Source organism: Gymnoscopelus braueri (genome assembly GCF_963280865.1).
Source record: "Gymnoscopelus braueri genome assembly, chromosome: 17".
Lineage (NCBI taxonomy): Eukaryota > Metazoa > Chordata > Actinopteri > Myctophiformes > Myctophidae > Gymnoscopelus > Gymnoscopelus braueri.
In genome coordinates this window covers 22,645,945-22,700,944 of record NC_137617.1, presented here as the reverse complement: position 1 = coordinate 22,700,944, position 55,000 = coordinate 22,645,945, and the positions used below count along the sequence as shown (strand labels likewise).

At 40.5% G+C, this 55,000-nt stretch overlaps 3 protein-coding genes across 3 annotated transcripts; 1 reads left to right on the top strand and 2 right to left on the bottom strand.

Annotated features, from left to right (window-relative positions):
- Positions 1 to 5,764: 5,764 nt before the first annotated feature.
- On the top strand, positions 5,765 to 8,954 carry csf3a (colony stimulating factor 3 (granulocyte) a). The gene is made up of 4 exons (XM_080455130.1): positions 5,765 to 5,927; positions 7,712 to 7,819; positions 8,001 to 8,141; positions 8,299 to 8,954. Exons 1-4 carry the CDS (start codon positions 5,781 to 5,783, stop codon positions 8,467 to 8,469), a joined length of 567 nt encoding a protein of 188 aa, XP_080311256.1. The 5' UTR covers positions 5,765 to 5,780; the 3' UTR covers positions 8,470 to 8,954.
- A 1,069-nt stretch (positions 8,955 to 10,023) lies between these two features.
- On the bottom strand, positions 10,024 to 33,240 carry med24 (mediator complex subunit 24). The gene is made up of 26 exons (XM_080455090.1): positions 33,139 to 33,240; positions 32,121 to 32,251; positions 31,909 to 31,991; positions 31,197 to 31,235; positions 31,011 to 31,084; positions 30,012 to 30,235; positions 29,220 to 29,331; positions 26,550 to 26,700; positions 25,421 to 25,534; positions 25,240 to 25,293; positions 24,845 to 24,927; positions 23,380 to 23,466; positions 22,997 to 23,096; positions 22,489 to 22,631; positions 22,202 to 22,239; positions 21,991 to 22,073; positions 21,065 to 21,243; positions 20,377 to 20,476; positions 18,812 to 18,987; positions 18,291 to 18,564; positions 17,902 to 18,083; positions 16,586 to 16,679; positions 15,113 to 15,212; positions 13,707 to 13,787; positions 13,039 to 13,187; positions 10,024 to 10,366 (listed from the first exon to the last, which is right to left on the bottom strand). The coding sequence occupies exons 2-26, from the start codon at positions 32,248 to 32,250 to the stop codon at positions 10,250 to 10,252; spliced, it is 2,967 nt and encodes a 988-aa protein (XP_080311216.1). The 5' UTR covers position 32,251; positions 33,139 to 33,240; the 3' UTR covers positions 10,024 to 10,249.
- Positions 33,241 to 44,481: 11,241 nt separating this feature from the next.
- kcnj12a (potassium inwardly rectifying channel subfamily J member 12a) lies at positions 44,482 to 45,792 on the bottom strand (the record flags this gene model as incomplete). Its single annotated transcript, XM_080456258.1, has 1 exon — positions 44,482 to 45,792. The coding sequence occupies one exon, from the start codon at positions 45,790 to 45,792 to the stop codon at positions 44,482 to 44,484; it is 1,311 nt and encodes a 436-aa protein (XP_080312384.1).
- Between the last annotated feature and the right edge of the window lie 9,208 nt (positions 45,793 to 55,000).

Here is a 55,000-nt window from a genome sequence, read left to right as displayed (position 1 = left end):
AGAATGCAATAGTCATGGCAATGCAATGACCTGGGTTGATGCACTGTGTTCTGTCTGATTGTTCAATGTCTATGCAGGAATTATACTGCTACATGCTGTTCAGAATTTCAATGTGTTACGTTTTTCCCATGGCCACGGCCCAGGGGCCCACTGCACTAGACGAAGACTTTGACAAAAACAGAGCCATGTGTTCATGGTTACTATCTCTATGGGGGCTTGTATCATGGGTGGACAGGAAAAGGAGTACAGAGGTCTGGTCGAAGGTTGACACAAGAAGAACCAACTCCAACTGAGCATTTCCAAGACCAAGGAAATGCTGGTGAACTTTTGGAAGGCCAGGCCTCTCCTGCTGCCGGTCTCATTGAAGGGGTGCTGAGGTTGTTCAGAATGACTGGGTTTATATCTGGACGGCTGGACCGGACACTGAACACCGATGCTCTCTACAGGAAGGGACAGAGATGTCTCCATTTGGTGGCGGCCTGTCTATGGGCCTTCAGGGTTAGGTGACAGTTTACTGTCTGTCCCCTGACAGACCCTATTAGTAATAAGTATTTTTTTCTCTCCTTGCACGTCTCCACAACTCATCTATAAGACAACAAATGCCAACAACATGGGTTTAACCCGAGCCATTGTTCTGAGTGAGCTAACAACACAAGGCAGCCAAACAGTGTTTCAAAGCGGGTCAGCCACAGGGCCACAGAGCGGGGCCTCAGCAGTGAATAATGACCTCCTTTCATGTCCTTGTTTGATTGGAGATTAGACCAGTGTGGATTTCAGGGATCAGATTTGGTGCCTTCACTTCACAGCCTACCAAGCATGGCCAGATGTGACAAATTTACAATGACTGACCAGGAGCCCTGGTGTCAGAGCATGGAGAGGAACTGATCTGCTACAATAGCCGGGCAGGTTACAAGATTTGCTCCATGTTGTTCACTTTAAATTGATAGTATCGTTTATTATGGGGCATTTGACAATGTTTCCAATTTACCCAGAGTGAGACAACTCATGGATGCCAAACTATATTGTTAGGATTTTGTATGTACTTGTGAAAATGTTTTTTAAATACATAAATAGAATACTAGCTCTATGAGTAGAATTACATCCTCTGCTTTGGAGGTCTATTACCCCCAAAATAGAACTTTCCCTTTAAATCGCTGCAATATAATTTTGAGGTGAGGATTCAACTGATAAATTGAGATGGAGTGGATGGATACTGTATGTGCAGAAACTCACATAATGAGAACACCCTCTAGTGACTAGAGGACATTTAGGGAATAATATAGGGGACTAGGCTCTGGTTCCCTAATTTCCTTAAATTTGCCAAAGACACCAGGGGCTATTGGCGCTGGTTTGCTCTCTATTGTAAAATGTTTGTAGAATTTGTGGTATCAAAGTAATTCAGTTGATTAAAGTATATACCATGTGTCCAGTGAGCAAACTAAAATCATCCTTTTTGACACAACTCCTTGTGCTTTATTTTAACTTTGAGGTTGAGGAGCTGGATGGACATTTATTTAGTAAAATACAGAGGTTCATGAATATATTGTGACAGAGAATGAAGATTTTATTTACCTGAGCAGGGCGTAGGTGTTGTTTAGTTTGCAAGACCTGTGCTCCATTTCAGGGGGCCACAAGATGGCATTCTTCTACAAGTCAGTGCTGCTGCTAACCCTAACCCTCTAGTCTCTTCACTCTTCAATGCAATGGTTCAGTTTTTGAAATTCTGAACAGAAACCTAGCAGTAGCAGTATGATTCCAGCATAGACATTGAACAATCAGACAGAACACTGCGTATCAACCAAGATCAGTGCGTTACCATGACTATTTCCATGATTATTTCTTAAAGCAGTGGTTCTCAACCTGTGGGTCGGGGTCCCCACATGATTTTTGACAGTGAACTGACAATTGAAGGAATTTTAAGACCTTTATTAATGCCTAAAAATATATATCAAACGTAATCAACATAACTATACTATAAAAACTGGTCAAACATTGGCCAAATTGTCAAATATTATAAGAAACAGGCAAAACTATTTGAACGCCTCGCAAAACAAGGCGTTGTGAGCTTGTAGATCTGCTATTTTCACAATATTTATCTGTGGAACCAAAAATGTAATCAACTTCTACATTCCCAGTTCAATTATGGGGGGGGGGGGGGGGGGGTCACAGCCTGAAAGGGTTGAGAACCACTGTCTTAAAGGACCATACCAGGTGTCTGGCATGTTCAGCCCATTGTCTGACTCATGGAATACTTAACATCACTGCTGACCATTTTCTAAAGCATAGACGACGAGTCATTCACAGTCGGGGGGTGTGTTCAGGGTGGAGTCAGCATGGGGTCAAGGAAGGAAGATGTCAGAAGGAGGAAAAGGTTGTTGGTGGTGGTAAATTGGGGGCTATAAAGATTCATGGCTGCAGAAACATATAGGCTATACCTTATTTTCTTGGAGTGCGTATTTTGACAAGATTTTCCTTCAGAAATTTTAGGTTATGCATAATTTCTTGCATAATAAATAAATCCCATAATACAGTAAATCCTAATCTTTGCACCAAAGATTCATATGTCAGAGTCAGAGAGTCTGGTTTAGGCCAGTGATGTAATTGTAAATAGATAGGAGACGGTTCAGCTGAAATTCATCAGTGCACATCACTGAACTATGGATGCGTCACTGATGAAATCATCTGCACAAATATGAACTCCTTTCAGTTCCAGTTTGGTCTTAATTTAACCCTTCACTTCAAGTTTTTCTTTTTGTACATCTCCCAAGAATCATTTTAGGGAATTTTAAACATATATACTAAACCGATGCCCATTGGGAACGATGGCTTTTGGGAACGCATGCCCCTCCGTTAATGCAATAGGGCATAGCAGTGGCGGCCATTTTGTGGTGACACAGATAGACAAGGCATTCATTTTTCCTATAGAGATTTCCAAAAATATTTATCTAAATTATTTTAAGCCTGGAAGGAACCAAGCCATCCAGGCTCCTGGTGAATCATGACCATGAAACATTTTATTCTGTGTCCAAAAAATATTTGAATATTTAATTATATGATATACTATATTTAATAAATATTTTTTATTAAAAATAAAATTTAAGTTTAAAAATAATAATACTCAGAATCAAATGTTTTATGGTTATGATTCACAAGGATCCTGGATGGCTTGGTTCAAGGCTTAAAATAATGTAGATAAATATTTTCGGAAATCTCTATTCTCTATGGGAACAATGAATGGGCTTTCAATCCGTGGCACCACAAAATGGCCTCAGGAATGATGCAAGTCAGGAATTCTTTATTTTGAAGTTCTATAAATAAAAGCAATCCCCCCAAAGTCTTTGAATAGGGGTCAAATGTCATGCATGTGTCAGCAGAAAATTGCATCATTAGCCACCTTCCCCTTTTTCTGGGGAAAGACACATGCGTATTGCGTATGTCTTTCCTTCCTTTCATATGACATACATGCATCCTGCTCCAATTGTACCCCCCCCACAGAATTTTCCTCTATTCAGAGAATATGCCCCAAGTCATCATCATTTCTGTGTAATTTGTTCTTCTAGCGAGCGACTCATATTAAAAATGTACATGTCACAGCATTCATCAACACAGGAATTTCACTTTCATTTTTGGTATTAAACCAAACAGGAAAACAGTGGTACTAGAGTTACACTGCCAATTAATTGACAAAATGAGAGATAGGACTTACATTTACATAAAATAATATATGCCAATGGGGTTTTTCTCTTGTGAATTGTTTTAAAATTCAAGTCCCAATAAAGAATTTAATATATTTACTTCAATATTTTGAATGGTCATTCAGTCAGTAAACATGACTTCTTCTTTTCTTTTCTTTTTTTTAAGAGATGTGATATTCCTTTATCATTTGCATACTGATGCTGTGTAATGTTTGTGGATATCCCATTAACCTGTCTATAGGGCCATGAGCAAAATGTATAACTGCTGTACTCAGCGCCAAAATAAGATGAGTAACCTCGGCAAGAATGTGAGAGGGTAAAGGACAGGAGGTTAGTATTCTTGCATTCTCATATTGACGCTTCTATTGAAGTGTGACAATGATGGGAAATCCCAAAATATCTCCATGGACTTGGAGAGGTAGACTATAAATATGCCTTTAAGTGTAAGCCTTAATTCATAGACACTGTTCACTTGAGTTGAGTTCAATATTTGAAATACTTTCCTTGAGGAGTGGCTTACTACAATGAACATTTTGATTGGTAAGTGGAGCAGTAACTGTTGTCTGTGTACATGCCTACATCACCCTTCAGTGGCCCACTATAGGAGCAACACACTGGAGGAGGAGGTCTGAAGGGGGAGGTAGGCCCACACGCATTAGACTGTACAATTCTAGCCTACTCATGTACTGAGCAGTTCATGTCAACGTTTGGTAGGTGATTTACTGATTTTTTAATTAGTTTTTTAAGTTACGATTTTTAATTTAGGGAACATCAACAGCTTATATTCCAGCTATTTATCTCTGGCTAATGATGCACTTGTAATGAAGTTTAGATTGTGAGTCTAAATTATGAGTAGAGAGACTAGTGGATCAAATGTAACGTTTACTGTTGCTAAAACTGTTAATCATTTTTGCTATGTTTAACCAGGACGTTTCATGTTTCTGTAACTATTCTCAACTACTAGGACGCCCATAAATCTATTTTAGCCTAAGGGGGGCAAGCCTAGTAGGTTACTGAGGTCAGCAGCACATAGAGGCGTTGTGACTGCTGATGAGACTGGTCGCATTGTTCCTTCAAAAGCAATGGTGTAAAGTAACTAAGTACATTTATTCAAGTACTGTAGCCTACTTAAGTAAATTTTTGAGGTATTTTTACTTTAGTGGAGTTTCCAATTTTCAGTAGGCCTACTTAAACCTCTAGGCTACTCCGCTACATCTCAGAGGCAAATATTGTACTTTTACTCCACTACATATTATTTGACAACTTTAGTTACTAGTTACTTTGTAGCCCTGGTCCAGGTTCTCACTAATGCTCTGGACAAGGGCTAGGTACTTTGAAGCTTTTGATTATTATTACAAAACATACATTACCCACTTCAGCTCCAATGAGCTGTTATTGAATTCCTCCAGAAATAATCAGTAACCTCGGCTGGGCCTGTGCGCTGTGAAACTCAAAACACATGCAGTCTCTAGAGGAAAGGAGAGAACTAATACTAGGATTAGTTCCAGACCACCTTGAACTTAATAAAATCATAGGATTGGTAGGCAAACTTGAGTTATGCAGAGATGGCACACTAAAATAGGATACAATGGAATATATATCAATATTGTCGACAAAATACACCTATCAAAATATACCTATCAAGCCCTATATACGTTTCGTTTTCGGCCATTTGAAAATAGCCGATCTACAAGTTCACAATGCCTCACGATCTGCTATTTTCAAAAGATTTTAATACTTTTTATACATTTGAAAACTTGTCAAATGGGACATTCAGCATAATGAGTAGACCTACACTACTTTCTACTTAGTACAAGTACATTTTGATACCAATACTTTTGTACTTTTACTTGTAACAGTCAGAGTATTTCTACATTGCAGTATTGATACTTTTACTTAAGTAAAAAATGTGCGTACTTTTTCTACCACTGCCTTCAAGGGAGACTTTCATCTTCTGCCAGCCAATGAGCGCTGTGTTGGATTGGTATCGCTGTGGTGACTAGACGGTCTCTGCACGGTCGGTACTGAGTCTGACTCTGACACACAGATTTCTTGTCTCTTGCAGTGATCGTCATTTCGTGCAACATGGCCACCTTCGCCCGGAGCGCACCTGTCCCGGAGCTGAAAGACACAGAACATGCATCACGTGCCGCGGAGCATGCACTGAGCTTAACGCACAAGATCCTGGAAGACATTCCCGAGACGCACAAGTCCTGCATAACCCACCCGGATGTAAGCAGCAATGCATTGTTTTCTCCTCTTCTTGTATTATATATATATATTTAGTAGGCAATCTATCTATTTTTTAGACTGAACTGTCCATTCTCATGCATCAAGAGATGAGAAGCTCCTAGCTCTGGTCCAGAGCGTTATCGAGTTCTCCCTAACGCTCTGCTATTCTCATAGACCGAAAATTCCACTACCGAGCGAGGTCTCCAACTTTAGTAAATATAAACATTTTCTTTTTACCTATTCACCAAAACAAAGACAGGTTTGTGTTGTTGAAAGTCTATTCTCCAGGGTGGGAAGCCTCTTAGCACCCCACCTTCTCTGTATAATACACTTTTTGGGCAGAAAATAAAATATGTCCGCCAGACGGAAATTATTGTATTTATTCTACTGCGCCCTCTACAGATCTGGTTAATATAAATTACCATTGACCAGATCTGTAGAGGGCGCAGTGGAATAAATAAAATAATGTCCATCTGGTGGACATATTTTACTTTCTGCCCCAAAAGTGTATTATACAGAGAAGGTGGGGTGCTGAGAGGCTTCCCACCCTGGAGAATAGACTTTCAGCAACACAAAACAGATTTTGTTTTGGTAAGTAGCGAAATAGTTACGTTTATCTTTTACTAAAGACGGAGAATTTTCAGTCTATGAGCAGAGCAGCACGCCTGGCAGGGCGTTAGAGAGAACTCACTAACACTTTGGACCAGGGCTATGTTTTCCTCCTCTTCTTGTATATATTGTTTAAGTTAACCTGGTTAACTAAGGCTAGCGCAGACGTAGACGTAGCTATATTACATATTTTTAGACTGACCTGTCCATTCTCAGCATCAAGAGATGAGATGAGAAGCTCCCTGGATCTAAATGCGCTGCCCAGTTATAACTGCGACGGTTATTATGTAACACAGTCTATTCACGTGGTTGCCTAGGCTATATTGTAGCGTTTTTTAATGTTTTCATTTTTTATTTCAGGAAAGCAATTAGTAATATGTTTTGAAATGCATGAGGCTAGGCTACAATAACACGGCCCTTATTATGATGACGCTATTATAGGCCTATCACCCAAATTGTGATCACATGATTTCTCTGCAGCACAGCCTCTGGAAACACATTGTCTTAGATAATCATCTAAAATGTGCCTCAAAAAGAAAACGTTGTAAGGGATGCAAGCAGCCTAATAGGCTATAACATTGTAGCAGTGTTAGTGTAGTAGGCTAGCCCACTGGCTACAATTAGCCAGTGGGCCCACTGGCAACCTTTTTGACATGAAGTGCCATGTTTTCATCTTCAGTGTGCCATATCAACATTAAGTTTAATTATGACACCACATCAACATTTTATAGTTCCAACTGATTTTGATTGTCCATAGGCTATACATAACCTTTATTTTTGTTTATTCTTTAGAAATATCAGGATGTAATGATCATTAGACTCAGAGCAATAACCCACCTATCTCCCAGACTCCCTCCCCAGTCAGAGTTAACAGTTTGAATGAATGTAGGATTATGTGCAGGATGTCATTTGTATATGGATGTGAGTGGACTTTTATTAATTTAACTGACTAAGCTTTTTTTTAAATATTTAATTTAAAATGAAAAAAACTCTCTCACACTTATGCCAGTGTTGATCACCCTCCCCTGTGCCAATGTTGGCACCCGTGCCTAAGGTTGCCTACCCCTGTGTTATACTTTACTGATTCGTTGGTGTTGTAGGCTATAGGCTACAGGTTACTGTAACTATATGGCCTATAATTAAATAAGCTTTAATTCCAATTCCATCTATTACAGACTTTTGACCTCAACTCAACTGAAAATAGTAATTTGGCGGGTATGGCAGGAACTATTGGAATCCCATCCGCTCCGGTACTCAAAGCCCTAACACAGGACTTTACTATGGTGAGTATCTGAAGAACAGATTAATTTACTCCAATAATAAAGCAAGAAAACATTTTTTCAGTTTTTCTTTTTTCTTATTCTGGCCTGGACTCCCTTGAAAAAGAGATGTTTCACTGGAATAAAAGTAGAAAAACAATAATAATGTAATAACAAAATAATGAATTAAAATTGCTCTTTTTAGGAGATGAGTCTGAAAAGGATGTCTGAGGGTCTTCAGCTGCACCAAGCATTACTGAATGAAGTCTTTCCTCGGCTGAACAGGAATGAGCGAGTGGATGGCCTATTGGCTGACATCAGAGACCTTCTCACTCAGATCCACACGGTAACAGATGTTTATTGTTTTTCAAAATGTTAATTTATTAAAAAAGAAAAAAAGAAAAGAAAAACAGCTGAATTATATGAAACCAAGCCAAACTCGAGAGGGCACATTTGTAACAACACTTTGGTGACGCGCTGTTTTCTTTGTGTGTGCCTGGCAGATGGTGAAGCCCCATGTTCAGCCCACTCTGAAGTTAAGTCTCCCTGGGGAATACGAGGTTCAGGTGGCCACACACCTCGCCCTGGTGCAGCTTCGGTCCTTTGGGTGTGATATGGTGCGCAGCCTGCGCAGTATCATCCCTGACAACGAGGAGATGGACTGTTGTTATTAGGGAATGGTTCCCATACCCCGAGTGCTTTGGGCTCATGTCCAAAACGTGTCACATTTCGCCATATTTTAGCATGGCATTTATTTATTGAAAACATTTATTTATGAAATCCTATTTATTATTTCAGCACATTTATTTATATTTATTTTAAAGATATATTGTTATTTATTAGAAAGATACTTTTGTAATAAAGCTGGACTTACAGGCAAAGTGATGCCCTGAAGTAGCATTAATAGTATAGGCTAGGATTGACATGTATTGCCAATTTAACCGTAATGTGTAACGGGTATGTATCCAACACAGTAGGGAGAATTGTTTATTCATTGAGTCATCATGACTGACTAATGGAAAAAACTAATGAACACAAATGTTACATTTTTGATATATTATTTATTTATTGTATAGAAACTGTAATGATTAAATCAATCAAGAGTAATTGAAAGTGAAATAACTACATTTTTTATAATTATGTGTGAAATTTTTATGATCAACTGTCGAATAAATATATTTTTTATCACAAAACATGGTTACATTTTTTCAAACTGAGATAATACAAAATGATGGAAAAGGGCTACAAATTGCTGTTCTTTTACTAAATAATATTTTATTTATTTATTGGTTTATTGGGCAGTCGAGCTTGGGAATCGAACCCGCAACTCGCATTAGAGCCTAAATGTGGTATGCACCTTAACCACTAGGGCCTCGGCACCCCTACCACTCAATATTTTAATTACAATTCGATTTTGGATAAGTTAATATTACATTATACATTCATGCAAAAAAGATTGAGTACACTGCATGTACCAAAGTCACAACATTTTTAAGTTGCAATATCATTTACTTGCTGTAGAAACACATTTAATGTGGTGTGTAGGTTCAGGACTATCGACCACATAATTACAATGTCCCTGGTTTTGATTGTGGTTGGAGATCTGTATTGCATATCTTCCTTTAATTTCTCTGCACTCAGTTTCCCATAAAACTCACTTGTCTAAATGTAGCAACAAAAAAAGGCCAGAAAATACACAACAATTCTAGACCAAAACACAGACAATGGAATTCAGAAGTAAAATATAGGCTCTTGCGTAATAATCGGGCACTTATTTTTACCTCATCACCAGACAATGATTTCCTCAACAAGTGTTGCAATTGGCAGTTGACTTAAGGAGTCACTCACTGCACGGATGAAGGATTCTCCAAAGCCCCAGGGAATATTGGGTAGTGTGTCACAAACATGTGATCAGTCAGATGATAGTGTGCCATTATGATCTCTTATTTTTATTTTTAGATGTTAGTAGGGTTAATAGGATTTTTAAGACATCACAATGACCCCGTAGCCCCTATAGCTCTGTGAGATGATTGAATCATAGAATTGAAGTCATAATGGAGATATACCACCTAATCATTCAAACTAATGAAAATACCTAACCTTACTGAGAGGCAGGTGACATGGCTCATGACAAGTATACAAGTGAATAGTAAAGTACCAGAAATGTCGACATGTTAAAACGTTAAAACACACTTCAATATGAAAAACTGACAGGGTGACACAAAATGCAAGTTTCTCTTGAGTTTATTATAAAAGTCAGTATGTACATTTTTCTTTTAATATGCAAAAAACAGTCTTTGTTTTCCAAATGTCAGATGGCATGACTTCAAACCCAAACTGACACAGATCTACTCCACTTGGGTAGTGAAACTGTCATTGCCCCCCGTCCATCTCATGTTGTGCCATAATCATGAGACGCTGAACTGGACTGTGGTAACTCTGCGTTGTACGGCCCTATAGGGCCGCGATGGCTTTGGCAGCTACTCTCCTTCCTAGAGGCAGGGTTAGGTCGGTGATGGCTAGGACCACCTTGGGTCTGGCCAGGGCAGGCAGCTTCACAAGCTCCGAGACCTGGTTCACAAAGACAACAGCTTTTATTAGCCATGTGACTGAACAAGGATGATTTCACACGCACAAACAAAAATGAGTGTTTTCACATTTGTCCTTTTTAAACAAACCAAATTCAGTCCCATGTCTGAGGACATTTAGAATACATTTTCTCTCACATTTAGATATATCTTTCTCCGCACCACTCTTCAAAATCATGATTCAAATACTGGAAGGAATACTTACTTATGTAAGTGTGAAGTCACTTTAATTTCAGAAGATAACAGGACAATTTTCATTACATTCTAATTCAAACGTCACTATTAAAAAGGCTTATGTCACTGTCAAAATGACCAAATTCCCAATCGGTTCATTAGTGTATCAGATTCAGGTCACATGGGCTACCTGGATGATGACATGAGACTGATAAGATGGCTGAGTGAATCCAGCTGAGGGAGATCCACTGACTTTATATCAAGTGAGGGAGAGAGATGGAGAGAGAGACAACGAGAACGCCATAGAGAAAGACTGTTTGTGTGATGTTACGTCGTCAGACATTATTATTAGGGCATGCATCCTGGCAGAAATCTGAGCTCTGCTGTGTGTGGACTTGCATACTTAGAGGGACGTACCAGGCAGCATACTTTTATTATGTCAAAATCCGTACCTGCTACACAAAATGTGTAGAGGTTGGCAGGTCTGTATGCTATGTCTGTATCTGATACACTAAGCTAAACGAAGTACTGACAAGTTCACAGCCAAGAGCAGTGGCCAAAACACAAAGATAAAGAAAACTGATTGAGCAGATAATATAATTTGCACTGGGTTGATTTGGCCTCGACAGTGAGTAATGAAAAATGTGCAATATATGGTGCAAGCTCTCAGTCTGTATCTCTAGTGGAATTTTGGGATCCACTCCCAGACTTTGTCTTCAGCCTCTCCTTCCTATAATTAATTTCTGCGGCCTGCGGTACAAGAGTATGATTATTAGTATTGGGCAGCTTGCAGATGTGAATGTGAGATTGCAGATTCACACCAAGTGTGTGTTGCAACTTGCAACATAATTCCTTTGCAGTGTAATAAAACTGGACAGTCCAATCCACATCCAGGCGCACAGCTGGACTGCCGTTTCCACAGCAATGGTTTTGACACTGTCCCTCCCGGCTATGGGATATAAACAGCAGACGGGTGCAGATAATTTTTTGAGTGCTCGGAACTGTACTCTTTTTAGGGGATAATTCACCGTTGTACAATATTATATTTTATACTCATATACTTTCATTCAAATATTAAATAGGTACCGTATGCTCATAAAAATATTAAATAGCTATAGGTCTACAGTACACTCTTCCCTCCTTTCTCTCATTCGCTCCCTCTGTTTTTCTGTCCCTCTCTTTCGCACGGAGGTGGATGAGTAAAAAAAACACTACACTGGGTGTGTGTGTGAGAGAGAGAGAGAGAGAGAGAGATATAACGTTATAATGTGCAGATTTCTGTCTGGTGATGTTGTTTAGAGTGGCTCCTTAAAGGTAGGGTAAGTGATTTTCTTTGGTTAAAGTGTTAAATAGCTCTATATTCTGATAATACTCATTACTACTCAATAGAGTGTTTGTTCAGTAACAGGAGTCTCCATGTCTCTCCAGCTCTTTATTAAACAGAGGGTTTAAGGTCTGTATACCAATTTTATCCTATCAGGATAGAGAACTCAGACAGGATATAGATTAAACAAGTGAAATTGGAAGTTATGACAAAGAAATGAGCAGTGTTGGGCTCGTTACTCAAAAAAAGTGATATATTACTCATGATTACACATGAAAAAATAATATTACTTTACTTATTACTCCCTGCCAAAAGTAACTCGTTACACGGTACTTTTCAAGTAAAACACTAGCAGTTCTTCCTGTCTTTTCTGCAGCCTACACTGGCTGTGTTTTCATCTCTCAAGCAAACTCGCGGATCTCGCGCTAATGAACCAGTTTGATCCGGTTTAGGGCCCGTCCTTCCATATCCAATAATTTGCACGCACACATGCATATATCCGCTTTGCGTGTCATATCCACTTTAGACCACAATTTGTTATTACTTGTCAAAAAAAGTAATATTACTTTTTTCATTACTTTCCAACACTGGAAATGAGCAGACAAAATCGGAACACTATAATCAATAAAAATTAAGATGATTAATGGGTACTCTCAGTCTCTACTGATCGGCCGAAAAGCTGGAGAGACGAGGAGACCACCCACTCTATGCTATGGGGGCTGCTGGGGAAACTGGACGGCAGGGGCAATTCTGCAAAGAGTCCCCATGGCCAGTCATTTGGGATCTATTTGGGAATATAAGTAGGAAAAAAAGGCTATATGTTATTTTAGTCCGAACTTGTCCTTTAACCTTTTAACGAAAAAAAAACCATTTTGTTTTAAAGTATAAAACAGGGCATCGCTGCAAAGCAGCATCTGTGGCCGGTCAACTTTCCCTGGTTAAAGTTGACTGATGGATGGATAGATACATAGACGGATGGCTGGATAAGCAAACAAGGGCAACCGAGAGGTGTGCATAGTTGAGCCTTGTAGCTCATCACTGACGTTGACCTTTGACCAGATGAAGTTTCTTGGCCTTGTGTTGTTTTCACGATGATACAGTGTATTGGGTCATTGTGGACAGCACGCAAACACACAAAATTAACCAAACAATCTCACCATGGTAAAGGGCATGAACTGCAGGATATTTCCACGACTGCCCTGCTCCAGACATTCAACACACTCCTCCATAAAACTCTGTACAAACTGGGTGTGAGGTCCAGCCATCTTGGAGCCCAGGATGGAAGAGATAAGTAGGAAAAGATTGGCTGAACAGAAAGGAAAACATTGGCTTAAATTAGTCCATTTCTACACAGTTATAACATATATAATATATACGTACAGTATAAGAAACCTTATTCTGAAGGAGATGAGAAGGACACTAAAATGTCCTTAATATTTTACACAGGCTTTGTCATGGCTTGGCAGATGGTCCTTGCAAACTTCATAATGCATCAACTGCTAATGAGACAACATTTGAAAATATATTGAAGGCATTTTTCATTTGATGTCTAACTGTGTTAATTTAATTTGTCTAACATGCTTTTTTCCTGGCAGCAACCACAACAACGTTCCATTCAGGACAAATAAAGTCTTGACCACTTTAAACAGCGCTGGCCAATCATGTACCACAGAGGGCTGAGTGTATAGAACTATTCATTTAGCACATGTTAGAGTAGAGACATGGGCACTAATTTGGTGCAATGCTTAATGGGAAGGAAATCCTGCATACATTTGGTCTGTGGCACTTAATTGGAGAACCAAAACTTAAAAGATGGAGCTCTCACCCAGGACACGGTTGAGAGGGTCCCTCATGTTGACTGAGTGAAGTTGGGAGGCAGATAGGGAAGTGCTCATTGACCGGTCCCCTGCAGGAAAAGACAACACCTCATGTCACAAGGAACCAAAACACAAGTGACTCATGGAAATCCACTCTACAGCTGACAGAAGCCTGCAAGTTACAACAAACTCTGCTTCGTCATTTAAGTAAGAAGAAAAAAAGTTGAAATGGAAACAGTCTGCTTCGTCATTTAAGTAAAAACTAAAAAAGAAGAAGTGGAAATGTAGTATCCTTATTCCTTCCCTATTTGGTGGACTCTTGACCAATCTTGGTGCAATCTTGACCAAAGCTTGGTCAAACTTGAAAGTTGGGTATTGTCCAGGTCAAAATACAATTTGAGGCACTGTTCATTGAAGGACCAGCCTTAGAAATACTTAAAGATAATATGAACAAATAAACACCGATATTGATGCAAATACCCTTTCATTTTGGTCTTCTGATCTCCCCTCCCCCCTTAACTAGCTATACAGAAACAGGAAACAGAGGGCAGAGGAGGAAAGAGATGCAACCGTTGTCACCAGCTTGGTTTCACTCCAGAGACTCTGCGGTTATGTGGTTATGTGGTTGATGCTGGTCAGTAACCCACCTATGGTGGAAGGGCAGTTCCTAAATGACACTTCGCCTTCACTATTATTCAACAATGGAAATAATTTCCAGTCATTCCGAGAAAAAAATAAGGTTTCAGTTTCTCACATACTTGGAATTAATCGACTTGCTGATAAAAATTTAGGATGCAAGTACAATAAGGAATAAATAAGAGGAAGCAAAAAAACAACAACGTCATAAATTACTGAGTTAATAATCATTCACTTTCAATATCAATCACACTGCAGTGGACACGTTAAAACCTGCTGCCATGAAAGACCCTAAAAGATTTAATGATTTTCAAGGCCTGTCAGAAATGACGCAGGCTTGCTGGCCTACTTTGGTGGTGAGTTTGCAAGAGCTGACTTGCTGGAGATTTGGAAAACACACTAGCTCTAGAACTCCCCTGGTATTTGAACAGAGCTTAATATTACCAGCTGGGTCACAGCCTTTCATCTCTGGGTAAAACCTTGACAAAGATCTAATAGAGTTGTATGTGTGCATCATAGTGGTACAATTGGAGATGAATACCAGATAGATTGGGGACCAATCTATCTGGTACATTGTGGTACATTTCATAATAATTTGGTCAATTCAATTCCACATTTTGTATTAAAATCATTTTCAACAGAGTTTACTGGTAATTGTATTTTTAACACATGATTTAAAAATGCAGCTGCCTGTTTTTATTCTTGACAGACAAGAGATTCTGATGAACCACTGCCCACAGGCTGACTCGATTAGGATGACAAAGGGCTACAGACTGACCTGGACTGGACAGGGCAACAGGCTCGTCCTCGTTGGAGCTGAGCAGGCGCATGAGTTTAGAAGGCTGGGTGTCATCCAGAGGGAACAAGCTGCTGTAGTCCTGTGGGCCACCAGAAGCATGTTAGACCACCATTGTCTTTTGAACATACAAATTACAGTGTTTATTTAACTATTAAAAGAGTAAATAACGGATCCTTATGAGTCCATATTTACACTCAGAGGATTCAACTTTTTTCCACTTTGGATTTATACATAGGATTCTGCTGTAGTTTAATCACTTGAACCTGACCCTCGATTCTTATTGAAATGGACCAGAGTTTCAACTGTACGTGGACCGCTTTTTTCTGTGTACTGTGCACCAAATCTCTTTGTCAAAAATAGCCAATCTACAGCTTGCAGATTGCATGGATTAACGCAAAATAAAAATCGCACTGAAAATGTTTGTATGGCCAAATCCTAATGTGTGATTTGTGAAACAGTATGAAAGGAGCTCCCCACACTAGTGCTGTGTTTCATAAACTATTAGCTCAGTATGTAAAGGTATGATGTTTTAGTAACATTTTTCCTGCTGTTCTACATACAGCCAACCAGGTAAAGTAAATCACAGATTGAGGCTTTAATCTTTGCTTTCATGAAATATCTGAGACCATTAGGGTTTTTTGGCGACGGAGAACTTTAATCCATGATATCGGCAATCTTTGACAAATGTTCCTCCCAGAATAGGGATGCTGGGGTTCAAGTGGTTAAATAAAATACACTTCCAGAAACCAGACTTATGTAATATGTAACACAGAGCTAATCAGAGCACAGAAACATCTCTCTCTAAGATAGTGATCTGAGACATAGCACTGATGCTAATAAGGTGTTCTGGTGCTTCTTCATTTAAGTGCAGCATTCAATACAATTGACCATGGAATCCTCATAAATCACCCTGAGAGCCGGGTTGGCCTCTCAGCCTTAAGCTCCCTGACTGCCTGTCGTGTGCAATCAATAAAAGAATGAGTAATAACTTTCTAAAATTATATGAGGGTTGGCCTCTCAGAATGTGTTCATAAACTAGTTCCTAATATACATTACAGGAAGGATATTTTTTATTATTATTTTATTTTTCTTGGAGAACGTGTCAGAGATATATGATATAGCGTTTGGTGTTCCACAAGGGAGCTGCCTTAGGATTTGGCTGTTCTCACTGCTTCTGCTAGATGATGTCATTAGAGAACATAATGTTTGCATAATGTTAGCTTAAAAAATAAGGGGGGCAGATAGAGAGAGGCAGAAAGTGTGTGTGTGTGTGTGTGTGTGTGTGTGTGTGTGTGTGTGTGTGTGTGTGTGTAATCAACAACTGAAAGGCATCCTTGTCTACTGGCACTGGGAAACGACGCTATTGCCCATTCTTTGTGGGGTTTCCCATGTTTAGGGTACATGTTTCCTGTTTTGTTTTTGTGTCATTGTCGGTGTGTATTGCCCGTTTACCTCAATGTCCTCTAGTTGCCTCTTGCGTTGGCGAGCCGAGGCCTGACCTTTGTGGTGAGAGGAGTAAGAACTCAGGGCACACCACACTGACAACCTGTAGAGTCACAACGACAAACAAGAAAAACTCACTTAACACAAGACTCCTGTGTCTACCTAGGGAGCTGAAGGGGTTAAGCACACTCTTCCTCATCACTGGATCTTAGGCCAATAATATTCCTACTCCCTATGCTGTCTCCCTTAATCTCACACACACAAGCGCACACAAGCGCACACACAAGCGCACACACACACGCACGCGCACGCGCACACGCACGCGCACGCGCACGCGCACACCCACACGCACACCTTGTCTACTATGTATCTCTTATACAGAATACAGATCTGATCACAAGATCTGTCACTTCAATGATTTGAATACAAAGAAAACAAAAACCCGAACCACTACCATAACGTTAGGCCTGAAAACCCGGGGCTGTAACCATGGCGACGATAGATCCCATAGCCCGAACTCCAAATCTCCTGTGTTTACATCAAAACGCTAATAAACAACTTAAATTTTGGGAAAGTGAAAAACTGGCGTCGTTATTTTGTGCATATGCTAATGGTCAATGCCCGTGTGCAAATGCAGATCAATTGCTCCAGCCACTGTGGAGAACTGGGCAGAACAGACAGATTTTGATGACAGAGGTTTGCTTATTTATATGTAGGATAGGATATGTATCAAATACTGTATATAAGGCTGCTGGCCACCACAAAATCTAGAATATTAACTTCAAAGTTTGTAAATGGGGAAACGTTGTATTCTTCTCATAAAGCTCAGATAAGTTTAACTTTTTCATTGCTTGGCTTTTAAAATAAACGACATGCTTTGATCTGAAACCTTAGCTGACAAAGAGACACCAAGGAAACCACAAGGCAGAGGAGAACATCTCCAGAAAGACAGATGACTGTTAACTTTAGTTGGATGTTGTTTGCATTCTCTGCTCTGTGTTGTGAAACTGTAGCTGATAATACGATATCTAAGAAACCACAAGGCAGCAGAAAACATTTCCAGAAAGACAGATGACTGTTTAACTTTATTTAGGTGCTATGGGCCTTGGCTTGCAGGCTCCGTCGGTAATGAGATGGCTGGCTTTATTTGCCGTGTTCAATCCAGATTTAGGTTGCAATACATACACTGTATGATACAGTTGTTGTGTTCAAGGCTTGCGATGTGCAATGTAATAATTTGTACAGATATGTTGTCATGCTACAGGTAACCATGAACACTCCAAGCGATCGTACACACACACACACACACACACACTCTTTCTTACTTGGCCAGTGCCTTGCCGGGTGGGTCTGCCAGGCTGGGCCAGTGGGCTGAGTCGGTGAGCAGGTTGGGCAGAATGGTTCCCAGCAGGGTCAGGGTGATCTGCGGGGTGTCCAGGCAGAAGATGCTGTAGAACAGCTCCACCACGCGGTTTGCCCATTCCTGCCGAGTCTCCTTCAGGAGTTCCTAAATGAACAGATGGATGTTCCACATTCAGTCATCGTCTCATCGTTTTTAAAATCACCCAGCTCCTGTGTTTTTATCATCGTACAAATGAATAAATCCAAATGCAAAATCTTACTTATTGAATATTTATTGATTTATTTAATTACATACAGTAATGTAATCCTGTGCCTCAACAAACATATTGGCTCCATTGGTGACCCAACCTACCTTGACCAGGTTGTTGGTGAACCAGAAGACGCCTCCCATGTGCAGCAGGCTCTCAAACAAGTGCAGGGCCCGGCTGTCCACCCAGCCCTTCCGCAGCACCACCTGGAACTGCTTGCTGAGGGCGTCGTGGATGGGCTCCTTGGCTGGCAGCAGATTGCGGTAGGGGATGGGCTCCTGAGCCTCCATCGGGGGGGTGCCGGTGCGCAGGGGCACACCTGTCTGCTGGAAGACGTCAGCGCACATGTGCTCGAGGATGGAGCTCATGATCACCACCCTGGTAAGAGAGGGGGACATGCACACATCAACTATAAAAAAAAGAAATCATTGACCATGACACAACTGAGTTTTCACAAACTTTGAAAACGGCATTACAATTTGTAATGTGTTGTGTAGAAGAAAAGAAAGTCATCCATCATCAAAAACAAAGTCCAACACATGAAGAAATCCAGAAGAAGACATTTAGGGCCTTTCGGTATTATTTGAGTATATTTGTGGGTAACGTGTGTGTGTGTTTGTTTTACCGTTCATTGTAGAACTGCAGTGTGTTCTCCGCGTACAGCGGGGTCATGAGCTGCCGGATCATGGTCTGCGGTTTCTCCCTCTCATCCCGCCCCAGCATCCTCACGTGTGCCACCAGCCAGGCAACGGCACAGATGGCCATGCTGCACACCTTCCCCTTGATATTGTCTGTGATCTTCTACACTCAGGTAGGAAAAGGAGAGAAAGAGGGAGAGATATTCAATATGTTATAGAGAATAAGGGGAATAGGATATGAAGGATGAGCCAAGTTGAGCTCAGTTATGGCTTACGGTTCAGATCAGGTGGTGGTGGTGTGGGGGGAGGGGGCTTGAGAAAGAGAGATTGACAGCCAAAAGACAAATTGAGGGACATGAAAAAAAGAGGAAGGAAATAGCAAGTGGAAATACAAGAGTATTGTGAATTCTGACTAAGATCACTGCCTTGTCCTCAAGCTACTCGTTGCTTGCGTGGGCTTCCGCAGAATTGGGAAGCGATGAGAAATAAGACTAAATACAATACTTGGGTACGTGAGCTTCTTGGGCAAGTTGTCAAACATGTCAGAACTCGTCATTAACCACTGGTGACAGTGCACATTCTTCGGTAATGAAACACAGGAAAAGGAAATCAAGAGAGAGTGAAAGGTGCTGGGTGAAAACGAGCAACCAGAACAGCTCTCTCTCTCTATGCAGCTGTCGATGGAATGTTCTTGCTGACACAGTCAGAGTCTGATCACATCCTGCATTGACAGTCTTAGTCACCTGAGGACGAGCTGCTCTTCAATTTTTCCTTACATATCACACTAATGCAGGAGCATCACGGTCACTGAATGTGTGACCTGAGGCTGATTCTACAAATGCTTTCTAAATCAGTAGTTCTCAACTCCTAAATTGATATGGCCGTGGACCACCCATCTGAAAATGTTTTGTGCCAGGGACCCCCAGAAGAGAAGATTTGTGTTTTAAAAAATCCAAATTATAAAAAAATGTTCAAACGCTTTAAAAAGAAATCTAAAAAATACCAGATGTATTGCTCGCAGTGCGGCACGGGCTGTGAACTTGTAGATCTGATATTTTTGAGAACTATTGTTCTAAACCACTATTCTAAATCCTAAGAGTTTTCTGGAAAACGTATGTTGCTATATATATAGCCAAAATCTAAAATGACACAGATGCTTTCCCGGTTTTAATGAGTTAAACAACAACTTCTGATCCAATTTACTGATGCCTTTCCCATTGATCCAAAAGGTAGATGTCAATCACTGTTCGTAATTAAAACACTGGCCAGTTGAGCAGTCTTTGTGATTGAAGCTCCAGCCATCCATGCCCCAATAATGAACCATATTTCATAGACAGTCATTTAGATCAGGTTTTTCCTTTCATTTGTCGTCTGTATGTATACTGTAGACATCAGGGGTGGTTAGGGCCTTTGAGGACATGTGTAAAGACCAATTCTCAGAGGTTTCATGTGCAACCTCCTCCCCCCCACCCCTACAGGCAATCTTATCTTTCCTACTGCCTCACTGACCACAAATACCAAACCATAGATAGAGATGCTGATTAGAACATACCTGCACAGCCTCCACTGACAGCACACCGTTCTCCCAGGCATTCAGAACTTCCAAGATGGCGGCTGGTGTGCTTAGGCAAATTTCGTGCCACTTCATCTGACTGGAACACAACACATTAAAAAAACATGAACAGAAAGTCAGCATGACATCTGTGTGCCAGAAATGCATGCAAATACCATAAAGACATTTCATAAACCATTTAAACTCTATACAATTTGTTGTAAATCAAATACCTGAAATAGCCGTTCTAAAATGCATTGTGAGCTTGTAGAGCCGCAATTTTTGCTGAATGTTCACTTGTGTTTGCCAAATGTTTGTTATGACATGCCCAGAATGATGACACTCCTTTATTTTGTTCCCACTGAAGCGTGTGATTATTTTAGTCTTTAAAATAATAACTGTTGAACACTGGCATAATGAATATTGAAAGATGTAATTTAATCTAGAACAGGTGTCATTGAAAATATATGAAAAGTGCTTAAAAAAACATATATACTTCCCTCAAAATAATTGAGACTCAATCTTAGTGAGCAGCACTAGTCATCACAATATGCTGGCAAACAGATAAGGACCTTAATTTTAACCATAATCAAGCTCACAAAAGCAAACCGATAAGGACCCTAATTTTAACAATAATCAAGCTCGGGGCAACTTCTTTAGCTTCCGGAGGAAGGTACGTAGAACTCACACTAGTTTCATTTCAGTAGAGTTGTGGAGCAGGGTCACCAGACTTTCCACTTTACCAGACTCAGGTCTGAAGCAGGGGTGGTCTGGGTTCAGCGTCTTGCCCTCCTCTGGCATGCAAGTCTGCAGCCATGTTTCAAAGAAGGGCGTCTCCCCTGAGGGGCTGGGTTCAGACAGGATCACCTGCAAAACGAAATAGAGGGGCCACTCAGGCATGTCAAGGACGTTGGGATAACGGTTTGACCGATACGGGAGTTTGAAGGATGATTCCCTTCTTTTTTTTTTGGACTGAAGCCGCCGACAGCTGATTTTGTTTTCTCAGATAAAACATTTTTAAATCGGATTCTGCAGTCGATATCAGATCTCTGACAATAGGTCAACATCAGGAATATCGGCAAACTGATGTAACATTCTCCTTTGCTGCTTCACTTTTCTTTATTTAAGTTTATTCAAGTTATCTATAGGTAAACCAATCACAGTTCTGGGTAACAATAGTCAAATCTAACGTAAGCTAAATTATTCTCAACAGCAAAAGCACATTTTATCATTCAGTATGCCAGCTACAGAAAATGCCTGGTCACTAGTACTGTAGCTAGCTCCTTTGAATGCTCAGTGAAAACGTGGATCTCTGGACATCTACTGGAAATACAGTGAAAGTACAGGTTGTTTAAGCTTTAAAAATGTAGCACTTGCATAACATGAAGTGCACAAGGCATTAGTCTGTAACATTGCAAGCCTGTCAATATAATGCTCCATGGTCCTCAAGGCACTTGAGGACCATGCCCCACACAGAACAACTGCCCCACTGGAAGGGCTCAGAGAGACCATCAGTAGAAGACTGTTCTTGAAATGGTACGAATGTGAAGTGGGCGCTGGAGGGTCAAATAAATAATCGAATCGAAGTAAGTATATAGGGTTTAAGTGGCTAACCTCTGATCCATAGGTCTGCACCACGTGACACAGCATGAGGAAAGAGATGTCAAAGAGCAGGGCTCGAACTGAGGCCGACTTGGCTGCAGGAAGGGGAAAAGAAACACCTTCACGTAAGTATCTCAATGGAAAAACTCCTATGCTGACAAGATGACCAAACACAAATTTCCCACATTGGAACACATCACTCTTGATATTGTGTTGCACTCACATCCTTCTCCGCTGATGTGCTTGGGAAACTCATTGAGCCTGCAAGGGCAAGAGGAGACTATTAAAAGAGTCTATGACTCAACAAAAATCACAAGGAATTTCCGACGACTATCAAAAATATGGTGTGATGGCACGCAGATGTGTGGCAAACTTGGCAAACTCTGGGTTTTGTGCACAATTATGACAGTGAACATGACAAGCGAGAAAACTGGAGGGCGGTTAGTTTTCATTCACTTTGAAAACATTTGGCTCCTACGCATATGCAGTTCACCACCCACATTAACTCACTTGATGAACTTCCGGGCGAATGATTTTAGCTTCCCAGTGGCGGCGGCTGCTGCCAGGAGCAAGTCAAGGCTCTTCCCAGACAACATGTGTCCCAGAACCCCCAGCAGGCCCTCGGGAGACTTGGAGTGGTCAGCGTCTACGGTCTAACACACAACAGAAAGGAAAGGGAAGTGAGAAATGAGATCAATGAGTTGACGCAAGCATCCGGCTATAAGCTGTCGTTTATTCTGCCACAGCATTTTGGCTTCCAACTTCCAACATAGTCGAGGGTTAAGCATTGTGGTTGGAGAGAACCTTTACCAACATGTAAACTTGGCTGACATTTGAGCTTGTCGATCTTCATTTTCGCTGATTTAGACATTTCCGTCTGTAACGACATGCCCAAAATAGGGACGCCAAGTTGAAAGTGGACACCCAGAAATCAATTCTGAGTCAGTAACCCACCAATACCAACCAAGGATTTTACAGGGCTATGAACGCTGTGAAATAAAACCACCAGGCTCTCTACCTTGAGTATGTTTGTGACTGTGGGCTCAGCTCTCAGAATGAGACCCGGGTTCGGCTGGATGTTGGCGTTTTCTGCTGTCTTCAGCCTTGGGGCGTACTCCCTGTCCTCAGCCCTTAAGAAAATGTATAACAGGGGAGGGACAGATAGAGAGAAGGAGAGAGAGATAGAACAAGATGGGAGCCATAGAGAAAGGAGGCAATTAGAGAGAAAAAGGAGAGAGAAACCAAACGTGACAGGACAAGAAAGAGGTCTCGATCCAAGTTGAACAAGGGAGTTCAGGAAACAAAGCAATGAGAGAGGAGACAGAATGAAGGGAATTAGTTCAGGTCATAAGACATGCTCCGATTCAATTCGCTTACTGAATGTTTTGTTTTTACACGTACCGCTTAGAGGTGAGGTTGGCCGTGTTGCTATCAGACAGCAGACCCAGCTTATTACACTCCTGCAGGAGCATGCTGAGACAGTCACAGCTGTGAAATGAGAGGGAGAGGAAATATGATCAATTAATATGATGGCAGACAGGGGTGAGGTTGACCATGCCATTTATAGTCGTAGTATTAGTACATATACTGTACATACTAGGGCTGGGCAATTAATCGAAACCGATATTTAGAACCAATAACCGACTTATAACCAAATAATCGAGAAGATCTTTTTTTTTTTACTATACCCTCACATCTAGGGTGAGGGTCTTGATTAGAGAAAAATCGAATCAATCTTTTTTTATAATAAAATATATAAATAAATCGATTAGTCTGACTAACCAACCACTTAACCCTGTTTTATTCTTTGTTTTGTACAATTGTGGCGTATAGAAATAGTGACAATAGCAGATCTACAAGCGCAAGCGCGTTGTGCTTGTAGATTATTTCTAAATAGTTTTTATTATCATAACTGAGGCAAAAGTTTGAAATAATCAAGATATTGAAAAGGTTATAGTAGCAAAGGAGGGGTCTCCATCCATATCAATGCCAGTGATTTCCTTCCATTTAGCCTTAAGAACATTAAAGGAATAGTTCACCCAAAAAAATACTTATTTTCTATCAATTACACACCCCATGAAGCCTTGAATTCATGGAGTTTTTTAGTTTTTGTCGCATTCCTAAGCCAATAGGAAAGATGCTAATGTCTCCGGTAGGAGACTCAAAGTTGACACTTTGAGTCTCCTACCGGAGCCGCCGCCAGTCATCAAATTATTGGCTTAGGAATGTGACAAAAACTAAAAAACTCCATGAATTCATGTCTCAATGAGTAATCGATAGAAAAGGGTCATTTTGGGGTGATGTTGGGCATGGCTCACATTTGCCGTCCCAATTCATTACATTGAATCCAATTCATTATTATGTTTGACAGGTTTAAGGTCAAGGTCTGTGCAGGGCAATAAAGTTATTTCTCAAGCATCTCAACAAACCACTTATGTATGGGGAGCATGGGGGGAATGGGGGATTGTCATTCTGAAACAGGAAACAGCTTTTTATTTTATACAGTATATATTTCATTAAGCCCTTGTCGAAATGTGTCCTCTGAATTCGATCCATCCTAAGTACTTAATTGCAGTGAGCAGCCACAGTGCAGCGCCCAAACAGTTGCCACACAATTGTCTAGATAGAATGTCATTGTTGCTGTAGCAATAACATATCCACTCAGTGGAACAGGGCACTAATTCGAAACATTAATTAGAAAAGGTGTCCAGAGACGTTTGGTCATATAGCGTATCTAATGAACTGAAAATCTCTCTGAGGGCAATTTTACTGAAGGCTGTGTCAAAATGAAGTTCATAAATATGATGGATGCTACTTTAATAAAAGTACTAAATGGCAGAAGGAACCTTTTTTTTAAGGCACTTACTTGCATCTCTGGTCTGCTTTGTCCAGCAGTGGTGTGAGCTTTAACAAGTATTCAAAGGCAATGTTCATATCATCCATGAAGTCCTGCGGATGGACACTTGTTAGATGGTGTTCGGCGATGATAGTCATCCATAGCACTAGTTTTCATCACAAAGTAACTTAATACAGAAGTTGTTTTTGTAATGTATCTTTACATTAGTTTTACTACATTATCATTTGCATCAAAGTTTGTTAGCCGTTTTCTCTCTTTTTTGAATACTTTACATATCAAGCTGGGTTTCAATGTCTCTGAGCAACAGCAGTTTTTAATATTTAATTAATCAATTGTCAGCATGCAGTACCATATATTTTGTACAATATCAGAAGCGGACGACATCACTGAGTTAAGTTGAATACCTGTCCGTTGTCTCCCTGAGGGTACTTCTTTAGTCTGAGCAGAACTTGTGGGATCTAGAATTGAGGCAAGAAAGAATCATATTAAAGGGAAAATTGGTACATTTTTAACTGTTCTATTGGGAGTACATATGAAAATCTGACACAACACCTCAATTTGGTATCAATGTAATAAGACACTGACCTTGAGGAACGTGAAGGCAGTCCATTTGAGTTCCTCAGTGCCCTCTGGGGACTCGATGAGGCCAGTAAAGCAGGCCTTCCAGATCTCCAACACAAAGAGAGGAGCAGGAATATGCTGCAAGGAGATATAACAGCACACTCTTCTTTAACAAAATACTGCCCCCTAGGGTGCCAACATTATGGCTACACTGTAAAACCAAAGGAATCAAATGGACCCTTACTGGTCCATTTGGTTTCCATTTCTTCAGAGTTAAAATAACACAGATTTACTGTGTAGCAAAAAGTAATGATTCCCTCTTCAGTCACAATCAATTAATCTTGATGATATGGAGGAACTGAATTATTTTATTACACTTTTAGCATCAATTATTTTCAGCTACAGCTGAGGGTCTATATGAAATTATGTTCCACCATTGCTGGTATTGAATGATCAGTATCGTGAAAGCCAGTGCTGCAATACGTTTGTGATCACCCCAGTGCAAACTTTAAATGCAACACATTAACTGCCAAAGACGTTTATAAACGTCTTTGGGAATTCAGCTATTGCCTGCCAAAGACGTTTAAAAACGTCCTGGAAAAAAAAAAAAAATTAAAAAAATTAAAAAAAAAAAAAAATTCTAAAAAGATTATCTAATTATTTAAGATTGACACTCTTTCGATATTCCAAACGAATAAGGAGATAACAATTTCCAAAGATTTGCTGCTCCATCCACTTCAATGTTAAAATTCAAACGGACAAACAATTCACATTGTTTTTTGGTTTGAAACTACTGGTTTTGAGCTATTTTCAAACATCAAACAACACATGACAACAAGGTCATAATGACCTCGTTGACATTTGTGAAGCTACACCTGAATCTCATCTGTGATTAGAAATTTCTGGGGATCAATCATACTGGAGAAAAATATTCTGTGGCTATGCGAAAAGGTACCAAAATCGTTCAAAACCCTGGCAGAGGCTACAGACTGTTTTGAAAAAACTCTGGCAGTCAATGTGTTAAATGCATTAAACGCAATCGTTAAGCTAATGGAAAAATAAATGTGTTTTTTTTTACAGAAGGAACTGATTCATCAAAATGTGTTGGGGGCCAAACCCAAACACCAATATCCTCTTCAGTTAGAATTTTCACCTGCATTCTCTTGATCATCATCAACTGCTCCACCAGCGGCTGAGTCTCGCCTGTCAGGTTCGTAGTTCCTTCCAGCATAACGAAGGCATGGACTGAAGGGAAGGAGGCGTGCAGTGGAGGCTCGCTGTGTCCCGACAGCATGTAGGGAATACTGGAGCAAAGAGACAACACTTGAATTGTACTGCATGCTTGATGGCGTACACAGTGTACAAGACAAATTTCGGAAAAGAACAAAAAACTAAATCATCAGTCATCAGCTAGCTGGTTATCAGGGCTTCTAGAAATACATGCAATGCCACCTGTTCTTGGAGGAACATTTTTCTAAAGCATAATCTAATCCATAATAATAGACCAATCGCTGAGCTCAACATATCACCCTTCCCTATGTTAGACATTCTGAGAGCTTCTCCATTGACTTGATTGATATCAGATGCCATAGATCCATCTTTCTTTAGTATTTGCCTGTATTTTGTTTGTTGAAATAGTAATGGTATGCAAATATTATACGGTGCATACTACAGGCTTTGTTGACGAGATTAGGAGGAGATTTTGGAGCTCTGGCTTCAAAAATCATCATCATCATTTTACGTGGAAAATTCGTGATGACGCTTTCAAGTCAATGGAGAAGCTCTCAGAATGTCTAACATAGGGAGACGGGCAGGTGAGGGGTGGAGCTTAGCGATCTTTCTCATAATTATCAAACACAATAAAGACAGCATGATACATTTTTTACAGCGTGGCTTCTTCAGGAGGCTAGCCGTCTGTAAAATATTGTGTGTCATCGGACTAATACATTTAATACACTTTAGATACACCTTCATTCATGTTTTGTTATAGAGCACCGAAGTCCTGACGTGACTCGTTCATCCCCAGGTTTGCGGAAGTAATTTCTCTATGGAGAATAACATTGGGTCATCTTAGAATCGTCTCATACAAGAATGGACCCTTCGCTAAGCCCCACCCACTCCACTCTGTGACTGGTGGTGCGAAGTTAGTCACACCCAGGCCTGGCAGCGCCTGGCAATCTCTGCTTCTCACCCATTGACTTGCATGTTAAATGACGGCTTTTCCCCTTAAAAATAATCGATCATTTCAGCAGCAATAGCTTCAAAATCTCTTCTAAATCTAGTCAACAAGGCCTGCAGTAGGCTATGCACTGGACAAATGTGCATGACATTATTTCAATAAACTAAAAACACGGGAAATGTTAGAGGGAGTAATAGCCATGGATACAAGACGGTCGTCTGTCTCGACCGTCATGGATGAATTTCAACCTGGTGTTTGCACTTTCTCCATTTATAGCCTGTACATCTACAGAAACGTTCATATTTCAAATATAAAGTGCTTATCCCATGGCCACGGATGTTACATTTATGTACGTGCTCTCAAAAGTACCCGTATCATCCGTATTGTTAAATAAAAAGCATTTTAATCTGATCGGTGGCCATTTTCTCCATATGCTTTCAACAAAGCGACCCTATCGGTTGATAGGTGTATTGCACACTGATACATTATAACTCTATGAGACATTGGCCACCGATCGGATTAAAATGCTTTTTATTGAACAATACAGAATATACGGGTACTTTTGAGAGTCCCGTGCATCATTTTAACATCCGTGGCCATAGGGTAGGCAATTTATATTTGAAATCTGAACGTTTATATATATGTACGGACCGTAAATGGAGAAAGTGCAAACACCAGGTTGAAGTTGATCCATGACTCTAACAGGAGTTTTCATGTACCGCAGGGTAAGCCTACTGTAGCAGTTAATAAATAGACAAACAAATGAATGAATATACTTTAACATGCGGAATCCGAAACAGGCAGCGCTGTGATTCTGAATTTTGTTAAGATCACGGTGATTAGTAGCCTATTATTGACACCACCTGGGCGAGTGAGTCGTGTCGTGTAACTTTCCTGACGTTAAGCTGTGTATGTGTTCAACAACACAGCCATATTCAGCCTTGCAGTTTAAGTGCAGATTTCAGCTTGGGAAAAGCAGCCTCCAACGGGTTTGGGTACGTGGTTCATAGTCACCATTGCGTTATCGTGGTATTCCTATTCTTGCTATTATGTTGCAAATGATTGTGTGTGTGCGGGCGAAATAACATTGACAGCTATGGCAGGTGACGAAAGCTTGCCAGACCTATGCCAGGCTAACAACGGTTGCTAAGCTGGCATTGGACAATCGCTTTTGGGGTGGGGTTTAGCGAAGGGTCCATTGTGGTCCAAAAATAAACACCGCGTGTCGGCGTTATTGTCAGGGAGGGGGTTCTGTATCGTTTATGATAGTCAGTCACTTATATTTGATACAGTCTGTTTCTGGCGAAAATGTAACTAATTCGGCGGAAGTAACATTAGCGTTTTCTCACCGTCAGTTGATGCTTCATATCCATAAGAGTCAACCCGCCGGGGTCATGTGTTTATTTTTGGAACACAGTTCTTATTTGACGCGATATTCAATACGTCTATGGGATTCAGAACGGGGGTGGAAAACTGCAAACCAGGTAGACAAACAAAGGATGTGTAAATGACGTCAGACTTCGGCGGTCTATTGTCTTTTGGTCCAGCACTTTTTTTCTTTTTTGTATGTGTGCAACTAAAAATTTACTGTTCAATCAATCATAGAACATTGAATGGGAGGTAGGGATCTCTTGTCCTCCTCACCCCTTCACTAATGTCACGCTCTCCTCCAGCTTGGTTTGTAGCGTCTGATTGGTCACACTGTTGAGGCCTTCTGTCACTTTGAGCATTGCTTGCTCCACATTGCTCCAGGAACCTGTTGAGGAAAACCAGTGAAACTTAATTCTCTCTTGCACATGCATTTACAATGCACAATCACAAGATACACACAGAGATTCCCAGCACACATACATTTACACTTCAATTGTCTATATTGTCACTGTTGGTCGGAAACCTTGTATGTACTCACATTTTTTTATTAAGTAAAAGTATCAATACTGCAATGTAGAAATACTCTGTTACAAGTAAAAGTCCGGAATTCAAATGTACTTAAGTAAAAGTATCAAAATGTACTTAAAGTACAAAAAGTACTCATTATGCATAATGTGCCATTTCACCAGTTTTAAAATGTATAACATGTATATAAATCTTTTGAAAAAAGCAGATCTACAAGCTCACAATGCGTCGCAACGAGACACATTGTGAGCTTGTAGATAGGCTATTTTCAAATGGCCGAAATGTATATAGGGCTGAAGTGGTTAATGTATGTTTTGTAATAATAATCAAAATCTACAAAGTAACTAGTAACTAATGCTTTCAAATAATTGTAGTGGAGTAAAAGTACAATATTTGCCTCTGAGATGTAGTGGAGTACAAGTAAAGTACAGAAAACTGGAAGTCCTCCAGTAAAGTAAAAATACCTCAAAAGTACAGTACTTGACTAAATGAGATACATTCCAACTCTGATACACAAATTCACACACAAAGACGAAATACCTTGATCTTCCAGTCGAGCGATGTGGACCAGGGCTGAGTTCTTGTTGCTGCTCATCAGTGTGTACAGCCTCTCCTGGCAGGCCCTCAGGATGGTCTCCGTACTGGCTGACGGGCCCAGCTCCCTCAGCTTGTCACAGTACCAGGCGCAGCCCTGCAGCAGCCAAACCACCACCCCCGACAGAGCCCGGCAAAGCCCGATGCACTCCTCCGCCTTCCCGTAGCAGCTGCAGGGTGTATATAGGGACGAGTTAGTGGGAAGGAGTAAGGTAAAACACATCACAAAAAGTGAACACCGGTGCAGAATAGAAAAAATTATCAGAAAAGAGAAAGACTTGAACACTGCAATCTATCGCCTAAAGCTTTATCACGGTTCAGCTTACATGCCTTCTTCAGAATACCTGTTATTTAAAACGTTTAGCTTTAGAAGGACTGTACGCCAAAACATGATGTAAGGTAGATCAAGATGCATTAGGAGCTCGAGTACATTGCAATGTACAGACTTTATTTGTGTTTTGGGAAGATAGTCATGTACAGTGTCCTTGATGGTGTTCTTCTTGATGAAATCATCAACAGCATGTTCACACTGGCCATCTCTTAGTCTCAGTAGTGACTGAAAATTACTGTTGAAAACTATTTTAGTTCTGTGTGAGAATGTCACATTAAACTCCATGGCAAACTCTGACAGTTTCATTGTTTAATACAGTTGATGCAGTTTAATACAGCATCAATATCACTGCAAACTAAACAGGTTGAGTTATGCTAGTGTTGAGCACGTTTTCTTTTCAGTTTCTGAGAGTTTTCTCCACCCAGCTGATTGTCAAATGCTCTGCATAAAATCTTGGAGGCGAAAGTTAACTTTTACGATTAGCCACAGTGACTGATTTGGGAAATGGGAATACCATTAGGTGCAGGAGATAAAAAATATAAAACTAATGGGGCAAGAAATCGTCTGCTATGTTCAAAGACATAAAGAGACAAATTGCTTTAGATGTGATGTACCTGAGACGATGGCAGAACATGTCCATTATCTCCAACAGTGATTTGACACACAGCTCCCGAGAAAAGTCATCAAACTAGACGAGAAAATAATAGATGCAGTTACTGAAGAAAAAATAATCACTTGCGTTATGAGGCGGAAAGGACAGATTTAAAAAATAAATGTCTAGGCATATACTTATTCCTTACCTTACTGATGGCTGTGAGCACACTGGAATACGACACCATCTAGAAAAAGAGGAATTTACACAGACATTTAAACACTTTACTTAAAGCTGCCAGCCGGAACTTATTTTATGAATAATTTGTATTAACTAATCTGTATGGTAGAGTATGTTAATACAATAGCACATCTGCCTGTGAAGTCCTGTTTATCCTACTCTTCCATTGAAAAATCTAGTCCCTGGTGTCGAGTAGACCCTAGTCTCCTACTGGTTGACGAGTATTCAAGCTCATTAGCCTGCCCAAAATCTCCAAAGGGTGGATTGATTCCCTCTTAAATGAGCGTTAGATGTTTGGTTTCCCACACAAGAGAGACCAGGGTTTGAATCCCAGGTGTTATATTTGCATTTACCTCTTCATTGGGCGAGGACATAAAACGTACGGACAGTAGCTTAAACAGCATCAGATCTTTCTAATGCTTTCTTTCTCTTTGTACATTTCTTATGTCATACATCTATCATATTATTCAATCTGTAACAAACATCTGACCCACCATAATCAACAGGATAATGCAAAAACATTGCAGTCCTTTAGTATGAGGTGTGTATGCTGACATAGTGTGGGTGCTATTGTATTGGGTGCATGAGACACATATAGTTCTCATGATGTGAGCACGTCTCTGAGTGAATGCGTGGGTATATAAGTATAGTAAAGTATGGTAAGACTTTTTCCCACTCACCTGGGAACTTATGGCATATTTGAGGTAAGAGAGAATAAGTGGGTTTGGAGAGGGACCAATCAATGCCTGCTCCATAAGAGCTTCTGAAATGCACAGACAGACAAGAAGGATTTACATTAAATGGTAACTTGTTAAACAGTCAACTCCTGAAACCCAATGCTGCCCATTCATTCTCACCATCACTTATTTAAAAAAAGCCCCTCTCTACTGACCTGCAAGATTGAGATAGTCCCATGTTGCTCCTTTAGGAAAGTTCCTCTTGATGTTTATGGCCCACTGATAGTCACTCCAGCGTTCCTTCCAAGCCTGAAGAATGGCTTGCTTCAAATTGACCACTTTCATGCTAACAGAAACATGCAGATAGGTCAAATTACACTCACACACCAGTGGTGGAAAAAGTCCCACAGAATGTCCCATTTCACAAGTTAAAAATGTATAAAACATCTTTTCAAAATAGCCGATCTACACGCTCACAATGCATCGCGACGCATTGTGAGCTTGTAGATCTGCTATTTTCAAATGGCCGAAATGCATATAGGGCTGAAGTGGTTAGTGTGTTTAGTAGTAATAATGATCAAAATCTACAAAGTAACTAGTAACTAAAGTTTTCAAATAATTGTAGTGGAGTAAAAGTAAAATAGTTGCCTCTGAGATGTAGTGGAGTGCAAGTCAGAACATTGGAAACACTCCAGTAAAGTAAAAATACCTGAAAACTGTACTGAAGTACTTGAGTAAATGTACTGTACTGAATGTACTGAATTGCAATTAAATGTATGTATTTTATGTAATTCAATTCAATTGTAATTAAATGTACTGAATTGAGTAAGAGTATTTTAGTACTTGAGTAAATGTACTTAGTTACTTTACACCACTGCAGAAACATTCAGATGAAATTACACACACACACAAGCAAATAACATGTCTTATATACCTTGCACGCTAGCTAACACATGCACCAGTTAAGACTGCAGCAGCATACATACATACATACATGACAAAGGGTCGTGTTTGGTTGAAATATGCTGCAGCTTTTAATATGTCACCGTGGCTTTTAGGTTAGTTAACGTTATTATAATGAATGAATAGCAGGCTAATGTTAGCTAGCTGATGGGAAGCGGTCTGTTTCATTGAGTGATGATTACTATAACAACAGAGAATGCAGGAAATTATGAGCGAGTCTTCAAAACGTTACTAAAAGCAATGCGACCGGTCGTCACTTTAGTTACTAACCTGGAAACTTTAGAACGTCCCAAACGGACCAAATCAATGTTTACACAATTTCACAATTACGATCACAATACAACGAACGCCATCTTTCTGTGTGGCACGCTACTGTCGCCAGCGCTGATTGGTCAGCCTCACAGAGGCTGAGTATTCGTCCAGCTGATTCGACAAAGACAGAACAGAACCAGCGTTGCCATGTTTTGTGAAAGAAATAAGCAACCACGTCTGGGAAAACAAGCCCAAAAGAATGGACACTTAAATATGCATTGGCTATTTGCAAAAAGCCGATCTACAAGCTCAGAACGCGTCGCGATGCGACGCATTGAGAGCTTGCAGATCTGCTATTTTCAAAGCATCTTTTGAATTAAAATGTAAATATTTGGAAGATTTCTGAAACATTCTAATATAACAACACAAATCTGGTATGCGGGCCCCCCTGGCTGGCTCAAAACATTTACAGATGGGTTTAGGGACAAATTACATATTCATTTGGGGGTCCATGACATGGACATAATTGAGAACCACTGGTTTAAATAATAATAATAATTGCTTGGAAGCAAGCCCAAATAAGCAACTATACTTTAGAAACCAGCCCCAAAAAAACGTAACCCGCAAGGCCGCAACTACCAATATTTACAAGCAACTTTACAGAAAAACAAGCCCAAAGTCGCTTATAATAAGCGGACATGGCAACACTGAACAGAACGCAAGCTGAAAGGCATAATCATAATTGTGTTCCACCGCAGGGTGTCGCTGTCATCAAACCTTTGATAGACCCCAGCTTCTTATCGACAGCAAGGCAAGTGCATGGAATAGATAATAGCAGAGCTAAGATAGATAGTGATACTGTTTGATATCGTTTTCCATTCTCTAATATGCCACCCTCCTCCTCAAACGTTATGTTATATGCATAGAGGAAAAAACAAATCCTCATTTTACCCAGTGCTAAGCCACATATGGCTTAGTTTAGGCAAAATGTTGACCACCGCACCTGGTTGGCCAATCATCAAGTCCTATCTACAGTAGGCTACATACAATACGTTATTGAGTATGTATATTCTCTTAACTACTCAAGCTCACGTAAAGTGTTTTAAAAGGAGTTAAATATTCAGAATGTTCTATTCGCTATCTATACAGTAGGCCAATGCACGTTATTTAGAAAAAAATCTGTTAGCATCCATTTCCTCCAATTAATAGTGCAAGTAGTCACCAAATTAGCATTGGTAAACAGACAAATATCCTCTTTTTTGCATTGCCAGTAGTTGTATTAAACCCAAGGCATACTGTGCCTGGTACCGTGTAAGTGATAGATGAAACACATTGAATGCTTGTTGTGTTTTGGGAGACAAGCTGACATTGACTGAAACTGTTCCACCTGTTTGTGTCAGCAGATGTCCCTGTCGTTGCCAGGCCTGGAGGTCATCACTCAATGCTGTTCTCTTCTCTCAGTGGAGCATCTCTTTAATCTGGTATGTTCTGGAGTAAGGGTTTTAGGTTATCGTGCCTTGAATACAACAGTCTGTTGCTTTGTAGCTTGTTTTTTTACATTTTTCACATTATGAATGTAATAATAACATAAATTAAAACATTTCCTCCAAGGAAGTATTGCAGGGATTTGTAATATACAGTAAAAGTTGGGGCTCTAGAATCTAACTTATCCTAAATTTACCCTGTAGTGCAGTTATTCTCAACCTTTTCAGGCCGTGACCCCCCAAAATAATCACATTTGAACCCACCCTGACAGGCCCTTGGAATTGTAGGAGTCGAGGCATTACATTTAGTTTGACTCGGTTCCACAGATAAATATTGTGAAAATAGCAGATCTACACTCTGAGCTTGTACATCGGCTATTTTCAATTTGGCCACAGCCCCCCTGGGGGCCCCGACCCACAGGTTGAGAACCACTGCTGTAGTGGGCAGATTTTGTTGTTTGTCACTTGTTGTTTGGTTATCAGATGAGATCAGATAAGATACACCTCTAGGTGTAGCAGCAACAGCAGTAAGAGTGAAACATAATATGTACAGGAAAGTGTAGTGAGGTAAGAATAAATATAAAATGAAATAAATAGACTGAACATATAGAGCAATTTAACACTTCAATAAATAATGATAAAAAACACTTACTGCATCTTTAATGAGATTCATGATAATAAAACACACAAGTAAGCATACTTTAAGTCAAGGTGTATTCTGTTGAGAAATATTCAGTAAAACAGAACAAAGTTACTGTACTTCTGGGGCACAGTCGCTAGAGTCACTGTAAATAGTTACTTTCCCCTGTGACAGACTAGAAGAGATGTTGTCTCTTCCTCATTACCACCACCACTATCACCCCTACCAGGCTGCTTTTGTGTGAAAATGTCCTGTATTGAGTCTCTCTCAACAATGACCTCCATTCTGCCTGACACTGGAGACTCTGTGCCGCTTGAAGCAGGGCCTGTGTCTTGGGACATGGTGATGTCAGCTAGCGTACTTGCTGGCATATGGAGGTAGAGGTGGACGGGTGGAGGGATGGGGGGACAGTTAGGAGGAGAGAAGAATCCTGTCCCCATCTGCTTCCACTGTGAGGTGCATTAGAGAAGAGTGCTGACAGTTTTTGAGTATACTAAAGAGACCCCAAAGAGACTCCAGATACTGCTCCTAGCCTGTTCTCATGACTTCACCACTAGACGAGGCCTAGTAAGAAAGTGTCCATGCTGTTGACTCACTCTCAACGGTGTATTGTCCTCTAATCACAGAGCTAACCATTAGTAGATACGGAGGGACTAGGACGTGACTATTTTGAAATGACACCATGGGAGACTAAATTGGTCTTTTTTGAAAAAGGAGACAACCTTTTTCATGGCACCAGAAATGTAATTTGGATAAACACTTAAACCACTCTTCTCCTTTACCAGAAGATGTTAATTGATGGCTTGACCATCTGCACTTTGTAGTAATTGATAGTTTGTAGTATTCCCAAGTAGCCTAGTAATGACAAAACAGTTACTGTACTGTACTGTATCTATTCTTCTACAAGCTTCTCTCTCTCTCTCTCTCTCTCTCTCTCTCTCTCTCTCTCTCTCTCTCTCTCTCTCTCTCTCTCTCTCTCTCTCTCTCTCTCTCTCTCTCTCTCTCTCTCTCTCTCTTCGTGACTATCTTTCCCTCTCTCTTCGTGACTATCTTTCCCTCTCTTCCCCTTTCTCAACAACGTTGATGACCGTTGGGCACACAGAGGTAATTACGCAGTCTGAGAGCGAGGAAATGAGTGTGTGCCCCTCATGTCCCCTCAGGTTGTCCACCTTGCTGTATCATGAATCAAGCTCGATTCAAGGCACCTGCTGTAAGAACTGAGAACTGAAGCAACTGAAGAAGAGCAGAATGCCCAATTTATGCTATTTTGTATGGCGGTGTCGCACATCGGGGATAGCCGATCTACAAGCTCACCAAATGTTGTGACACACGTTGTGAGCTTGTAGATCTGCTATTTTCGGTGCGCGTCACCGTCATACAACTAAGTATAAATCATGCTGAAGGGGGACATATCATGTCACCAAAACCTGAGGCACAGAATGAATCAGCAGGGTATCTGTGTACTAAGGTTCATATCATCTTGCGTTTTATTGATTGTTTTCTTATCTTCTTCCAATTCATAATATATCCGTGACCCGAGAAAAACGGAGGAGTCGCGCATTTCATTTTGCATATGCTCACTATAACACATTTGCTTTTTAAAATTAAGATAATCTTCCAACAGCATCACAGTTACTAATAGGGAGTATTTTTTAGAAATGAAAGTGAGTGGCTGCTGGATATAGGCACTTCTAGCTTGGTGCTGCTGTGCTTTATATAGCTCCATCACCATCATTTTACTGTCGGGGAGTTTTCACCCAGGACTAATTAACCAGACTATATGGACTCCTAGGCTGACATAGTGCATGATGAGGACACTTATATGCATCCTCTGAATGGCCACAGTAGTCTTGTGCATAAGTGGAACATTGCGAATAAAATGAATTTATGTCCAGGCCCCAGTTGGCACAATCAAGTGTTACCTAGGAGCCACAGAAGGGGTCCATTCCCATGGGGCCTGGCCAGGGTGTCATTCCTTGCTGTTGCATAATTTAGACAGATCATCAACATAACGCGTGATAAAGCCCTCGAGAAGAGAGCAAAAGAAACATCAGAATTGTATTTTGGTTTGCCCCATAAAACTAAATTACAGCCCTCTGAAAAAGAGGGAAAATTATAAATGTGGGAACACTAGCATTGGTGAGTTGGTCTCTGTGTTTCAGACTGTCTGGTTGGTTCGCCAGCTGCAGGCTATTTTTCCCTGGCCAGCAGGTCACGTGGCGACAGCCTCCATATGGTAATTAATAGGTTTTATTTGCAAAGGCCAGGGGTGTGAAGGGAAAGGCTGGTGAACCATTGACACTCACAGTTCTGGGGTTTAGATTGCTGCTAATAGACCATTATTGAAATCCAGCATTGTCCTCTGCCTGAGGGGTAGCTAGGAAATGGCTAGTATCAGAAGAGCATAATAATAGCTTTGTTGTGTTGTTCAGCTTTACTTTACCTTCTACCTTCTAAATGTACAGCAACAGCAGGCAGATTGCCTACACCATTTTTTCATCTTGATGCTGTGATTAGATCATAGATGATATGGATGATTCATGAAATAGAATAGAACTGGATCAATGTATACGTCTTCTAATATTCCACACCAAGTCTTTGCAGTTAATTGATAAAATATTGAGTTTCAGACGGCTCGACAGCAGATATTCTATTGCTGTACAATATCCCTTGCCAGCAAGTCAATTTGCAAGTTCAAGAAAGTAATTCTTTTTTTTCCATAGGGAAAAACCATGTGCATTTCTTTTACCCCACATTTCTTTTTTTTTTGCTTTTTGCATTGTTGATAGTGATAGTGAGAGAGACAGAGAGGGTGGGAGAGAGAGGGGATGACCTGCAGCCAAGAGCCTTGGATGGGACCTGATCCTGGACTAGCTGGAAGGACTATAGTATGTGCTCTTGCCAGTTGAAGCACCTTACCCTACATATTTTCTTAGATTTTTATTTGTTATGCCAATTCCCCATTTCCCCCTCATGTAGTCCTTGTCACTGCTGACCCGTACTGGTGGGTCCTGGGGAGGGCTGCGGACAACCACACGACTCCTCCGATACCTGCGATGTCACCATTCTGCTTCTTTTCACCGGGGCGGGAGGGTGTAAGGCATGCGGAGGAACACGCTATCCAACCTAGTTTTTCTCCTTGTTGAATATGCTCCCTGACCAACCTGTAGCAGTCGCTAATGCAGTGACCAAGATTAGATCCTCTGTGGCACCGTAGAGCATTCAAACGCCTAGACTAGTAGGCAGAAACTTTACCCCTGCACTCCACCCCACATATTTTTTAGCATGTAACCTTTTATCAGAAAATGAAATAGAAAATAATTGGAAAAATCTATGTATATATATCACAATCACAAACACATATTGTATATCACAAATACATCACAACATATCGAGATATGAAAAAGCTAAATGTTTTTTTTTATTTAAAAATGTTTTTTATTATAATTATAGAAACAAAGCATTGGTACAGTCTACCATCCAATCTCTATGTTAGTGCCTGAGACATTTTGGATTGAATAGCAGCAACCATCTCAGTTACAGGACAGCTTATCCCCACCAATCCTTAATTATACAGGATCTCATGCCCTGTGGCCCAGCCATGATGCACTGTACAATTCTCAGTGTTCATTTAATTCCGGAGAGTGTACAAATGTAACCAAATGGACCCTTGCTGTGACATCTATCAAGAGATGCATCACAACACTACAAGGAACAACTGTAATCTCACCCCACTGTCCATATGTGCTCATTAAGGTTGCCTGTCACTAATCCTGAAATCGGTTCACCCAAACTTATTTTCTTGAACCTCATGACACACGCACGCACGCACGCACGCACGCACGCACGCACGCACGCACGCACGCACGCACGCACGCACGCACGCACGCACGCACGCACGCACGCACGCACGCACGCACGCACGCACGCACGCACACACACACACACACACACACACACACACACACACACACACACACACACACACACACACACACACACACACACAGAGAGTGAAAGCCTGACATGTACTGCGTCATTCCTATTACATAACTGCTGAGTAAATGCTCCCAGTGTAGTCTCTGTGGTCAATAGCAGCGTTGAGACCCATCCCCTGAGCTCAGCACAATCACTGGCCGCTATGTTAATCCCACATCTGTCACTGACTTAATCTCTCAAACCTAAATTATTTAACCACTTCGTCTTACAATGTGTTGCACAAAATTGTGAAAATAGCAGATCTACAAGGTGTAAAAACATTGAACATTTTTATCTATAACGATATGGCCAAAATAGGGAAGCCAGGTTGAAAGTGGTAAACACTTGCTGACGGTGGCCTCTCATGCGAAAGAGTCCAGGGTTTATTCATCAGCTGGCGAAAAGCTCGTTAAAAAACACTGATGACGGCACTGCACTATTGAGCTATGCTTGATATTTGCTAACCTGGATATTTGCCTTGCACTTCCACTCTCTGCCATATTGAATTACAGAAAACCATTCCATTGCAGTGCCAGGATAAATTATTATAGCTTTCTGTATCAAAGGACCAAAACATTTCTTTAGCTCCAAGGAAAGCAGAGGAATGATGATCTCCCTTACTGTTGGAACCCCATTGATTGGACTGAGCCGGCTTCTGGCCCGCACTCGCCGGGGCCAAAAGGCCCCTGGCCCCATTGGTTGTTTGTGTGTCACAGTGATTAATTGATGAGCCGTCTTGAATAATTGGCCCAAGACCAGGGAGTCATCTGTGTGTGGTGACATGAATCTTGATCGCCATATTAGCTAGCTCGTCATAGTGATGTATTACCCAGGCTACCAGCTTGACGAATTGATTAGTCAGACCTGGGTTTTGCAACACATTCTGTATTTTAGTACAACACAAAAGTTAAGCTCTGCACTCACTCAGACACAGTATACAGTAGAATCAGTACACTGCTTATATTTAGTGTTGTGTTATCTTCAAACTGGGTACTCACACATACGAAAAACAGAACAAATGGAAAACAATGTCTTTTACAATAAGATTTTTAATTGAATAATTTAAATGACTTTGTATTATCCATTAAAATAAAAAGCCCAGTAGACATTTTGCCGGGCATAGGAAGACTTCTACAGAGGTCAAAGGTTATCCAATCATCCCTTTAAGAGAAATACCTGTTTAATCATGAGCTTCTGTGCTGAAATGAAACTAATTAATCATTGACAACTGAGACAGGAATCCCTGTTCCTACTCTTAGTGATGATTTCATCAAATTATACTGATTCAAAAAGGACAAATATTGATTATGTTCTATGTGAAGGAAATACTGAAGTATTAAAAAGAACTGAGTATAAAAATAAATGTATTGATTTGTGTATCAGTTTCCTATTTAAGTTGTTCTATGTGCTGTAAAGGTCCACAGTATGTACATATACTGTACATCTTGAGTTTTCGTTAAAGGGGTCAGGTAGTTAACAACTAAAGTGTGTGTGTGTGTGTGTGTGTGTGTGTGTGTGTGTGTGTGTGTGTGTGTGTGTGTGCGCGTGTGTGTGCGTGTGTGTGTGCGTGTGCGTGTGCGTGCGTGCGTGAAATGGATGTACTGTATGAATGTGCATGATGCAACATAGAAGCTAATGATGATTTAACATTTTTTCTGCCACTGAATTTTGTGAGAAGTTACAGAGGTTTCACACATCAGGATATCAGAGCCTTCCCAGAAGGCAATGGGGTTTAGGGACAAGATCATTCATAATCCAAAACAATGCTCTATAATATGTATTTTACTGTATCCTAAAAGTAAAGAAAAAAAGAGAAAGAAACATTATCAAGACGTATACACTCAAGTGTACCCTTGAAATCAAAGGAACACTGGGAATATTATCAGTCATTGTAGCCAGCTGAATGACCATTTTATGGTTCTCGTGTTCATGTTTGTATGCTCCTTTTCGCAGATTGGTTGGGTATTATAACGAAAGAAGTGAACAAACACTGTCTCCCAGGGACATGAGACCTACATTTTAAATGAGGTAAGACAAATAAACCTGATATATACTTGTGTGTGTGTGTGTGTGTGTGTGTATATATATATTTATTTATATATATATATATATATATATATATATATATATATATATATATATATATATATATATATATATATATATATATATATATATATATAGGCATTTAGAGCAAGGGGAGAATTTTAAATGTTACTAGTGTCCATGCCAGAAGGTTTTTTTCTTTTTATTAATAAGTTTGTCATGCATCATAGTTTTCTTTCTTAAACTATATACTGGTAACAAAGGACTTAATCTATTACTATCGCAAAATGATCCTTCTAAAAGCTTTGTCTTGATTTGGTTTTTCATAGTTTCTGCTTAGCAATTTGCTTAAGGTTAATGGCCTATTTAAAAGTGACTATATTTGTAAGTAGACTAGCTGAAGGCCATAGCCTACAGTATGGTTCTCTCTCTGATCTCTCTGGTTCTCTCCATTCATATTTTACAATCAGTCCAATTTCGAAAATCACCATTGGAACAATTGGTCAACTCTCTGAACACGTTGCCTCAAATCTGATTGTTGAACAACTGTGCACAATGAAATCTCATGTATACACAAAATACAGTAAAATACTTTCACTGAGGAATGTGGAGTCCATACTGGTGATGTCATTGCAAACAGCGTTCAGTTATTATTACCAGCTTGCAAAGCACGCTGGTCTAAGAAGAGACTGAGTCTAGTCAACACTTTCTCAACACTTCCTCGACACCTTTTCATCATTGGCTGCCCTTTAAGCCAATGGGGATACTTTCCCATACTCTGAACGGTCGGTTTCGTCCTCCCAAGCTGTGGTACTAGACAAACCTCTCGCCTCTATGGCAGTGTTGCCAGATTCTGCGAGAGAAATAAGCAACAGGTCTAAGCCAATGGAGAGCCACTAGCAGTGTTGCCAGATTCTGCGAGACAAATCAGAGAAAACAGAAAGCAAGCTGGTATACATGACTGAGTCATGTCTTGTTCATGATCAATTTGCACATTTAGTGCTCCAAATAAAATCATCAGCTTGTGGTTATTTATTGATTGATGTTTTACTGGAAGGTGCATTTTAGTGTTTATTGCTTCAGTCCAGACCTTTGGCTAGTCTTTCTCTCTCTTATATCTTGTTATGAAAACGTATTGCTTTTTAGATGCTGTAGAGTGCAACTTAAATATCCTGTGTTTCCACTGTGTGTTAATTGTAATTGCCTGCCCGTGGGATTCAGAGGACCTAGTGAGTAAAAAAGGAGATAGCTATCACTTTCAGGGCTGTTTTAACACATATTATGCAGTGCTGAGACTGTAAAACGTTATTGGTAACAGATTTGTAGCCAAACTTAATGTCTCTTATACACATTCATACGTGAAAGGATCTGGATCTTTGTTTCCTTATAAGAATCAGATGGATTTTATTGACAGGGGGGGGGGGGTGAGAATAGCTCATACTAACCCATTAAATCAGAACAAAGGATAGCTAACTACATGAACAGCAATCAAATTTAGCCACTGTTAATGCAAAATGAATTGAAGACATAAGGGGAACCATGGCGATGTTTTTAACTTCCAAAGTGTTGGTGTGATGTCACAGTTACCCAATGATGCACTTGACGTTCATTTGGCATTATTGGTGGCTACATTTCACTGATGGATGTATGGAGGGGTACCAGACAGCCACTAAATCATGCAGTTAAAATTCAACCACAGACTCCTGTCATGCCAAAGAAATATCTCATGAAGGGGAAAAACTAAGTTTCTTTTTAAAGCATGCTTTTCAACAGTTTTAGAATAACTGAAATCATGACTATCAACTTGGTATACTTTCTTACCAAAATAGATCTGATAAATATAATAACTACTCTTCGGCATTAAGTTTAGGAAACATTTTAATTTCAGGCCATTGCTACCCCACTTTGTATTACGTAATGACTGAGGCAATTCATTACATCATTTCATTTCACACAGAACTCCATAGAATTTCTGTCCCCTGATTTCATTAGCAATATGCATAGATTTGTTTTTATAGAGAACAATAAAAAAGATTATGCCATGTTGTTACAGTCACCATTTTAGTCTGAGAAGAAGGGGAATTAGCTCAGGAATTCTAAAATATTGTCAAGCTATAGTTGTCACACTTAGCTATTCTGGGTAACCTTAAACGTAACAACAGGAAAGGTGCACGTTTCAGGAGATACAAATGTCTTCTATTCATATTCTTATTAACATTTTTCATTTAAATCCTAGGTATTGTAACCTAGATCTGGCAAAAAACATTAATATGCAATTCTATGAAATATAAAATGTTCTATTTTTTTTTATCTATGCACCACTATTCATTGCTGCTTTTGCCTGACTACTTAGCAACATTTTGTACATGAAGTGATATATGTAGGCCCAAATTATGATGTTGGCTTAGAATGTTTGTTTTAAGGGGGAGGTATTTAATGCCTAAAAATAATTAAATAATGTTTCTCATGTACATTTTCAGTTAATTTCAACATCCTCCTAACTTCTCTTCATAGTGCAAGTGATGTTGCTTTTTCTCATCACAATGGTAGATTTGGAGATCACACCAATATCAAAATGACGTTCTGGTTTTATGTTGTTTTCAGTGGCTCATGGTCAGATGTTTCATTTTCATTGCATTTGAATGCTGCAGTGCATGTATTTTCAATGTGTCATTGAACTCAGCTCCAGCAAATTCCATGAAAAATAGCTTAAGAGAAGCCTCGTTTTTATAACACTATTTTGTGCCCAAGAGCAACTTGAAATAGCAAATAATCTTTTTAAAGATGTTTTTTTCTTTTTCGAAAAACGATTCTCCACACAAAACATAACTTACCTAAGCAATGTATTTACACCTAAGATGTGATTATAAGATTTTGCCATAATGGCTTTTTGATCCACTATCATTGAACACTCTCAACTCAAAATGACCATATGAAAAAAAAAAAAAAAGATTCAAGTTTCCATGAAGGATGAAGGTCTTTCCCTAGCCTTTTCCTTGCTTGTGGACATTCTTAACCACAGTTTTCTGAGCTGTGTACTCTTGCTTTCCCCCGTTCCTTGTAGTTATGTCCCTCTTCCCTTTCATTGATGTCCTATTTCCTTTACATATCACAGTAGTCAGCTTTTCCTATGGCACTTTGCATTGTTATGCATTTTTACCCTTGATAGAGAAGGTTAGTAAAAGTTGCCCCCTCTGGTCTAAAGGACAAAGGTCATATTTCTGACTCTCTACGGTATGACCTTTGATCCAGTCCCCTGTTGGCCTGTAGTCGTTCAAACTCATGTCGACTGTTCCGGTCTGGACTGAGGCTGACTGCCAGCGCTCTGCCACCACCGCCCGCGTCCTCTTCCTCATCCTCATCCCGGGTTATGAAGGCCAGCTCGTTCTCGTAGCAGAAATTGGAGTTGGAGTTGGGGACCAGAAACTTGTTCTCCACCATGTCCTTGGCACTGCAGCGAGGGGTGGACGGCACCTCATATGTTTTGTGAAAGTGAGAGTAATCCACCTTATACACGTTCTTCTCCTCAAACAAGACCGGCTCAAACCGGTGACCCCAAAGGACCTCGGAGGCCAGGTAGGAGCTGCGGGCCTGTGTCGTCATAGCTGTCGCCTCGACCATTCCCTCCAGGATGACCACGATCTCAAAGTCAGCTGCCTCCAGGTCCTGTTTGCTGATCCCAAAAAGGGGGCTTTCCTCGTCAATCTCGTGGATAATAGTGATCGGCGAAACCAAGAAAATCCTGTCCAGCCCTTTGTCAAAGCCCACATTGACGTCTAATTGGTCTAGTGGAATATACTCCCCCTCGTCAGTGATCCGAGGTTTCATGAGCTGTGCCCTGACATGGGCCTCAACAATGTGACTCTTACGAAGGTTTCCCACCCTCCACATCAGACATAGCTTCCCATCCCGCATGGCGATAACAGCATTGTGGCTGAACAGCAGTGTTTGTGCTCGCTTCTTAGGCCTCGCCATCTTAGCCATGATGGCGCCTATCATGAAGCAGTCGATGATGCAGCCCACTATCGACTGGAAGACCACCATGAAGACGGCTATTGGACACTCCTCAGTCACACAGCGGTAACCGTAGCCAATGGTAGACTGCGTTTCAATGGAGAACAGAAAGGCGGCCACAAAGCCGTTAACTTGTAGGACGCAGGGAGTGAAGTTGTCATCGCCGGCAGGGTTATCCAAGTCCCCGTGCAACAAGGCGATGACCCAGAATGCCAAGCCAAACACCAACCACGAGACAACAAACACCAGGGTGAAGACAATTAGCATCCACCGCCAACGGATGTCCACGCACGTGGTGAAGATGTCAGCCATGTAGCGCGAAGACTTGTCATCCATGTTGGAGAACTGCACGTTGCACTGCCCGTTCTTCTTGACAAAGCGGTTGCGGCACTTGCGACGCGTGTGAATCTTGCCATTGCCAAAGCCGTTCATGCCATGCATGGTGGTGAGGCGTAGGCGCTCCTCCTCGGATGACACGCTGCTGTAGCGGTTGATCCGCCCCACGCTCATGCTCCCGATGCCGCCGCTGGCATGAAGGTCAGAGCGGGTGGGCGGGCCTGGAGACCCAACGTGTGATGACAGGCCCCGCACACCTGGATCACGGGCCGAGCTGCATCTCAGGTCGTCACAGCCAGGGAGCTGGTTGGACCACCTTTTTGTTTCGATCCAGCCAATCCCTGTGGAAAGAGAAGGGTGATGCGTGAGTCTCTGACATAATGGTGGTATTACACCACAAGTGTATCAACTGTCAGCAAACTTGAACCCTAAAGACTCTTGGGTCAGTGAATTGCAAACACTTGCTTCACATTAGTCATCATGCATGCACGCACACATGCACACGCACACACACACACACACACACGCACACGCACACGCACACGCACACACACAGCACTCACAACGGGCCGGTATTTGAATTCACGAGTGATGAAATAATTAATAATTATAATATAATATACTTTATTTGCATAGCACCTTTCATACAAAACATGTACAGTAGCTCAAAGTGCTTTACATGAAAGGAAAGAAAACAGGAAACAGATGCAAAGGACGCAAACAAGAAAAAATGTGCTTTGAATTGAAAGAAGAAAACGGTTAACATTCTTAAGTAAATCATAGAATTATTCATATAATTAAATCAAATATAAACATTATTGGTGTTTGTTTGTTTATCATTGTTAATAATTTATGGTGGCATTTACTCCCCTCATGGTGCCACGTACCACGTATCTGATTGGGCCTTACTGAAGTGTCCTCATCCCTTGTTGCGATGATTGAGTGTGTGACAACGAGTTGGCTTCACACAGACACTTTGATCATACAACATTTCCTCATTATGAAGCAGGTTGGCAGTGACTAAATTGTCCCGGCTTCAATTATAAGTCACCAGTTGTTTATTGTTTTACAATGATTTTTACCATCATTCATGGTAGTCACTTACGGCTAGATTAGGTTGCATGTTTTGTATTTTCATGTCCGCTTTCAATATATTGCGCCCTACAAATGTCATCACTGGTGTCAGCATTGTATTTTCAGGTGGAACTGAAGGCGTATGTGTGTCTGACTGTGTGTGTTTAATCAAGCTCCCAAGGGGATGACATGTGTGCCGCTGACTCCAAGGGGCACACAGTCCCAGATGCTTTATGTGGGAATGGGGAAAGAAGGACTTGTTTGGCCTAAAAGTGAGCATTTTCTGTCACTACTTAGCCAAGATTCAAGCTCCATTTATTTGACCCCATTCTGTACAATTTGCAGCGTTATTAATCACAAAGATGCTGTAAAGATTTATAGCACCTTCCCGGGTGCCCTATACAGGCAGATAGGTAGAGTGATTGCTCTCCTGTGCTGTGCCCTCTATTACATATTTACTGTAATTGTCACACTTAAGCTTACAGAGAGATATTTTAGGTGTAATCACATGCACACAATACTTGCCACCTAGTGGACTGCCAGAGGGCACAAATCGAAAAGTATCTTGTTCCAAATATTTGCTCATCAAATATATCAAAAATAAAAAAATACTAAATAAAAGACTAAAATATATACAAAATCTGTAACACTATTTTAGGCATTTAGCAGATGCCTTTTTCAGAAGTGATTTACAATAAGTGCAACAGTAGAGTAAGCTAATTTCCTAGATCGCTAACTTGACAAGTAATCATTAGAATGCAAGAAACAACTAGACAGGTGTGCTCAGTAGAGAGAGTGCAAATTCTACCTACAGCCATGAAAGAGTAACTGATTATGAGTTGCACATCGTCTCTCTCTCTCTCTCTCTCTCTCTCTCTCTCTCTCTCTCTCTCTCTCTCTCTCTCTCTCTCTCTCTCTCTCCCTCATACACATGTAACTGTCTACCTCTCTCCAACTTGCTCTCTGTTTGGGGCATTTGATGACAATGTTTTGGGATTGTGCACGATTATGAAAAGGCATGGGGCAATGGGAAAAGGATTCTGAAGGATTCTACAACCAGAGTAGACAGGTTATATCGAGACAAACCTCTGGACACTGAACATATCAAAAAGTAGTGTGGCAATTAGTTGTCATCAATAGGATAAAGATACGGTTGCAATGTTTAAGCCTAACACATTGCAAAATGTCTGTGCGACCCTCCCAGCACCAATGTCAATAGATCCTGCAGGTAATTCTGAACATATTTGTCATTCATTGTTCTGTGTAATCTGGTGTTGAGTTGCCGCTGCCCCGCAATTGCTTTGTGAGTCCTTTGTTAGACCTACTTTCTGTAAATGTCTGTTCTGTGTGGAACACAGAGCAAGCAACATAGGCAGTCATGTACTGCAACATTGTAAGCCTGATGAAGAAAGTTCTTGTCTGATTTGAGAGTAAAATGACATTTGATTAAGTATTTGAAGTATTTTAAATACAGAAAATACCATGATTTTCAAACATTCGCGTATTTGAAATACATGTAATTGAAATATTGCCCATATGACTATACTCAATCAGTTGGCATGTGTCTAATAGTTTACACAAATAAATTAGCTCAGATGAATCAACAGTGCTGTGTAGTAATTGACTTTGGTCAGACAGCAGACGCAATCTGTCCAGTGCACTGGATGCTGAGCCTCAGGGGCAGCATGCAGAGCATGGGTCAAAGTGTTCTCCCCTAGGGTGCTGCTGGGCTGAGCCCCCTTTGGGTGCAGCCAGGTTTAATCGCTTGGCCACATTCGTCTTGTCCATCTGTCGGGCCTGCCTGTCTCCCTGACTTGGGCCCTGAAGACTTGATAGCCCACTGTCATGCACTCCCAAATCCCTGGTGCCCTGCCGTCTGCCGCGCACACACTCTCGTGCTCGCTCACAGTAGCACGCTACAACTGTTGATCTGGAGTAAACATTACCTCATTCTCAATCATAACCTTCATCCATTTGGGGACAAACAAATACAGGGAAATATAGATAGGTGGTGATCACTCATGCATTGAATAGCTCTTTTTGACAGTGTCCCAACTATGCATGTTTTCTCAATTGTACAGCTGTTCCTTCTCAAACCAGCTCATGGCTCTCAAACATGCAAACACCTGAATAGAGCGTAGGATCTCCTCTAATTGCGATTTAGCATTTGTTTGGATGGATTTGTAATGCAGTGACTTCGTCGACTCAATTATAACATTGAATTGAAGCCAGCACTCAGTCTCAGTGCTTCACTTTGTGTATCTTTTGTGCGAACAGTAACGGTGCATGCATGACCTGGCGGGTACTCCACAGCGAGCAGTCTCCATATCATACTGCTGTAGTGTGGTATCAGATGTCTAATGAATTGTTCAAATGAAAGTAAAAACCCCTCACTGTGGGCTCAGAGTCATTAGATAAGTGCCTTGGACTCTCAGCCCAAGAAAACATTTACTGTTGGTAAATGTAAATAAAGAATATATGTGGAGTGTTATTTAAGTCTGGCATCCCTTGGGAAAAGTTGTGCTTGTCTTATTTTGTGTGTGCATGCAATCAGAAACCTGTTAGCAGGTCAGTATTATTTAAAGCTATTATTTTGGTAAAACAACCATTTTTGTTTGTTAAAGCGCTATATTCTGATAGTAATCATTGCTATAGAATGTTTGTTCAGTAACAGGGGTCTCCCCATTTTTTCAGCTCAGAAAATACATTTTTAGGTGGGTTGACAATTTCATCCAGTCAGGAGAGAGTACCAATGTATCAGCTTGAATTTTTTGAGTGTTCCAGTTCTAATTTTGTCTGCTAATGTTTTTTCACCTTTTTTTTATCCTGTGTCCTGTATGAGTTATCTCAACTGATTGTATAACGTTTGTATCCCGACCTGAAAATGTATTTTCTGTTTACTAAAGAGCTGCAGAGAGACCCCTGTTACTGGACAAACACTCTGTAGCAATGATTACGATCAGATTATAGAGCTATTTACTGTATACTGACTGCACCTTTTAATGACACAGTAACATAGACCAGGGTTTGACATTATTTCAACAATTGCGAATGATTTGCTGACTACATATAAATAAATGTTCCTTAATCCTAACTATAATTTAGCACTGGTGGTAAATTATACACCCTATGGAATATGAAACCCTATAGAGTGCAGTGTGAAATCACAGAGGAGGTTAATTATATGCCATCATGATTCTTGATGGAAGTCACACACGTTGTTGCATTTCTCTTCTTATTTTACCTTCAGCTTAAAAGACTGACCTTTTCTGTCCTTTTCATCATTCTGCAATTTAACCACATAAGCCCTATATATTTTGTCGTATGACAAATAGAAAACAATGCTTGACTAAAAGCTTTTGTGATCTTGTAGATCTGCTGTTCTTCCTATTTTCTATAAAATGTTGTATTTTCTTTTTTACATTTATTAGTATATTTTTCACCTATAATGACATGCCCAAAATAGGGATGCCAGGTTTGAAGTTGTTAACACAATAAGTAAGTGAGTGACCTGGATAGTGGCAATTAAAAAAATTACAGCAATAAAATAAAAAAGATTGATCAATGCAATACTATCGCATAAGATAACCTATACGTTGTCATATACTTTGTCATACATTGTCACAAGGGTGAAGGGAAGGGTCAAGAGAGGAAGATGATAACAATGGCTCAATGAATACCATGAACAACAGGTTATGTAAAATAATGGAGGGGGACAGGGAAGGAACAATGACTCGTAGTACGATAGGGTTTTCCATCTCAAGAAACCAAGCTCAACCACTACAATCCCTGCCCACCTCCCAAGGCCATTGTAAAGGTAGAGTCGAAGCTCAGGTGTCAGTGTATTTTCCTATAGCTCGCCATGCGGCACTCATCTCGTCTCAAGTGACCGACAGGTATTTTCTTATGGAACGGAACACTGCTTCGCTATGCCGTGACTCAATCTGTTTGGAGGTGCACTGTTTACAAAAAAAAAACTGCTGCAGTTACCCCTGTGCACAAATGCAATTCAACGCCATGCGCCATCGTACTACAGAGTATAAATTAGGCTTATGAGTTACAGTCACAAGGCCCTCCTACCCCGCACCTGCACCACCCTGGCCAAAATGATGCATTTGCTTGTATTCTTGGCTCCTCTTGTGTATACAGTATTAGTGAGAGGCATAATCATAAGATGACGTTTTTGCTGTAAAAAAGGAACGATTGCTCTGTGATTACCTACAAACAGCTGCCATTATGCTTATTAAAAAAATTATATCATATATGATTTTAGTTAAGTTTCGTTTTTCTTTTCTTTTCTATAATTTCAAAAGTCACAAACATGACAAAGAAGATGACAAATAATATATTGAAATCGCAATGATCTTATTTGAATCTTCAACCTAAACAAGTTACAGAGAACCCAAAATGAACCTACAGAACATAAATGTGATGGTAAACTAATAGTAAAAATATATACTGTATAAAAATAACTACAACAATAATGATAAACCATAATAAAAGCAGAAATGTGTATGTGTGTGTTTGCGCATGCTTGTGTGTGTGTGGATGATTAAGCACGTAGGCAGTAGGTGTGTGTGTGTGTGTGTGTGTGTGTGTGTGTGTGTGTGTGTGTGTGTGTGTGTGTGTGTGTGTGTGTGTGTGTGTGTGTGTGTGTGTGTGTGTGTGTGTGTGTTCGTGGAGACAATACAATACATGGTGAAATCAGTTATAAAACAGCAGTTAAATGGTCTTTTAAGCATCTTTTGTAATACTTCATAGAGGAAAAGGCTTTTGCCAGGTGGGAAAGCCTTTTTGTACTAATTCAGAAATTGACCTCTGCAAGTGAGACAAAGCTTGTACAAAGCTCAATTTGAAAGATTCATAGAGATGTATGCATACATTTTAGCATACATTCTATAATTCTTTTTTCTTTATTTATAAATGATTATGCTATAGTTCACAAATACCTATAGTTTAGCTTTAGCATGTATCAGTGCAGCAGGATGATCCACAAGCTAGCATCTAAACTACCATTCATTGAATCACATGAACCTTAATACTTTGTTGACCGGGGTCCCCCAGGGGTCTAGGCCCCCTCCTTTTTCCCCTCTACACCACATCTCTTCATCAAAAATAGGCAATCTACAAGCTCACAAAGCACTACATTGTGACGCGTTGCGAGCTTGTAGATCTGCAATTTTTGGCAAATGTTTGCCACAGAATTGGAACGCTACGGTTCATGTGGTTAAAATAAGTTCTGGATTGCAGTTTGAAATTGGTTCCTCTCATACTATTTAACATGAACTATGCTAGAGAGAGCTGGAGATCAAAGTTAGCATGTGGGCATTGGTCCACGAGAGACCCAATATCAATGCATCCTCTCCATCCTCCACCTGATAAGCCAAAATGTCTCTTATGTTTAAAGTTTAAACTAATAAAGAAATCATAACCTTTTGATTTGGGGCATATGAGCTGGCCAGCCTCAGTGTAGTAATTGAGACATTGTAGATTTTTGTGAAATTAACACATTTTTATCCTCACTTTTTATCCTCACAAACATACATTTTATTAGATGTAGTCTGTAAGCATCATTCCCTGTCAGGAGATGGGGAGCCCTCTGTTAACAAAAGCAACCACTGGCCATTTAAGCATGTTGATTATAGTTAATTTCAGAGCCATCAAGTAATTTATGTTCACTGAATCAAAAACTAGTGGTAGAGCACAAATAACACATGATACCACATTGTCATCTCATTTTGAATAAAGGAATTATACTGCTTGCTTATTGATGAATATTTAACATATAAATATGTCACTGAATCATATTACGCTTATTTAACTATAGCCTTTCTGCACTGGTTGCCTGGTGCTTTTGGAACTGATTTTAAGATTTAACTGATTATATCTTGCACTTATTTAGTCACATCGCAAAGCTCTTAACCCCTTACAAGCCGGAGCATGACATCCTTAAACCTAAAGTAATTGCTGTTTTGAAAAAGTGTTGTGTGCAATAACGATGGCGTACTTTCAATCTGGCATCAATACCTTTTTGTATAAATTAGGGCCAAATGTAGGCCAGGAGCCCAACTATGCCTGGCATCCGGACTAGCGTCAATTGGAATGCATTGAATGAGTTTCGCTTTTTAAGACATTTTATAGAGATGCTTTCCAAGTCTGTCTGTCTGTCTTTCTGTCTAGAGATGTATAGATAGTTCTGCTTTTACATGGATGTGTTTTGGATACATGTCCAGCGCTTCTTTAGCCTTATTATTCAATTATTTTATTATATTATATATTATTGTAATGCAATAATGTTGAATTCCATTCCATTCCATTTCCATTATTATGTAAATGATATGGCATTATTAATATTATCCTACTGTTTGTAAAACACTATAACTTTGTTTGAAAAGTGCTATAGAAGTTAACATTATTCCAGTAGATTTCAGCCATGCCTCATCCAGAATAACTCACACACCGTAAATAATAAACCTCACGGTTGTTTTAAGAAGACCACCTGTGTAGACGCATAGGGAATGAATGGGAGTCTTCCACTACCAGCTTTTCTATACACAGTCCAAAGAAATCCAACAAATAGTCATTGACAACAACTAGCTTAAAAGAAGAGGAGAAGCAGATGAAGTATGCCATTCCTTCCTTACCTTTAGTTTCCACCTGTCTGTGGGGCTAGAAAGCCGTGTCCTCTCTCCCCAGTGTCCTTGTCAACCAAACTGAGGCATTCTCCGAACGTCGGCCACCAAAGCTGCCTTCCTCTCTTCGTGCGTGTGCCAGTCTACCTATGGGTAGTACTGCTCCATCCTCTTTTGCCAAAGGCAAAGAAAGCCTTTGAATTTCTTCATCCTTGCTCAATCTCTCACTATCTATGCTTTGTTTTTGTTGTTTTTTTCTTTCTTTTTCTTTTTTTTTAAGTTAGGCAGACAGAACTCCTTGTGATGTAGCAAAATACACACACCTCATGTGCAAAAAAGAAAAGTAGAGATTTAGTGCAGACTCTCCCAGTGAGACTTTATGTTTTGTATCCCCATCTTCTGAACTAAGTCCTTAGTGGGTCTTCTGTTCAGCACTCATCTTTACTCATGTGGAGCGTTCTGGTCGCATTTCCCATAAAACTGGAGAATTCTACCTCACCGCGTATTAACTGAACAGCTTTCTCTATAAATCTTTTGCAATCTGATCTAGTTGGTCTGCAGTTCTCTCTCTCTCTCTCTCTCTCTCTCTCTCTCTCTCCCTCTCTCACTGGCTGTCTCTCAGTCCCTGCCTCTCCTCTCGCACTCCCTCTCTTGGTGTCATAGAAGCTGCCATTTGCAGCCACCCTCCCTCCTCTCTCTTCCCCTCCCCCTTCTCTCTCTCTCTCTCTCTCTCCTTTTCTCTTTTCTTTCTGTGTCCCTCTGTCTCTCCCTCCTACGACAAGGCGCTACCAGTTGACAGTGGCTCGATGCACAGTCCTTCAGAGAGCTTGGTCCACTGTGTAGGCTCCCTTGTATATGATCGCATCTGTTACTTATGAAATCAGCAGGTGTGTCATTTTGGCGCTGGCATTGCATCCAAGTCGTGAAAAGATATTTCTCTGCCTCAAATCCTTTACAAAAGAACTCCAAAGCATCCACTAAAGAATTCATAATGCATGATCACATTATGTCATGCACCCTCGTCTTTAGGAAAGGGTAACTTACCTCTGTTATGTAATATCTTTGAGAAGACCATCATCTGTTTGGAAGAAGCAACCCATGGTGTCAGGTTACTGGCCTTTCTAGAACAGGGGTTTCCAAACCTTTCACCTCCAGACCCAAATATAAATTTGGTGTCTCCCCGTGACCCGAACTTACAAGAATACATACTGTAATGAAGTCCTATTATTGTTTTTTACATGTCACATGTTTTACATTTTGGATTTAGTTTTTATTTCTGAAATCTTTTGAAAATGTTCTTCTGAAAAAAATGAATTGAAAATTATTGTATTTCTTGTTAAATCCTTAAACGGAAAAAAAGGGATAAAATGTGTCCGTGACCCAAAATTGGGTCCCGGCCCACTGTTTGGAGGACATTGCCCACTGAATGGCCGCGTGTGGATGCCGTACACTCTCATGCATCATTCATTGCCCGCTCTGTGTGTGTGTGTGTGTGTGTGTGTGTGTGTGTGTGTGTGTGTGTGTGTGTGTGTGTGTGTGTGTGTGTGTGCGTGTGCGTGTGTGCGTGCGCGCCGTATGTATTGATAGATCATGCTTATGGGCGACGTGTCTCTGCAGAGAGATGCCTTTCACACTTCATTCATCGAATTCGAATCATCACTGACCCTGGGGCATGT

Bases quoted from the DNA above. Each gene is read 5' to 3' on its own strand.
- csf3a (XM_080455130.1), top strand. From the start codon at position 5,781: ATGGCCACCTTCGCCCGGAGCGCACCTGTCCCGGAGCTGAAAGACACA. The intron at 5,928-7,711 runs GTAAGCAGCAAT...CATCTATTACAG, and splicing joins CCTGCATAACCCACCCGGAT to ACTTTTGACCTCAACTCAAC. The intron at 7,820-8,000 runs GTGAGTATCTGA...TGCTCTTTTTAG, and splicing joins TAACACAGGACTTTACTATG to GAGATGAGTCTGAAAAGGAT.
- med24 (XM_080455090.1), bottom strand. From the start codon at position 32,250: ATGAAAGTGGTCAATTTGAAGCAAGCCATTCTTCAGGCTTGGAAGGAA. The intron at 29,332-30,011 runs GTATTTCGTCTT...TTTCCTCAACAG, and splicing joins CGCTCGACTGGAAGATCAAG to GTTCCTGGAGCAATGTGGAG. The intron at 22,632-22,996 runs GTAGAGAGCCTG...GTTGTGTGTTAG, and splicing joins CAGTCACAAACATACTCAAG to ACCGTAGACGCTGACCACTC.